General features: G+C 43.8%; 2 protein-coding genes across 2 annotated transcripts; one reads left to right on the top strand and one right to left on the bottom strand.

The window, feature by feature from the left end:
* The first annotated feature begins 13,894 nt into the window (after positions 1 to 13,894).
* On the top strand, positions 13,895 to 35,120 carry IL7R (interleukin 7 receptor). The gene is made up of 8 exons (XM_062512795.1): positions 13,895 to 13,985; positions 25,220 to 25,358; positions 26,646 to 26,800; positions 28,393 to 28,547; positions 30,276 to 30,453; positions 31,306 to 31,396; positions 33,210 to 33,285; positions 34,563 to 35,120. The coding sequence occupies exons 1-8, from the start codon at positions 13,895 to 13,897 to the stop codon at positions 35,046 to 35,048; spliced, it is 1,371 nt and encodes a 456-aa protein (XP_062368779.1). The 3' UTR covers positions 35,049 to 35,120.
* An 8,932-nt stretch (positions 35,121 to 44,052) lies between these two features.
* On the bottom strand, positions 44,053 to 48,875 carry CAPSL (calcyphosine like). The gene is made up of 4 exons (XM_062513524.1): positions 48,739 to 48,875; positions 47,599 to 47,776; positions 46,763 to 46,972; positions 44,053 to 44,154 (listed from the first exon to the last, which is right to left on the bottom strand). The coding sequence occupies exons 1-4, from the start codon at positions 48,873 to 48,875 to the stop codon at positions 44,053 to 44,055; spliced, it is 627 nt and encodes a 208-aa protein (XP_062369508.1).
* Between the last annotated feature and the right edge of the window lie 2,288 nt (positions 48,876 to 51,163).

Raw genomic sequence — 51,163 nt, 5'->3', positions numbered from 1 at the left:
TAGATTAGTAAGAACATTATAATAGTATTCAGGACTATAATAAACTTTTCAAGCTCTAAGTATTGGCCCTACTTCATAAACAGGAAAGCATAGTTTTTTGATAACTTCCTATCTGAACACCATTTTCTTGTTTGTGTATGTGCATATCAGTCAATTGTCAGGAAACTTCTAGATTCTGCATGTGTTTGTTAAAATACCACTAGTGTGACAGCATAAACCTCTGTTAGATAGCAAAAGTGCCTGGGTAGATAGAGTATATCTATATAGGACCCAAAGCTGCATATTTGTGTCAGAGACAGAATATGCCAGCTGTGTGCTGCTCTGATTCACAGTACATTTTCAATACTACATCCCTGTTGCTGGGCTTGGTTACACACTGAAATCCAGAGTTCCCATCATGGTTCTACTTGCGTGAGCAATTTCAGAGAAAATAAAGTGAAACTGATATAAAAGTCCAAATGAAAATTTCTCATGATCAAGAAAGCACTTTTTTGTTTTTTTTTTTTTTTTTTAATTTTTTTGGTGGTTTTTTTTGTTTGTTTTTGTTTTTTTTTTTTTTTTTTTTTTTTTTTGTTGTTGTTGTTGTTGTTGTTTTTTTCTGGTGGGTTTTTTTTTTTTTGGTATGGTCTTTCTGTGGTTTCAGAAAGGAGCAGAAATTAAAGGGTTTATTATTGTTATTATTTTCAAAGTAATAGACTTTCCCAAATGCTGTTTGACAGCTACCAATACTTCACTGGAAATGCATATTCATTCATGTAGTGCCTCTGGCTACTAATTACTGTTAACAAGACTATCTTCATTAAGTCTCTATAGAGCAGGAGTACAGAGTATCCCAAATCACGTGGTTCTGTGTAAACATTGGTGTCCTCTCAATTCCTCTTTGAAGTTTCTCATCCTTTTCAGGTACTTTAATTTGATGGACAAGTGGGAAAAAAAAGAAAAAAAAAGATTGCCAAAGAAATCAGGATGCTGGCAGGATTCATAGCTCACATTGCAGAGTGTGTTTCCTCTCTGTGAAATGAAGTTTGTTTTTACTTATCTTAAAAAGTAAGATTTTGTGGGGTTTGTTATCAATAGCTCCAAATCAGTGTGCTGTAAATAGCTTGATTCCATTCTGTTTTTTCAAAGTGTGCTTGTGATGGTGTCTACATCCTCTTTGCTGTGAGGCTGAAGGTAACTGCATCAGACTGCAGAAATCAGTATGCCTTGTGCATAGTCTGAGCCATGAGTGAGTCAACATAAAATCACTCCCAATTCTGGGCATTTCTCAAAAATATTTTGCATACATTTTCCCCTAACTGCTGAATGATAATCCACAGTAATCATTAAAACTGCCCCATGTGGCCCCACAGCTAGGCAAAGGGGCTGCAAAATAGAAGGAATGTTATTCTGTGTAAGAAACCATGAACAGTCCTTCTTAAAATAGTCCCTAAAATTTAGGGGCAGAAATCCATTTCTAGTTGCTCAAATATGTGGTCAACTACTTCGAGGTAGTTATCAACATATAACAGATAAATGTAAGGTGTTGATCAGCTGTGAATATCAAGATAAACTTTTGGTAACAAAACATCTGTCATGTGAGTTTTGAAAGCTTTCCAGTAAAAGCACAAATCCCACTGAAATTGCTTTCCCCCCCCCCTTTTACTTTATTACTTTGAAAATATTTTCGTTGAGTAGGAGTTAAACTGGTTAACGGCACTTGAACTTTTTTCCCTGTAATAATCAGAAAGCAGAGAAACATAAATGTAATGTCTGAGAAAGTGTGAAGCTGTGATTCCAGTTCATTTGCAATGCAACTCCTTTTTCCCTGCAAAGTTCACTTCACATGAGCATTCACAAATTATGAGAGCTTTAGCATGCAAAAAGGGGTGTTGAAAGGAGAAGCCAATTAGTGAAACACTGGCAAGCAGTAAAAATTTTCACTGGTAAGTGAAATACAGTTTCTATGCAGAATTATAACACTACCATGTAGACATTAACCAAATATATATCTGTGGTGGTGGAGGATCTCACTATATACTCCTGATTCTCAGTGGTTAGAGCAGCCAGCACTCAAAATTTCTGTTTTTCCTCTAAGTGTGGTTGAATCTCACAGTTTGCCCAAGTGAAGGTCTGGTCACCCTGCAGAGTTTCTGGGAAGAAAGGATGGCATTTGTCATGATGCATGCCTGGAGGTGTTTAAAAGATGTAAATGTGGCTTGTAGGGATATGGTTTTGTGGTGGGCTTGGCAGTGCTGAACTAGTGGTTGCACTTGATCTTAGAGGTTTTTTCCAAACCTAAGGATTCTGGGACCCTGCAATCCTGTGGTTCCACGATTCTGTGACATGGGGAAATGTTTGAACACTGATACTGCACTCTAATTAGTGAGTTTAGTGTATTGCTACCAGAGCAGGTTGCAAGCCACGAGGCACTGTAGCACCCTGCCTTCTGGCTTGCCTTGGGCCAGATAGAGACACTGGGTGAAAGGACCCTTTGTCTCAGTGTCCCCGTGTCTCATCTGGCCTTTCCTACTCCTCACAGGAGCAGGAACTTGCTCTCTTCTATGCCCAGATGCAGATGGCTGTACCTGCACTTAGTACCTCATTGATCACTTGCATCTTGGGTTCTAACAAGTGTGCATTTCAGTAGCTGCTGTCTGTTGTGGCTTGGTTTTCTCTCTGGTTGCTCAGTATTAGAAATTTTACTTCATTCCCTGTTTTCTGCCCCCTTCTTTTTCCTTTACAAGGTGAGCTGATTTGGCACAGGCTTAGTTTAGCAGGAGAACTTTTTGGCCATGAACAGAGACACCTTGACCTGATTGCTCCCATAGCAGTCATGCTTAGCTGCTCTGAGGCTGGACTTGTGTTTGCCTTCAAAACTGAAAGCAGGGGAAGTAGGTATGTTTCCATGTTCAAACAAACCAACCTCAGGCCAAGGTCACCAAAAGGTTGGGCAGCCTGCATAACTTGCAAGCAATCCATGCTTATTGCTTTTACCAACACTGCTTCCTTTTCATATGAGGGAACAGGCTGATGTGACTGATCAATTTGTGACTTAGTTTTGACATTTTCCTTTATTTTTAAGGCATTTAAATCACTGTGGAGTGAAAACTAAGTTAGAAACTGTGTCACGTACAAAACTCAGTTTTCTGCAAGTCAGACAGCACTATGTGATTTAATTCATGCCGTAGTAAACAGGGAGAACCAGCATATATTTATCTTCCCTGTATGCATTGTAGTGGAGATAAATCAGCTTTGTGTAGTGACAGAAAACTCTGGCTAATATTGTGAAACAGAACTGTGTAAAAGTACATGCTAAGATGGAAGGGGAACTGCCTGGCCCCTCTCATGGTCTGCATGTGGCTGACTCCTCCTGCAGCACATTTATCTCTGCTGACTGCAAAAGCTTGCCAGCAAAGTTAATATTTGCATCCAGTTGTTGGGCAGTCACTAATAGGTTTTATCAAGGCTCAGTACTGGGCCTAGTCCTGTTCAGTACCTTTATCAAAGATCTCAGTGAGGTCTCAAAGAGCACCCTCAGCCAGTTTGCAGATGGCACCAAGCTGGGTGGGAGTGCTGACCTGCTGGAGGGCAGGAAGGCTCTGCAGAGGGATCTGCACAGCCTGGGTCCATGGGCTGAGGCCAATTGTGTGAGGTTCAGCAAGGCCAAGTGCTGGGTCCTGTCCTTGGGTCAAAACAACCTCCTGCAGCTCCAGGCTGGGACAGAGTGGCTGGAAAGCTGCTGAGTGGGGAAGGACCTGGGGGTGCTGATCAACAGCAGCTGAACATGAGCCAGTGGTGCCCAGGTGGCCAAGAAGGCCAAAAACATCCTGAATGTATCAGCAATGGGGTGGCCAGCAGGACCAGGGCAGTGACTGCCCCTGTTCTGAGTACTAGTGAGGTCACACCTTAGACACCGTGTCCAGCTGAGCCCTCACAGCAAGGAAGACACTGAGGTGTTAGGGAAAGGTCTGGAGCACAAGTCCTATGAGGAAGAGATAAGGGAGCTGGGGGTGCTGCTCATCCTGGAGAAAAGGAGGCTCAGGGGAGACCTTATCACTCTCTAAACCACCCTGAAAGGAGGGTGTAGTCAGCTGGGGATCAGCCCCTGGCAGTTAGAGAAAATGTGCTGTGCCAGGGGAGGCTCAGGTATCAGGAAGATAATTTTCATTTAAAGGGTGATTAAGCACTGGAATGGGCTGTCCAGGGAGGTCGTAGAGTCAACATCACTGGAGGTGTTCAAGGAACAAATGGACACAGTACTTGGTGCTACGGTTTAGTTGGCATGAGGGTGGTTCAGCCAAAGATTGGACACAGTGATCTTGGAGGTCTTTTCCAGCTTTAATGATTCTGTGATTCTGTAATATTGCTCAGTAAGATGAACAGCAAATAAAAAGCTTCTTTTTGCCCTACACTCTACCCACAGCAAGGAACAAGCCCTGTAATGCTCCAGGTTGGATCATCACTTAATTTAGAAGTCAAAACTTCAAGGCTGGTGTGTTCTGCATCATGCCTGTGTGCAGAGACCCAAGAACTGCACGTGCCTTTTGTCTTCCTTCTCTCTGGGACACACACTTCCATTCCTGTAATGCTGACACTACACAGTTCCTGACAGACCTCTCCACAAACACCATGATGGTCACTCAGAAGTTGCAACATGGGTAGGATGTCCCACTTCAGGACAATTTTTGCTTTTTCTGCCCCTGCAGGCACTGAGAGCTGTTTTGCACTACAATTTTTAACTCTCCTTTCAATTTTGTTCTATTTTCTCTATAAAGGCAACATATCTCTTAAACTACAGTGCTGAAATTATAAAGAATAATGACCCTTTCTTTGCTCATCAAAACCACTCTGGGTAATGTGTTCCCTAATTACACAATTTTAACTGTGGTGATATCTGTTGGGCCCATGCTGGACACCCCAGACAGGCAGACCAAGCAGCTGGAAGTTTGACTGCAGCTTGTAGGGAAGGTTTGCGAGCAAGGCAATTACATCCCTGTGAAATAAAGCAATTAGCATCCTGAGTGGACCTGACTAAAATAGGTGTGCTAAGCAGCAGCCTCACATTCCCAGAAGTCAGATTTTGTATGCCATCTGGTCAATGCACTCTCTCAGTCCTTTCATTAGATAAAGCTCTAAGTTCATGGGGTTAATGGTTCCAAAATTAAGTTAGGAAAGGCTGAGGCCACATAATTCAGCAGGTGTTTCCAGTAAATGCAGAATGAGTGTTTAAGCACTAGAATGTGGAGAACTGCAGTGGCAACAATATCCCTCCACATGAATATTATGTGAGACTCTTATTGAGAGTATTGTGTCTGGCTCTGGGCACTTCAGCAAAAAGCTGAAGGAAAATTTGGTGTCAGAAAGACCTGCTTTACTGTGAGTGAAAAGTTTAAAGCCTTAAAGTTTAGTTTACATGTTCAAAAACATGATGAAATTATAATTTCACTGCTGACTGCAATTAGCTGTGTGAGTAGGGATTTCTGAAAATTTATTTTTATTTATAAACCAAACTAGGCAAGGTCTGCTGTCTGAAAGTTGTTTGGACTAATTTATAGGTGTACATTAATTCATCTTTAACTTCAGATCTTAAGAAGCAAAGTAATAACTCAGATATCACAATTAGTACTGATAAAGAGAGGGCGATACTCTTTGCACAATATTGTACTGCAGGGCACACCACATGAGGACAGTCAGTTCTACCTTGGACACCTCAGGTTACCTTCACGGCACTCAGTGGAGTACATCTTGTCTGGATTCAGGGAGTGAACAGCAATGGTGATGCAGCTGTGCTGACACAGAGTGCTCTGAGTCCACCTCTCAGCACAGTAAATTTACTTTACTGGGGATCAAAGGATCAGGAGGATCAGAGCTGTATGCTAATAAAGATGTTTGGCAAACAGCTTTCATACTTACAGGTGTACGGAATCTAAGGCGGTGTCTGTACCACCAACCTTCCCTGGATTAAGAGTATTGCTGGGCCAGTTTACATATTCCATTGAAAGCTCAGCATATTTGGGAGCAGGTTTTCTGGTTTTACTGTTCACTCAGCTCTCCCATTCAAATAATATGAAATTCTCACTGAATCAGATTATATTCCTTCTTACATTTTCTACATTGATGTGAAATTCCTTGCTATCTTGGAACATTTTTCTGATATACTTTAGTGTGAAGCAAAGGAGAGCTGGAAAGTCTTGTTAGACCCATATGTCTACACAGTAGAGACTCATTGCAACAACAAGGACTCATAAAGCATTGTCATGTAGATAATAATAATAATAATAATAATAATAATAATAATAATAATAATAGCAATGAGAATAGTAATGATAAGAATGATGATGATGATGATGATGATGATGATGATGATGATGATGATGATGATGATATTATTAATAATATGTCAAACAGTGTTCTGCTGTTCTATGTAGACCTGCTGGACCCCACAGCTGAAGACCTCTGTTGAGCAGATGCTGTGCTCTAGATTTCAGTCCTGGGTCACTTTTCATTTTTTTCTCATCATTAAAACAAACCATATTAATCTCCCAGAGAAAGGAAAACTAATCATCCTTGGTTTGGGAGTTCTGCCTGCTTTGATCTGCATGGGGGAGGAGACAGTTGAATGAAACAAAATGAAACAAGAAATATGAAGAAAACAAGAATGTATACCTTGGGATTAGGGAGGTACCCAGCAGGTCTACATTTTCTCTGTAGTTCATCACTTTTTTTCAGTGGTTGAATAAAATTGTTTGTTCCCTGCCCTGGCAGAAGCATGGCAAAGCACTGCCTGTTGGCCTTGTGGTGGTTGTGACGCCCTGCCTTGGGGGACATGGGAAGAGCAGTTTCTGTCCTTGAGCTTGACTGAAGAGAAAGGAAGAGCTTGAGGAGTAGAGAGTAATGGGAGGAGTGGGAGTGAGACAGTGAATGGGCATTTTGTAGCAGGAATGTAGACAGGCAAAAGCAGCCAGGAGCAGGTTTTAACAGAGATTAAAAGAAAGAGGCTTCCCAAAGGGCACAGAGAGAAGAGTGGAGTCTGTTGCGGGTGGCTGGGCTGAGAGCCAGCCTGGAGAATGCATCCTGTGTTAAATTGGACAGCACAGAAATGTGATGGAGTTTGTGAAACCTTATCTATGTGGTTTTTGAATGCTCTCTATTATGACAAGATGACAACAGAACCTCATGCCAAGCTCTGCCAGATGGGGTCCTGTCACAGCCCTCTGAAATCAATGTCTTTTCTGCACATTTATTTTTCTCCTTGTTAATCTGGAGATTTCCCTACCGCCACATTCATACCTTAAAAGGAGGATAATCTTTCAGGCAGATCACATATATTTTCCCATGGTTTACAGACATCAATCTAATGATATCTCAAATATTACTTCTATAAAATTGGTACAACATAGATGTAATTAATTTTAAACATCTAAACATCTCAGTGCATAAAACATGGGCCAAACCAAGTCATATTAAATACATACCTTTTTGTTACCTTTGATAATATCAGCTTAAAATCAGTTGTGATTTCATTTTCTTGTCTGATTTTCTCAGTTCTCTACTTTTAAGTTTTATACCAGGGAAGAGATTTTAAACATATTTAAATATAAAAGCATTTCAATTATTGCCCTCCCTTGTGACTTTCTGTTATCTGATATCTATCTAGTGCTCATTTGCTTAAGGTAAATGTTTTATAAAAAAATATTCTTCAAAATAGTTTACTGACTCTAGACTTACCAACAAGGCTGCACTCAATCATGGTATATTTAACCAGTAAGTTCTGTTATCCCTGGGACTAACAGTGAGTATGGCTGTAGCTGTCTTCAGTGCTGCTTGCTGAGCCACTGGAAGACTGGGGTGTGCTGAGATGGGCAAGGAGAAGCAAAGAGAACCTATGCAGATATTCAAGGCTGCCTTTGGTAGCATGATCCACCCAAGTTGCTAGCCAAGTTCAATTCACATTCACCAAAACAGCACAAACCTTGGTTTAGAAACCCATCGCCCTCCTCAGCCCATCCCTGGAAGATTTTCCTGTCCCTGAGGGCTCTCTGGGAGCAGGGATGAGGACCAGGACACAGTGGGGCTGGCACCTGAGGGCTGCAGTACAAAACCCATGGAAATGGTGTGAGGGAACAAACATTGGCAGGGTCAGCCTCTCGTCAGGGCACCCAGCCCAGCAGCCATGGTCCTTCCCATCCCACCTGTCGCCAGCTCCCCAAGGGCCATGGCATCCTGCCTTTGCCACAACACGTCCTCAACACCAGTTGCTCTCCCTGAAGTTTCAGCTCCATAACTGCAGGGGCCATTGCTGGCAGTACTTGCACAATGGACTGTGCCAGGCTGATCCTGCACCTGCCCAGGTGGGGAAGGGCAGCAGTAAGGAGTTGCTGCCACTCCCACTGGGTGCACACTGTACCCACCTACCTCCCTCTTACCTGCTGGTGGGGAAGCCCACATCCAGAGCACAGTAAAGATAAATATTACAAACACTATTTCAGGTTCCTCTTGCTCTTTCACACATGCCACCAGCCTCAGCTTCCTCAAGATTATTTCTGTCCATTTGTTCTGTTTTACAGGAACGTGCCATCACGTCGCCTCTGTTTGCTCCTTCCCCTTTTCCTCTTTGCTGAGGTCTATGCCTGTTTTTCATCTGAAGCTTACAAAAGAGTTCAGCTCTGAGTCATGTACTACTCATATATTGGAATTGTGCCTCCTACATTCCCTTGGCATTTATTTCTGGAATGGGGTCTGCATGCAGGAAGGCTGTGGTGAGGTATTAAATATCCAAAAGCAACCACAGCTGGTGTGGACAGATTCTTAAAGAAACTATTCAGATGAAACCAAATCAGTTTTCAGTAATTCACATTTTGAAACTGAAGGCAATTCTAAAACCAAATTTATTAAAAAAATTAAAATCAAGCATTTTACAGAATTAAAATATTCATAAAATGCTTCATTATCACAAAAATGACAAGGCTGTGGTCCAACATTGTGTCTGAAAAATGTATATGAGCAAGTACAGATGCTCTCCTACCAGACCTCAAAAGTGATTCATACATCTTGCAGACGTTCTTCTAGACCTAAAACACAAAGGTGAAAACAATTTAAGCTTTTGTGCCTTTATACTTGAACTATGGTTATTGTGGAGGAAAATAGAAAACAATATTCTGAGCACCCTGAAGACTTAGAAACTATCAAGCAAATAAAAGAAGTGCAGACCTATTAATATGACTGTTCTTGTTTCTGCTGCTGCTGCTGTATGTGCTACATAAGGAGACAAGAAAAAAGTTAACTTTTCTCAGCCTATCCTGTTATTTTTCAGTCTTATCTCAGAATATTTGAAAGCCTGACCAAAGTGCACATCAGTTCCTCCTGCTTTACACTTTACCAGCAGTGTTTTTTCCAACTTATCTGTTATTTTTCCCTCAGTATAACAGTCCTCCTTGTTATTATAGTGCCAATTTATGAGTCCTGGGAAGTTCAAAGCCATTTTAAGTGGCAAAACCTCAAAGACAAAGACAGTTCAAAAGAAATTTCAAAGTGCTTTTCTCTTTGTCACACAAGGCTCCATTCCACAGGACCATATGGTGACAAACTGTGTATCTTCCACCCTGCATTGCTCTCACACTCTGCAGACAAAAATAATTTGGTGATAAGTGAAACACAGTATCTTGCAGAGTAAATCCATTTAATCTCAGGGTTTTGTTCTGCACCCAAGGCTTCAGTTATGCTCATGACTATGTTGCCTTACACAAGGCTAACCCACAGACCTTCAGCTGAGGAACTGCTGAGAGATCCCTCTGCCAGGGAGAAGATAGATGCAACAAGGTTTATAAAGCAGGTAAGGGCAAGAAATGTCAGGAAGCAAGAAAAACAAAGAAGATTCTAGAACTCTTTTTTTTTTTTTTCAATGTCCTCTTCACATCTGAAGCCAGCTAGAAGATTTCTGGTTCCTGGTGTATCTGATCAAAAAAATAAAAGTTAAAGTATGAAGTCTGTTTGAGCATTTATATAATACAAGTTCTGATGAGATTCTGTGATATAATCAGATAATTTATTAACAGCCCAGGGAATAGAGGAACCCTCATGCCTTAGAGAGGGCCAAGAAGCCCAACAGCTCCTGGCAGCTATGACCAACTTGAGAAAAGCTCCCCCCACACCCAGTCCCTAGTTGGACCACGGGTATCCAACCAGGACACACCACTGAGCTCGTCAAACACAAGGATGTCTGTATCTTTCATCCATAAGTGTACACATGTCCTGTCTCCAGTGCTGCATACTGGGATGTGTCTGGAGGATTCACTCCACTCATCTCTCACAGAGGTTCTGAGAATTCCCTGAACTGGAGCCTTTGAAAAGTGTTGTTGATAGAGGAAGGGATTTATTCATATTCATCTTTCTAAATGGATACTGATAGCAGATTTAAATTTAGCATGTGTGCAGAAACCTTCTGCAATTTTTGGAGCCAAAGCAGAATCAAAAACACACTTTTGTGTCCTAAGGAGGGAAAAAAAAAACAAAACAAACATAAGTGAACAAACAGTATAAGAAGCAAAAATTGATGCTAACTTGTGGATGACACCTAGTTAGTTGACAGCTGCAACAAAAGTGATTATCCAAGAAAGCACTGGAGGATGTGTAGGGGTCAGCAGAAAGTGCTGTATTGACTGTATGGACAGCCCACATTTATGCACCACAGGGCATTGGAAAACTTGTTTTTAATAGTCATGGAGGTTGTAACCTGTACTTCATTAATGGCTAAAATTGTAAGAGGGCATACAATGACTCAGAAGCTACAAAACAAGACTGCTGAGACCCAAAGAGAGCTGGCATACCAACAAGGCACAGGTACATTTTTGCTGGACCTTCAAAAGTTACCTGTCTAAACTGGAGGGGTTTTTTGTTGTGGGTTGGTTTTGTTGGTGGTGGTTCGTTGGGGTTTTTTGTGCGGAATCTTCAGTGAGGAGGCAGAAGCAGTATAAATTTATTGCAGGTGAAAAGTAATCCATCTTTCTTCCAGCCCTCTTCTGGGTACTAACCCTTCAGCTGTCATAAAATTTACACCTACAGATTTAATTTCCTATGTCCCAGACATTACAGAAAGGCAACAAGGTGAAATGGATGGACTCAAATATCTCCTAGAAATGAAACAGCTTCTGAAGCAGAGGTGCAGAAGTAAAACAAAATGTACTTTTGCTTCAGGGTATTCTCAATACTTGTTTTTTTTATTTTCACTGTGGTCCCTCATTTCCCCACCCAGACAAAATGCAGCCATGACAACATGGAAATCCCCTGAGCAGCACAGTTCTGATAATAAGATTATTCATGTTCAACAAAAATATTATGTCTGAAAAGACTTTTCTTTTAGTTTGCTTCAACTGAAACAGGAAAAAAGAAAAAAAAAGATCAAAGTGATAGCCCACTCAATTATAAACAAGACAAATTTAAAGTGAGATGGTGTCATTTCTGGATAGTGACCAATTTGCACAGGAGAGCCTTTCTTTAATTACGTTTCTGGCTGAAAATTAGGCAGAAATTATCTTGAGGGGTTTTAGAATAATATGATAAGAAAGATTAACAAGATAAATGTTTAAATTCTCAACTAGTCTAAAGCAAGAAAGGGGAAGGCCTTAGGTATTAGAAATCCAGGACTCAATCTCACTAATTTAAGTTTGGCTGCAAAGTACTGTGGTCAAGCACAGCAAACCTGAGCATGAGAGACGAGTACCAGTAACTGCTTAAGTCCCCTCAGCAGACTCAGAGAGAGGGAATTTCTTGAAGGGATACGTTGTAGTTTAGCAGTGACACAAACAGTTCTGTAAAAGAAGTCAGGCTCTCGAATGAGGGTCAGTGAGTCCATGGTGGTGCCACCTCCAGTGGCTCTGTGGGCCCTGCACCATGTCTGCTCCTGCTTTGTGTGGGTGGCCAGGCAGGCCCTTCTCCTGTTGGTGGGTAGGAGGTATTGTAGAGGTCTGCTGAGAAGACATCTAGCCTGCTTCACCCTAGGTTCTCTCTTAATTCAGTGGAGGGAAATAAATGCATTTAGGGGTTTTGATCTCATCTTTTTAATGTCTCTGTTAGGACAAGATGAATTGTGCTCTTCCCTGGCCAGACAGAAGTTAAGCAAGGGGAGTCCTGACACAGCAACACACAGAGTAAATGTTGACATGCTGGCCAAAGAGCCCAACCCACCCTTCTGTACCTGCCTAGGCTTAGTGCACCTGCAGGGAATGCTTTGTGGGGAGCCCCTGGGAGGCTTCATAAGGTGGGGCTGGATACAGATTTTGGAGATCTTCCAGTCAGCCTTGCGGAACCCTTGTGGAAAGGTGGCCATCTCCTATTAAAATTGGGCAGGGGAGTCCAAGAAATAATACCTGGGCTACCCAGTGCACTTTGCCTAGGGCAGCAAGAGACACTGCAAGATAGTCCCTGATGTCCTGGAAAGAAGGAAACTTTTCCAGCTATGAGACCTGAGCTTTCTTCACTTTGGTGGGCATTTTCAATTATTTCCTTGCAAACAAAAAAAAAGATTCCATATTGAGCCTCTTTATTAGTGTCATCATTTGTCTGTTTGCTTGGGCATTTTTACAAACTTTGCCCCCAGTCTCTTTTAGACCTCCAACCTGAAGCTTTTTTTGGTGCAGCCAGGGCTGTGCTCTTCTGTTTCAGGCTGTCAGCTCACCAGTAGTTAGCCACATCAGTCAGCTTTGTGCACGGCCCTGCTTTACACTCGAGCATGTTGGTGTATTCAGCCACAGAAAGGGTGCAATAGAAATATATAACACTTCTTTGTCTTTCGCTTTCCACCTTTGTTTTGTCCAAACCCTGAAAAAATGTTAGGTGTGCCACTTTGCTCTTAGGAGCCAGGTTTTGCAGGATTAGTCTTTTAAACCACAGGTTCTTCTGAGTCAGCATTGCCTTATGTAGAATCACAGAAGGTTTGGGGTTGAAAGTGACCTTTCAAGATTCCCTTGTTCCAAGCCCCTTGCCATGTACAGTGACACCTTCCACTGGACCACGTTACTCAAAGCGGCACTTGAACACTTCCAGTGATGAGGCAGACACATCTCTGGGCAACCTGTGCCAGAGCCTCACCACACTCACAGGGGAAGAATTACTTCAGTATGCCCAATCTAAATCTACCCTCTTTTATTTTAAAAACACCGCTGCTTGTCCTGTCACCACAGGCCTTGGTAAATAATTTCTCCCCATCTTTCTTATAAGCATCCTTTACATACCAAAAGTCCATGATAAAATCTCCCCAGAGCCTTCTTTTCTGTGGGATAACAGCCCCAACTCTCTCAGCCTGTTTGTGCAGGAGGTCTGTTCCAGCCCTCTCCTCATCTCACTGGCTTCCTGTGGAATTGATTCAACATGCCTGCGTTCTTATGTCGGGGCTGAACATGAGTGCTCCAGCCAGGGTCTCACAAGAGTGAAGAATCACCTGCTGGTAGGGCTGCTTTTGATCCTGGTAGTCAGAAAATAAACAAAAGCAATCATACCTAAGGCTTCATACCTGGAGGATTTTTCTCTCTTGGACCTGTGCACCTCTCTTGGGAGCAAATTGGATGCCAAGGCTAAACCATGCTCTTAGGCAAACCAGCAGCAGGAATCACCGCAGCAGTCAGGAGCTCTGTCCGTGAGCCGCGCTGCCTTTCCCGCCGGCCCGTACCAGGTTTGCCCAGACGAACTGCCGGGCCTGCTCCAGAATGTGCTCAGCCCGGGAGCGGGAAGCTGTTTCACAGTAAAAGCTCAGCACCTCTCTTCGCTTTGGCTTCCTGCCCGCTGCCAGCAGCCGCGCCGCGCGTAGGCATGCTGACATTTCCCGTGCCGAGGTGCGGCCGCGGGCCCTGAGGGCTGAGGGCCGCTATAAAGGCGCGGCACGCAGCCCCGCTCGCTGCCCGCATGCGGCGCGCTCAGCATGGCGCAGCCCGGCACCGTGCTCAGCGTCTTCGCCATGGTCCTGCACACCGCCCTGGGGGAAAGTGGTTGCACCTCAGCAGATGGTGATGGTGAGTCGTTTCGTCTTCGTCTTTCCACTCACGTATGGTCTTGAAAAACCTTAGTTAAGGGTTCCAGAATGCCACTGTGTGATTAAACACGTTTGTGTTTTAACTTCCAGCCTCTCTTTAGTGCCAGTGGCTGCGGTGGAGCTGGGGAATGCCTATTTAATTTAATCCCCAAATCTGCTGTATAACATTCTAATCCACGTGAAATCGGAGAGACCGTAACCGTATGCACAGGGCATGCAGTGCCATCCCTGTCAATCCTTGTAGCTAGTGTTCCTGTGGGAATTTACGCTTGGGAACAGGGATAACTTCACCCTTCTGCAGCCCATGGTCACTCTGAGATGCTATTAGAGAGTGGTGAGCTTCTGGCTTCTTTTGCTCTTGCCAGTGTCCACCAAATAAAACGTTTTGATGTAACGGAAACTTGGCCCGAACTGTTCCACTTCAAAAGCCAGACTTCTGCGTTTTCCTGGAGCAGTTCCATCAGCTGTATCTGGGATATAGCCCCAGTCTCCCTGGTAGCAGGGCTGATGCAGCAACTCAGTCAGGGGGCTCTCATAGCACGTCACTAACAGCATTCATCCCCTACTCAACAAATAATTATAAATTAACAACACTTTAAATTCAGCCTTATAGTAGACTTTATGATCTCATTTAGAGAAGTGAAAATTATTTATCAGTATCAAAATCAAAACCATAAGTAAGCAAAGTATAAAAACATAATGAGCAGAAATAAAACCACTCTTTCAGGCTGCTATTCATCTGCTCAACAGGAAGATGAAAAATTTGATTTAGAGATTCAGTCCCAAATCTGCTAAACTCTTATTTGTCTGATACTAAACAAACAGCAATGGCAAGAGTTTGTGCACTATGCGCTGTGCACTTTGCCTGAGGAACACAGGGTACCACTGGTAGATTAGAGCTCCACTGTTTGGGAAGAAAAGAGTTTTCAGTTTTTAGGAGGAGAAAGGTTGTGTTCTTATGCTATCTCTCAATTAGGGAATCCCATGTTATGTATTTTAGCATATGTATCTAGACAGTTGTACATACATATGTATGTTCACAGGATATGCATGATAAGTTTTTTCATTAAATGAAAACAGGGACTGGCTCAGAACTGCATCTAACCACCCTGGGGTTTTCATTTCCCATTTATTCACATAACTGGCAGCTGTTTAAAGCCAACTTTGGAAAGCAGCTATGGTGATGAATGTTCAATGCTAGTGATTTATTGTTGGTGTCACTGAAATCTTTAGGGCTTCCCAAAATCAGATATGATTAGACCTTTGGCTTGTTTTGTGAATAACATGAGTGAATAATGATTTCGTTATACTTGTGTCTTGGTTTGAAGGACAGGTGTTTGCCAAGGAAAGCAGAAGCTTCCCCTTGGACTGAAAAAAAAAAATTGTGATTCTTCCGATTATTATAATTTTTGGAATTAAGAGACCTCTCAGGCAAAGATATGGGGGTAGGAATAACAGTTCTTTACTAGTATATCTAACACGACAAACAAGAACAACAACAGCTATGAAATTACCCACAAACAGAACAGTAATTCAGTCCCAGTCCCTTTCTGGCTGCAGGCACCTTTTCCCTGAGCTGCAGTTCCCGGTGCTGGGGGCGGGCGGGTCCCGCAGAGCTGCAGGAGGGCTGGGGGTGATGGCAGAGCTGTCCCAGGGGGAGAGAGAGATGGAGAAAGCCCTCCACTCACGGTGTGGGTCCTGGTGCTCAGCAGAGTGCTGGATGGTGGCAGGTTACAGCGAGAAGGCAGCAGGGCAGGGTCCGATGGTGGTTTCCCGACGCTGGGATGGCGGAGATGGAGGACAGGCGGCGATCGTCCTTCTCGTCCGAACTCCGCGGGGGAAATGGGCCGAGACCCAGCCTTCCGCTTCCTCTTCTGGCTGTTTGAATCTCGCGGGGTTCCCTCTTCCCTCCCGTCCCCTCCCCCTTGTCACCAGGGCCCAGTCAACAGGTATCTTAGCATGACAATAGGGAAAATTCCACAGAGGGAAAAAGGGAAAGAAACCAACCCCCAGCATTATCCACCCCGAATTTTCCCCTACCATCATGCCAAATCAAATTATAATCTTCAAATTATAGACATCCATACAGTTACAGATACAGGCACAGTATTGTAGGTAGTTCACCCTAAAACAAGGTCTCCTTGGAGTATGCATCTGGTCTTTCCATCCCTTTGCATGATCCACCAGGTACACCCTGGCCCTTGAGCAAAAACCACCCCCCGAATTGGATTGTCTTTGCTGGAGGCAGGGTTCACCCAAACAGTTTTACCTAGCATACCTCTCATATGCACCACTAGAACCTTGTCCTCATCTGGTGTTCTCAAGGGCTCAGACTGGGCAGGGCCTGCTCGATTAGTGGAACCTCAGGTGTTCACTAACCATGTGGCCTTTGGTAGATTCATCTCCCAGTTTTTGAAAGTCCCCCCACCCAGTGCCTTCAAGGTGGTTTTAAGCAGCCCATTGCACCGTTCCACTTTCCCAGCCGCTGGTGCGTGATAAGGAATGTGGTACACCCACTCAATGCCGTGTTCTCTGGCCCAGGTGTTTATGAGGCTGTTCCTGAAATGAGTCCCATTGTCTGACTCAATTCTCTCAGGGGTACCATGTCTCCAAAGGACTTGTTTTTCCAGGCCCAGGATGGTGTTGCGGGCAGTGGTGTGAGGCACAGGGTAGGTCTCCAACCATCCAGTGGTGGCTTCCACCATGGTCAGCACGTAGCGCTTGCCTTGGCGTGTCTGAGGCAGTGTGATGTAGTCAATCTGCCAGGCCTCCCCATACTTATATTTGGACCACCGCCCCCCATACCAGAGGGGCTTCACTCGCTTGGCTTGCTTGATGGCAGCACACGTCTCACAGTCATGGATAACCTGGGAAATACTGTCCATGGTGAGATCCACCCCTCGGTCTCGTGCCCACTTATAGGTAGCATCTCTGCCTTGGTGACCTGAGGCATCGTGGGCCCATCGAGCCAGGAACAACTCTCCCTTGTGTTGCCAGTCTAAGTCTATCTGTGACACCTCTATCCTTGCAGCCTGATCTACTTGCTCATTGTGTTGGTGCTCCTCATTAGCCCGACTCTTGGGGACATGGGCATCTACATGACGGACCTTTACGGGTAGCTTCTCTACCCGACTGGCAATGTCTTTCCACTCATCAGCAGCCCAGACTGGTGTTCCCCTACGTTGCCAGTTAGCTTTTTTCCATCTTTCCAGCCAGCCCCACAGAGCATTGGCTACCATCCATGAATCAGTGTAAAGGTAAAGCTTTGGCCACTTCTCTCTTTCAGCAATGTCCAGGGCCAGCTGAACGGCTTTGAGTCCAGCAAGTTGACTTGATCCACCTTCTCCTTCAGTAGCTTGTGCAACCTGTCGTGTGGGGCTCCATACGGCTGCTTTCCACTTCTGGTTCATCCCCACGATGCGACAGGAACCGTCAGTGAAAAGAGCGTAGCGAGTTTCATCTGCTGGCAGTTGGTTGTATGGCGGGGCTTCATCAGCCCGGGTCACTTGTTCTTGCTCCTCTTCATCGGCAAGACCAAAATTTTCACCTTCTGGCCAGTTTGTAATTATTTCCAAAATCCCAGGGCGATTTGGGTTTCCGATACGGGCGCGCTGTGTGATGAGGGCGATCCACTTGCTCCATGTGGCATTGGTGGTGTGGTGGGTAGAGGGGACCTTCCCTTTAAACATCCACCCCAGCACTGGTAGTCGGGGTGCCAGGAGGAGCTGTGCTTCTGTGCCAATCACCTCTGAGGCAGCTTGAACTCCTTCATAAGCAGCCAAGATCTCCTTCTCTGTTGGGGTGTAGTTGGCTTCAGACCCTCTGTAACTTCGGCTCCAGAATCCCAGAGGTCGGCCTCGGGTCTTACCAGGTACCTTCTGCCAAAGGCTCCAGGACAAGCCCTTGTTCCCGGCTGCAGAGTAGAGCACATTCTTCACCTCTGGTCCTGTCCTGACTGGGCCGAGGGCTACCGCATGAGCGATCTCCTGCTTGATCTGGGCAAAGGCTTGCTGCTGCTCAGGGCCCCAGTGGAATTTGTTCTTCTTCCGGGTGACCAGGTAGAGAGGGCTCACGATCTGGCTGTACTCAGGAATGTGCATTCTCCAAAAGCCTATGGCACCTAGGAAATCTTGTGTTTCCTTCTTGTTGGTGGGTGGAGACATCACGGTGATCTTATTGATGACCTCAGTGGGGATTTGGCGCTGCCCGTCTTGCCACTTTACTCCCAGGAACTGGATCTCTCGGGCAGGACCTTTGACTTTGCTCCTCTTGATGGCAAAACCGGCTCCCAGCAGAATCTGGATGATCTTTTCTCCTTTCTCAAATACTTCCATTGCCATGTTCCCCCACACAATGATGTCATCGATGTATTGCAGATGTTCTGGAGCTTCACCCTTTTCCAGTGCAGCCTGGATCAGTCCATGGCAGATGGTGGGGCTGTGTTTCCACCCCTGGGGCAGTCGGTTCCAGGTGTACTGCACTCCCCTCCAGGTGAAAGCAAACTGAGGCCTGCACTCTGCTGCCAGAGGAATGGAGAAAAATGCATTGGCAATGTCAGTGGTGGCGTACCACTTTGCTGCCTTGGACTCCAGCTCGTACTGGAGTTCCAGCATGTCCGGCACGGCAGCGCTCAGCGGTGGAGTCACTTCATTCAATGCACCATAGTCCACAGTCAATCTCCATTCTCCGTCAGACTTGCGCACAGGCCAGATGGGGCTGTTGAAGGGTGAGTGGGTTTTGCTGACCACCCCTTGGCCCTCCAGCTCACGGATCATCTTGTGGATGGGGATCACGGCATCTCGATTTGTCCTGTACTGCTGGCAGTGCACTGTGGAGGTGGCAATTGGCACTTGCTGCTCCTTGACCTTCAGGAGTCCCACTGCAGGTGGGTTCTCCGACAGTCCAAGCAAGGTGTTCAATTGCTTAATGTTTTCTGCCTCTACAGCAGCTATTCCAAAAGCCCACCTGAGTCCCTTTGGGTCTTTGTAATAGCCATTCCTGAGGAAGTCTATGCCTAGAATACACGGTGCCTCTGGGCCAGTCACAATTGGATGCTTCTGCCACTCCTTCCCAGTCAGGCTCACCTCAGCCTCCAGCAAAGTCAATTCCTGTGATCCCCCTGTCACCCCAGCAATAGAAACAGGCTCTTCCCCCACATGTTCTGATGGTATTAGGGTGACCTGTGAACCAGTGTCAACTAATGCCCTATGTTTTTGTGGCTCTGATGTGCCAGGCCATCGGATCCACACCATCCAAAAGACCCGGTTTTCCCGTGCCTCTCCCTGGCTAGAGGCAGGGCCCCTCTAGCACTGGTTATTATTTCCTTCCTGGGCATACATGTTGGAGGTTCCCTCAAGGGGATCTGACAAATCATCCTCCCTTTTGTAATACCCTGTACCTTGGTTATGGGAAGTTGAGGCTACCTTCACTTTAGTGGAGATCCCTTGGTTAGTGTTTCCCTCCTTGAGTTGACGCACCCGTGCTGCCAGGGCAGAAGTGGGTTTCCCATCCCACCTCCTCATGTCTTCCCCATGGTCACGCAGAAAGAACCACAGGTCAGCTCGTGGGGTGTATCCTCTCTCCCTAGCTGGGGGACGTTGGGCTCTAACTCTGGGATCTGTGACTCGCACTGGTGCTGCATTGACCTTCCTCATCTCCTCCCTCACCCCTCTTATCTCCTCCTTGAACTCCTCTCTGAGTTCCCTAATCACAGCAGAGACCTGAGCCTGCATTGGGCCATTCATTATACTCTCAAAATTTCTGAGCTTATTGGCAACAGAACCCACTGTCTCGTGGTTGGTGTCAGCATTAATGGCTGCAATGAATGTGGTGTATTGAGATGGCCCCAGGTGTGCCAGATTCCACAACATCTGCCCTGTGCACCTGACCTTGTCGGAGTCATTGTCATGTTGTCCACCCCACCCAAAGAGTACCTCCAGTACTGCCACTTCTCTCAGCTGTTGGATCCCCTCCTCAAGGGTCTTCCAGTGCATTCTATGGTGGTGCTCCTGCATTCTCTCTCTGTGGACAAACCTCTCTCTTACACTCATTAAAAGCCGCTCCCAGAGGGAAAGGGGGCCTGGTTCCCTTACGAATATGTGATCCATACCTGAGTCCTGGGTCAGGGGTCCCAAATTCCTTGCCTCAGTACCATCCAGCTGCACACCTGTACCCATAAGGTCCCAGACCCGCAGTAACCACGTTGTAAAAGCCTCACGGCCCCTTCGTACAACATCTTTACGCAGATTACGGAGACTCTCGTATGACAGGGACTCCGTGACGATCTCAACCTCTGGCTCCCCTGCTGGTTGTGAGGGCCCTGCTTTCTGATCATTATTATCTAGGTGCTTTATTTTCACCTTAGACTTTCTAGTTTCCATGGGGGCAACTGCTGCTGGCTGTGAGTGCCCTTGCAGTTCAGCTGGAGCCTGGAGAGATGTAACATTTGTGGGTTCCACTGCTGCACCATCAGGTTCTCCCTCTTTAAGGCAGAGGGAGAGTTTCTCAAGAGCTGGGGAAAGGTACTCCTTCAGCATCTGGCCCATCTCCTTCACTAGAAACCCCACCCACTCTGGATGGTTCCTTTCTGAGGTGAGCTCTGGGGCAGAGTCAGGCTCAGGGGCAACATCCTTAACCTCTGGGGCAGAATCCTTAGTCTCTGGGGCAGGGGCAGGGTAAGGGTCAGGCTCTGGGGCAGAATCCTTAGTCTCTGGGGCAGAGCCAGGCTCTGGGGCAGGGCCAGGCTCTGGGGCAGGATCCCTATTCCTTGGGGGACGTATCAGGGTTGTCATCCAAGTCAATCTCCCCTCATCTCGGAATGTTAAATAGAACAGGTTTACAAGGCCTATTAGCAATGTCAGCCACTGTATGTTATCATTACTGCTTAGAAGAGATTTGAACCCCTCAAAAGCTGGTGGAGCAGACCCAAAAAACTGTGTAAGGGGTTGGGACAAAATTTTCCCTGGTGTCATATCCTCACAGTATGTACCATTATTAAAGTAGCCCCAAAAACATACAGTTAGAGTGTGATAGCTCCGAATCCATGTGCCCACCTTCCAGAGGAAGTTAAAAATCCATGAATTTCTCACCTTATCAGCCCACAAAAGGAACTGGATAATAGTTACAGCAGCCTGAGTTATAGGACCCATGTTCAAGTAAGGGATTGCAAATGGGAGAGATAAAGCTGTGGCCACATGGAGCTCAAACCACGGTAAGCTGGACAACATGATGCCACCTAACACAAAACTGAGGTAACTCAAGAACTGTTATTCCTTTTTCACCCTTTTCTCTCAATGCCCTCGGGCCCCACATTGGGTGGCCAAAATCTGTCTTGGTTTGAAGGACAGGTGTTTGCCAAGGAAAGCAGAAGCTTCCCCTTGGACTGAAAAAAAAAATTGTGATTCTTCCGATTATTATAATTTTGGAATTAAGAGACCTCTCAGGCAAAGATATGGGGGTAGGAATAACAGTTCTTTACTAGTATATCTAACACGACAAACAAGAACAGCAACAGCTATGAAATTACCCACAAACAGAACAGTAACTCAGTCCCAGTGTTTTTTGGCTGCAGGCACCTTTTCCCTGAGCTGCAGTTCCCGGTGCTGGGGGCGGGCAGGTCCTGCAGAGCTGCAGGAGGGCTGGGGGTGATGGCAGCGCTGTAACAGGGGGAGAGAGAGATGGAGAGAGCCCTCCGCTCACGGTGTGGGTCCTGGTGCTCAGCAGAGTGCTGGATGGTGGTAGTTCACAGTGAGAAGACAGCCGGGCAGGGTCCGATGGTGGTTTCCCGATGCTGGGATGGGACACAGGCGGCGATCGTCCTTCTCGTCCGAACTCCGCGGGGGAAATGGGCCGAGGCCCAGCCTTCCGCTTCCTCTCCCTCTTCCCTCCCGTCCCCTCCCCCTTGTCACCAGGGCCCAGTCAACAACTATCTTAGCATGACAATAGGGAAAATTCCACAGAGGGAAAAAGGGAAAGAAACCAACCCCCAACAACTTGAAAACAGATTCAGAAAATCCCCACTGAGCAATTACTAGCTTTTATGACTCCTCATGAATCTCCTGTGTTTGACCAACAAACCTGGGGTAAAATCACCCATGAAAGATGTTTGACTTTCACTCTTTGCCTCTCTGACTTGCTCTGCCTCCTCACCAAGTGCCAGTAGCCAAATCAGGCATGAAGTTGCTCTCATGGGCACTCTTGTGGGCAGAGGAGGGAAGAGCTAATTGCAGCACTTTGCTCCATCTCCTCCCCTCTTCTGAGCATCAGACTGCCTCCCAACTGATGTCCCCCAGCCAGGAATAAGTGGTGGAGATCCCCAGAAGGCTTCAGAGAGAGCTACAGGCAGGGCTGATGAGGGGCAGGCAGGAAGGGTGAAGGTGGCACAGCAGGCTTATGGTCAAGGCACCCTCAGTGCTCCTCCTGCCTACACTTGTAGGCTTTGTTCAACCCACATATAAACTGTTGTGACTATAACAGGTTCTGTCTGAAAACCATCAGTGCTAGAGGTCTCACATTACCACATCTGCATTAAACCAACCTGATGGATGCTGTCCAAACCCAAGAGAGAACCATTTCCATCAAGAATGTGCAGTGACTTAAGCTATGAAAGCAGGTTTTGTTTCAGCTCAGAATCACTCCGTCCCATGCCCTGCCTTTCAGCAGAGCCAGGTTCATGGCTCTGCCTGGTCTGGGCTTCTCAAGGCAAACATTATATAGTCTTGTAAATTTTTCATTGAGTGAAGTGTCCTTAGCAGTATGAGTCATGTCAGACTCACCAAAACCATTCACTTAGCAAACACATTTGTGCATGGTGGTTCTGAGGTTTAGGGCAGAAGTGAGGCTGAGACTATGTGCATATTTACGTCAGACAAAAAAATTAGTCAGCCCATGGAAAACTATAGCAGAAGTAGCATTTCAAATTGCTTACTTGCCACTGTTCCTGAGGTTTAATTATCATATATTCTATGGTTATTATGTTACTTCCATTAATAAGAAACCGTATAATCACAGTGTGAATGTTCAGTGTCTAAGTAAAGTCAGCTTTTCTTTCAGTGTGGCATCAAAGTTGTTTAAAATTACTGTGTTGGTTATACCTTGAATGGCTGTTTGAACTGCAAGACTAAACCTTTTTTTCTTTTCATTTTGCAACCAAACTGATGGTGAATTAATTCAAATTTCTGTAACTTTCCAGTAAATAGATGATTTTTTAATAAGCTATTTATTAATAGGATGATAGTCAAGTTTTTGATGCAAAATCTGGTATATACATTTGCATATACAGAGATCACCAAGCAGTCATACAGAAGGGCAGATTAGTCATACTAACCTTTAAGTTTTAGTATTTCCTCAAGCATAAAGCAAGTCTCCTAGCAGTTGCAAATAAAATCTTAGAATGTGACATACATGTGCATGTCAGCTTTGGGTGTATATATCTGTATAAAATATGGTGTGTTGTTTTCCATTTTCAACAGATTCATTTCAGCTTACTTGGTATCCCCCAGATTTTGAATACACATATTTTTATGTGCACACTTTTACCCACAAATCCGCAGCTGTATATAGTAGATATTTCTGTGCAAGCATGTCTGCCCTTATGGAACAGGGCTGCACTGGACAAGACTGTCACCTCTGAAACTGCTGCAGGACTTGTTCCAGATTTGGGCTGCTCTCTGTGTCTGTCTTGAATGTGATGGTTAAATACAGCAGCTTTGTACAGGATCTGCTTTTTCTGTCTCTGTCTCTCTCTGTGTCTGTGCTGCACAGATTCTCCCCTCAAAGCAGCAACACTGGTAGAGGACACTACATTTGTGGTCCTTCAGGGAGGTCTGGGCTCCCTGAGCTGTGCTGAGAAGACCAGTAATAATTTCTTAGCACCAGTTGCTCATGGTGACAAATGAGCACTAAAAGCTAGTTCATGGGGGAGAGATCTCCCTGTGGATTCTGGATTAGTGCAGTATCAGATACTCCCATCCCCTCATGGGTGCTGGAGGCAGCAGTCCCCTTCCTAGCCTCTGCCTGAACTGCTTTTGTGTGTTTCTCTGCTTTTCTGACTGACTTCTGGACTTCTTCTGTTACTCAAATCTGACTGCAGATTCAAGAGTTGACCATCATTTTCTGTAGGAGGGATTTTCCATTGGAAATTTTTCAACAGGCCCACTCCATCGGTGAGTCACTGATACCTCACAGCAGATAGCAATAGGACAAGGAGGAACAGTTTTGACCTGTCAGAAGAGAGATTTAGATTAGATGTTAGGAGGAAACTCTGTCCTTACAGGGCAGTGAAGCTCTAGAACAAGCTGCCCCAGGATGTTGTGGATGCCCCATCCCTGGAAGGGTTCAAGGCTAGTTTGGATGGACCCCTGAGCAAACTGATCTAGTGAGTATTGTTCCTGCCCATGGTGGATGAAATTAAGCAGTCTTTTAAGATTCCTTCCCACCCAAGCCTTTCTTTGATTCTGTGATTCTTTTTCTCAGTACATCGGGGCGCCACATGGCAAGGACCTGTCTGTGGAATGGGTAGCAGAGGACTGAATAGAGGATTGAGCATAATCCCTTGACTCAGGAAACAGGTTTATGTATCATGACAGCTACCCTTAAGCATTTAAAGGAGTGAAAGGAGTCAGAGATATTCCTGTCCATAGGATCCATTCAAGGGGTCATGACAATAACCCTTTCCCTACCCACTTGGCTGTGGTGGGTGAGATTTTATGAAGTGAGGCTGAACTGGCTTCATTTTTCTGCCAGAAAGGCCTTCTCTCAGAAGCATCATTTTTTACATCACTGGCCTCTTACCTGTCAGGTGTAGGACTTTAGAATTATGCTTATAGTCAAATCATCATTGAGTTATTAGTCATTGAAGCAAATTTGCAGGAAGCCATGTATTCTGGCACAAAGTCCAAGATTTCCCTCCTGAGCCCAAATTCGTGACATTTCAGAAAGCTTTCCAATACAATCAAAATGTGGCTTAGCTGCTTCATGGCACCAAAATATTCTCGCAAGTGGGTGGACTTCACTGGCATGCAGGGAGAGCAAACTTGAAAGGTGCAAACGTCTTATAACTTCATTTTGGGCAAGGCTTCTCTGCTTCTTACAAAACAAGTGGGTTGATCTTTCTTTCAGGCAACCACATGAAGAACCAACCTCTCATACAATGGATCCGCAAATCAAATACACTCATGGGTTTACTTCAGTAATATCTTGTGAATACTTCCTTAGGGACTCTCGGGGATGATGAACCAGACAATTTTGACATTGACTGCTTCAGCCAGCTGGAAATTAAGGATTCCTTTAGCAGCCTGACCTGCAATTTCACTGAGCTGCCTCCTTACAACACTAACTACACCCTGTCTCTGTGGTAAGTGCTATCTGTCCCTCAGTAAATACCTGGGAAGTGAAATGCTGGGCACTAGTGAGTCACATTGCCACATGCAGGGAAACTGGGACAACAAAGCTAGACAAAATCCTGCTTCAGAGTGTTTTGCCAAGTTTGAGTACTATATTCAGCAGAGTTTACTGAAGCAGAACATGACTCCCTAATGAGAAAAAGAACGAGCTGGAAGGGTCTCTAAGGGGGATTATAATGTCTCCAGTAGTTCTGAACTTGCTTCTGTTGCTCTGAAACACCTGTAACATGGATGTAGCCCAGCATGAACTGAGGGCTTTTTAAATTAATTTAAATGGTATTTTTAAAAATGTTTTTGAAGCCACAAATCCTTGGCACAGAAAATTCTTTAGCAAGAGGTTAATTTTCTACATCCTAGAAAATGCCTTCATCTAGGTTAAGACAAAAAACTCAGCTATTGTCTTTGCACACCGAGACATACAAGAAATATATAGAACAAGCACACAAACCTCCAACACTTATCAAACACATCAGTCATCTCCACTTCCTATCGAGGCCTTGAAACTCTTTCCACCCTTTTTTTTCCACTGTTGCGCCAAGCTGAAGATCAAATTTTGTTTCTTGAGCATACAGATACTTTTCCTTTTTTCTGTTTTTCCTGATACTGAAAGTTATGTGGCAACCAAAAAAATAAGTGGATGTTTTTTGTAAATCTTAATATACTAGTCACTAATTATTTCCATTTTGTTTCTCATAGTTTATTAGAATTTTTCTATTTTCATGGGACTTACTATGACTGAAGTTTTACTGCAGTTCTCAAACACAGGAGCCAAAGAATTGGAAAAAAGAGTTCTAAAACTGCCATGTGATTCCTTCATGGCCAGGCTGACTGTTGACCCTCTATTTGCTGCTGCCTAAATTAGTAAGAAATTAATATTTATCTTCAAAGACCTTCAAAACACATTGCTCAATATTTAAAAATAACAGTGGGAAAGTAATTTTTAAAAAAGCAAATGTTTTAGCACAGACACCTCCAGTTAAATAATTGAAGTTTTTTCTTGAGAGCTTCATGATGCTTAATGTGATGCACATCACTTCACTGTAGTGCTCAAGGACCACAAGGAAAAACTCTATCAATCTCTCAAACTCCCAATTTGCATTGCATCATTTCTTATTTCACATGGAGTCTCACTTCAGTGAGATGAGTGAAATGAGCAAGCAGGATCCATCCCTTATAGTAAGTAGTTAAGTCATATTAACACTGAGAAGAAATGATTGTCATGTCACTTTGGCCAACAGTACCAAGGAAGACAACAATTATGCCTGTTCCAGCATGAAGAAACAGGAAGATGTATTCTTCTTGCAGTTCATTGATATACTCTCAAACAGAGATGTTTGCATGTACTCTGAGATGAAGAGAAGGGTCTGCAGGAGTCTGGTTGTAACTGACATTGGTGAGACGCTTAACATTTTGGATGTTTTTAGAGTTACAGGGGTTACTGGGGAAAAAATAGCCTAGCACAAAGCCTAATGGTCTGGATGACATAAAGGCAGCATGAAATAGCATCTTAGCAGGGCATGTGGCCTAGATTTGGGTGTTACCAGAGTATGGTGTTTCTCCTGCTTCAAAGCCAGACGTGATTAACCTACATTCAAAATGCATAGCTGAATTCAGGCTGATTGTGACTCTGCCCAGACCGAGACATAGACTGAATCCCATCCATGGCTGAAGCAGCTGTTCCTGAATGTGGATGAACTGCCAAGCAGCAACATTTTGTTCATCTCTGACTAGGGATTATGCAGTTTAGGGACTGGCAACCCCACAGATAGCATGAGCCCAGTAGCACAGGAAACACAAGGCTGCAAGATCTCACTTCACATCGTGGTGTATCCTGTAGTCTGAACAAGGTGCATCCTGCACTGGTAACTGTGGATGGGCTAACACACACCAGGGACCTGCCTGAGCCAAGACATAGGAAGCTCAAGGGGAGGAGGGGATATACAGATTTTACTATTCTTGGTAGCCAGTGTCATTCAAGGGCGGCAGAGAAGCCTTTGTAGGACAGATTCTTCTCTGTTCTTCTGTGGTGCCACATTGCTTTGTCTCCAGTTGGCAATAGGCCCTGCAACATCCCTCTCTTATGAAACATTTCTGTCACAGTCCAATAGTTTTATAATAATCTTACATTACCTCTGAGTTTACGGGCAGCCTGGACCATCTCTGGCAGTCCCTACTCTAAAAACTGTGGAAGATCTAAGTATCTGAGGGTTGTAAAAGGAGTGAGAACAATTCGTGGCTATGTGTTTTCCTGAGAGGAGAGAGGTATGGGCTCTGTGTGGCTGTGAGGGCTGATGTACTTATCAAGGTGAATTCAGGAAGCCTCAGTGACACAGTCACAAGTCCCTGCAGCTACATCCAGCTCAAGCTCAGCTTGGGGAGAGCCCTGGAGGCTGCATTTCAGACTTGATGTACTTACACAGGTAGTCTTTGGCACAGTTTCATGTAGACCAGGTCAGATGTTGGTTCACATCAATGGTCTGGAGCCACACTCCTCTGGTCTATTTAAAACTGTCAGACTTTGTAGCTCCCTCAGTCCCAATGCCCCGACAGCCACAGTGGTACCTGAGCACAGGTTGTTCCCCAGTGCCTACTCCCAGGTAGGTTTTGCCAGGGGGCCTTCCTCTCAGAGCGCTAGGGACTAGTGCTAGAGGAACTGAATTTCAGGCCTCCAAGCTGCCACAGGCATGGGCATGCTCAGGAATTGCTTTCCAAGACTAAATGTCATACTCCTCCCAAGCACTTCCCCTGCTGGTCAAACTACTTCTCTCACTGTTCAAAAAGAAGCCCTCCTTAGGACCAGGGTGTAAAGAGGATCTGGGGCTCAGCATGGGCATTGCCTAACTCAGGACAACTTTTCCTCAAGATAAGTCACCCTGCAGGGCTGTAACTTGAAGTGGACTTTTTTTTAATTACATTTCAAACCCTGTTTATTTTCTAGTAACATTATTCTGCTCCTGTTACATCCTGGTTTGTTGTCATTTGCAGTTAAGCCAGAAGTACCATTCGCTATAAACATCACTTATGAAAGGGAGGCAAATGAGTATCTTATTCGTTACTGTACACCACACTCCAGGAAGAAATACTTAAAGGACAAATTAGTACACCAAGTAGCCTATCGGCAGAAAGAAGGTACTTGGAAGGTAAGTGGTGATGTATTGGTGTGCTTTCACTAATTTCCAAAATTAAACATAATCAAAATTACCTGTACCATGTAAAAATAATGAAATCTGCATTTCTGTAGATCTCCGTCTGAAAACTTGGAAAGGTGCAATCTCTAGCATTTGGAAATTTAATTAGTCAGAAGAGGTTTCATTTATTTGGGCTGTGCAGTGGGGATGGAAGACGTGTTCAGCCATTCTAAGTTTCCTCTTTGCTGTGATAATTTTGCTGTTATTTTCTGTGCTCATCAGTCAGTAAAATGTGTGACCTCTTTACTTATTTTTCAAGTTTCTTCATGTCTCCTTTTCCATGGAATCTTTCCAGGCTTTCAGTTTAGCCCTGCAGCTCTCTCGCCCTCAGGCTGTCTGAGGCTGCAGCTGCCTGTGAACTTGGTCTGACTGGGGCTGCCCAGCTGCACGGGTCTGTGTGTCCCTCTCACCAGAGCAGCCATGCAAAAGCTAGTCAGTGTCTGAAAGCCTGGACTACATCTGCGTTTTACAGAGGGAGCACAGTGTTGTCCACAAAAATCAGATTTGTTGCCTGGAGTGCAACATGCCAGTAATTATGCACTGGAGAGAGATGTGGATTGTTCCAGTTGTACAAGCCTGGATGCTCAGTGGTATTGCACAAATCAAGCACACTAAGTACCAAAACGTTTTACTGTTTATACATTAGCAAAGAAACTAATTAGTGCTCCTTCGCCACAAGTTACATTGTTCTATCTTTAATTAGTGTTCAGTCTTCTATTGAATAATGATTCTCTCACCTCACATGCCAATTAGCCCAGAGGCTCAGTCTTTGTTTTTTCTTGAGTTGGTGGCTCTGGTGTCCTGGTGAGCCATGAGTCAGCAGCTGTGATCTGCTCCTGCCAGAATTACCTTCTACCCAGTTCAGAGCTGATTCAGCACAGTCACTGAGTTGTCTTTATTAGTTTCTTCCTTATCTTGGGGGCTCTGCCAAATGTCCTCTATTATATGGCCTGAAAATTCTGCACTCTTTGTGTCCATTACCGTCACTACATCTTTCTTCCCAAGCTTTATAAACCTCCTCCCAGGTCTCACATCATCGAAGCATGTCAAGACCCAAACCTTAACAAGGCAATTCTGTCCACAAATTATTTGTTTTTCTAGCACCTGGACATCACTTATAGCCTGCTAATTAACTGCTCTCTGTTTCACAGATTAAATCTCCCTCCTTGTTGATTAGACTTGAAAATATACAAAGATCAAACATCAGAGAAATTAAGGGAAAAAGAAAATTGATTCAGGAGGCAGCAAAATACATTAAAATAGAGAGCACCAGAGCTGCACTGCAAGATTTCAGCTTCTTCCCTGTAACTGCCCTCTCAGACATTGTGTTTTTATGCTGCAAAAATGTATTTTTCCCCATCTCTCCTCTGAGCCTTTTCAGGGAAGCATATACTTGCTACTGCAGTGTCAGCTGCCACAAAGCACAGTTAATACTCAGGTGTTTTCCAAAAAGCTTTTACCCAGCATTTGTCTCTGTTCTCAATACTATCTGGACTTTGCTGCTGTTTAACTAGGCTGATGCCCTGATAAGCACCTGTGTAATAGCTAGAGAGATGGAGTAAACAGCTCAGTATTTCAGGGATGCACCTGATCTCGCATATTTTGCTGAACTCGAGGATAATTCTCCACTGTCTGCTGGAAAAATAATTGTATTTTTTGTGTGTGTGTGTGTGTGTTTAGACAATAGAGTCACCATATCTTCAGATAAAATTGCTGGGGAAAAACCTTGAAAATGAAGCATCATATGAGGTGAAAGTACGTTCTCAGCCCAATGGAGATTATTTTAAGGGCACATGGAGTGAATGGAGCAGTTCCAAGAGCTTCAGGACAGCAAGAGAGCAGCACACCAAAGAAAGCTGTAAGGGCTAAAAATACTTTGGTCCTCCAGGAGGAAAGTAGAGCTGGAGGTTTGGGCTCCCTGGCCAGCCTCAGAAGCACCAGGGATGAGAGAATGGAGAGGGAGGAGCCCACAGCCACAGTAGGGTCAGCCCTCTCAGATACAGCACTCCAAGGAGGTGACTCACGGAGTAGCTGGGTTGCTCTGGTCTGGGGCTGGCTCTCCTTGAAGATTTATATCTGACTAAAGGGCCAGAAGGTCAGAGGAAATGCTGCCATAAGAGCATGAGGGTGTGGGTTCAGAGGGAGATGAAGGCTGACTCACTGCTTGCTGCTAGCTGGCTTGCTAGGAGAAGGAAGAGCTTTTACCAGGCATTTTGGGTAAGGCACAAAAAGCAGTGAAATATGACCCATTTCAGGACCCTGGGCTTGGGTGTGAACATGGCACTTGAATCACAAATGCAGCACAGGATAAAAATCTCATCACTGCATATGAATAATCTTTGTGGCCCTTGGGTCCCTTCAGTCCCCAGGGGCACCTTGGCATTATGGGTGTTAGAAGTCATGTCTTTGCTCCTGTGAGGACACCTTGAGTTCTGGTTTCAATGCACAAGAGGTGACAGCACACTTCAAACTGCTTTAATCCAGTCTGTGAACTCAGCTCGATGTTAAGAAAGGTGCTGATGCTCTGGCAGCCTATAATTTACCTCCTTCACAGAGGCAGGAGAAATGAGCCATTGCATCAGCCCAGTGATAGGCAAGTGCAATGTTTGGTGTTAATTCCTCATTTATCATCTGAAAAGGCATCACTGTTATGGTAGCTTAACAGTGAGACATTTACATGCATTGGCTGATGTTCTCTATTTTCCTTTAGATAGCAGTGTGGTGATGGTTATACTCTCCATCCTGGGATTCATGCTGTCTGTTGCTATGATTGCATTGATCGTAGTTTTTTGGGAAAACAGGTAATCTCTTTGTATTAGAAAAGGTGCTGGAACCCAATCCTGCTCTGACAGTCTTCTTGCTTTCCCTGTTACACTTGCGAACTATTCTCTCTCTGTCTCTGGAACTCTGTATCAAGCTGATGGCAAGCAAAGAGTAGAAATGAGCAATACAAGTGTTGGCAGGCAGAAGATGGCCTGCCACGTGGAGCAGATTTCAGTCTTGAGCTCAAAACACTGGGACCTTTGGTGCCAAAGTCACCATAAAACATTTACAGATTCACTGTCCCACTGGAGGCAAATTTGACTTACAGACTTCAAGCAAAATCCAGAAAGGAAAGGAACCTGCGGGTTTTAGTAAACTTCTAAATGTGGAAACAACATGGCAGGGTAATGACCTCTTTCCCTTAGACAGGCTGAGTCAGCAGGGTGTTTGCTCTGCAGTGCTCTCAGCAGCAGCAGGGCAGAGCCCTCTTCAACAGGGACTTGATTATGTCAGACACCAGCTTGGCCAGATCCTCTTCCAGCCAGCCAGATCAGGCAGAAGTGGGACTAAGGATATGTTCCTTACCCAAGCAGTCCTTGGTCTGCATTAGGGTTTTTTCATATATCCATCTATCCATCCATATATATATCCATAGCTGTAAATATGTAAGTATGTTTTTAATGACAGGGCTCACTAGAGCTTAAGAAAATTAATAGATACATAGATAATGTTATGAAACTAATATCTGGAGGGAAAAAAAATCCAAGTTTAACCCTAGAAGATTAAAAACTCCTTGCAAGACAGAAAGCCCAGGACTCTTAAATGACATTCAGAGCAGTCTGTCCATGACACCCAGCTTAAGAGAAGTAACCCTGTGTGAGCTGCATTTTGGGACAATGCTTGGGCTGTGCTAACTCCAGAGTAACACATGGAGATCACCTGGCAGTGTTAAACACAGGGATTACCTGGCCAGTGCTAGTTGGCCTCAGCCATACCATCTCACAAAATTAAACATTCTACAACATTGGAGTTACCTGCCCTGGTGCTACTTTATTCATAAGGACAGAGGTAGCTTGAGATTTCTCATTGTTGGGTTTTACTGTTGCTGGGAGCCTGCAGTTCCCTAACTTCCTTATATAAAACTGCAGCAAAAACAGGTGAGACTTTGATTGGATATTTCCATTTTAAAAAGAAAATGGTTTTATACATGTGCATATACACAGCAACACAGACACACAAATAAAATTAAATATATATTAATATACATGTATAATTATAACACTGCAATGATTGAATATCAGTTGGACAATATTGTTTACATGCAACATAGCTAAGAGTATCAAGCAGCACTACATGACAACTGTGCTAATCAAGGCAGTTAAAATGAGACCTGTTGAACAAGGCTACAGGACTGATGTCTGTAGCTCAAATTGCTGGTTAAGGAATGGGACAATATGCCATTTTTTTAATTAACTGAACATGCAGAAGTAAGTATCAGCAAATTTCCACTTTAACCACAGCATCTTCTTGGCACTTGCAGAAAACAGTTTCACCACACAGAACCCTGTTAACAGATAGATTAAAACAAGCAACAAACTGCCAGCATAATTTGCTGCATTTCCAGTACTTAGTGAAGTGACAATTTGAGCACTCCAAAGAACAATGACTTTTTGGTAACCTTTACAATTCCTCTTTTCTTGTCTGGTTTATTCTGAGGCTTCCCTGTCTTTATTCTGAATAATGCCAGCTAGCCCTAAGGCTTTGTGAGAGCTAGTACAAATGATGCAATATGAACCTCTGATACTTCAACATAGCTCTCATGCTGCTTTTTGTCTGCTGTTGCTGTTTCAGGATCAAGCCTGCTGTATGGCCAAACCTTCCTGACCATAAAAAAACGCTGGAGCAGCTATGTAAGAAGCCAAAAAACGTATGTTCTTCCACTGTTCTTTCTACCTGAGTATAGACTCTTGGGGACAAAACTAATGTTCATGGGAGACAGTACGTGCATTTTCTGCATGATCTTTCAGAAATTACTGCTCCATTTCACTGAAGAGAGCCCACATTTGCTCATTCAGATGTCAGTGAAGGGTCTGGAAGTAAAATGCAATTGACCAAGTGCTTGAGGTTTGACTTGTGCAAAGTAACTACAGAGGTCTTGGAAAGTCAATCTGTGAGGAAAGGCTGAAGGAATTAAGTTCATTTATAGAAGAAAAGGAAGCTTGGGGTAGGGAATACTACTTAAAACCTTCCAGTACCTAAGGTGCATGTAGAGAGATGGAAAAAGTGCTCTCGCCACAAGGCTGGGTGGTGACAGGACCAGAGGCAGCAAGCATGTATTGCTTCAGGGCAAACTTCTTCCAGATGTAAGGAAAGAATCTTTCTTGTGAAAATATTTAAAAACTGTAGCCTGCCCAAAGATGAGGTAGGTTCTCCTTTGGAAATATGTTTAAGGCTTGGCTTGACAGGACTCTGAATAACCTAATCCAGGCCCTGCTTCTGGCAGAAGGTTGGACTTCACAACCTTCCAAGATGCTTTGGTGATTCTACGAAACTGTGATCATGGGGCTGGACGGGGACCTTTTGCAGACATCCTTGGTGATGTCCATGTACCCTGGCATGCCCAACAGCACTGTTCATACATCATGCAGTATATGAACTGCTTTGCCTGTTAAAAGCCAGATGGATAAGTAAGTCATTAGTGCTTTTCACTCCAGGTACATTATTAGTATGTTCTTAATTTAATTTCATAGGAGGCCTAACACAGCTCTCCCAGCCCCTATGCTCCCCAGTTCAGGGATTCCTAACGTGTTTCAGGAAGTTGTGGCAAATTTTTACTTCCCTCGCTGCTAAATTAGGAAGGTAAAACTGAAATAAACCACCTGGGTGGGCACACTCTTCCTGTGAAATGGCAGGCATGCACTTAATGCATGTCTCAGAAACATCCCTGGAATACTATATGGAGCATAAAGCACTCTCCACGGGTACTGCCCAAAGTGGGACACAGGAGAGCTGAAGTTAATAGGGAAAGGGGTTTTCAGCCATGTGATAGTTTATTCTGTGCTAACCTATTGTTCAGCCTGCTCAGGGTTAGGCCTAGAGTTAAAAAAAATAAGAAATACCCTTCTAAACTCAAACAAGTTAACAAAGTATCTTTTCAGCTAACACCCACTGTTGACTAACTGTGCTGTTCTCTTTGCCCCACAGAACTTTGATACAAGCTTTAACCCAGAGAGTTTTGGTTATGTTCATATCCATAAAGTGGATGGGCTTTGGGCAAAAACTGAACTGGAAAATTTTCTGCAGCCATCAACTGCTCCAGAGACAAGCCTTCCAGAAAAATTCAGGAGTGGATCAGACCTGAAGATGATCCCTGCAATGGCAGACAAAACCAACCTAAACCTGCCAGTGTCTTATGAAGCCCTGCACAGGCTCCTGGGCACCAGCCAGCGTGCAGTCACCGAGGGCAGCTGCAGCTCCAGCACCTATGAGGTTTGCCATGGCAACAGGGTGTCCCTGCCCAGCAATGGTTTCAGCCTTTCCTCCACTTGTCCCCTGGATCCTTCTGGCCAGCCCCATCCAGAGCCCCTAAATGATGACACCATATCCCAGATGCTGCCTAACAGTGACATGAGATCACCAAACAATGAGGAAGCCTATGTCACAATGTCCAACTTCTACAAAATTCAGTAAATCTCACAAGAATTTACAGCATGCATTTTTTTTTCTCTAACATGAGCAGGATACTGAAGCTTTCTGGCTTTGTTTTCCTATATCCTGTGACTTCCCACCTCCCTCATGCACTCTGCCCACAGAGCAATGCTATACTTGTAGGGAAGTGTGTTGTCCTACATTCCAGTGAGGAGCAGCATATCTCAGCATTCAGTATGCTGCTAGCAGTCTTCAATGCAGCATAAATTAAATTTAATTCAACCTGATTTTGATCTTCAAATCTGATTAATACAAAGCAGTGACAATGCAGTCCCAGCTGAGGATCACAGCATGACTTGTAGAAATTAATGAACTCTTTTGTCACTCTCTTGGCTACAGAGTTAAGCTCTTATTAATGCCTTAACAAGGACTATGGCAATAAATTCCTTTTAAATAGAACTGCATCTCATTTAAACACTGTTGGGTTAAGACTAACTCCCCCCATCAGTCAGTAAAAAGACAAAAAGTCAGTAAATTAGAGTTGTAGTCAAGTATTAGATGCCCGGGGATTCAGGAGCTTGAGCACCACAATAAGAGCTGCTCAGTAAAAATGTTACACGGGCCCACCTGAGGGGAGGTGTTTCCTGAGATGGATTTATTTTTTGGTTTGGGTTTTTTTTTTGTGGTTTTCTTTTTTTTGAGACACAAATTAAAACAAAGCAAACCCTAAATGCCACTACTTTTTGCTATTGGCAAAGATCTGCAGGTACTTCTGTTGAGGTCTTCAACATTTCATGTACCAACTATGCAAAGTGAAGTCCTTTATCTTCCTAGAAGCTGAATTAGGTCTGTAAATTGCATGATGCTGTCCTTTTCTGCAGCTCTTATGCAATTATTAGTGTAGCATAAGTGCTTTCCATTCCAGAGGCTGGGCTGACCATGTTTGTTTACTAGCACTACTCCCAATGGCAGTGACTGCACACAAATGCTATGAATTTGGACAGGCAATGTTCTCATGCAACATCCGACAGAGGAAGATGGATAGAATGTCATGGATCCTTGCCAGTGATCACAAGACTTAATTTGTTTTTTTTTAAATGACTTACAATTTGCCAGTAGTTGTTTTTTGTTTGTTTGGTATTTTTTATCCCTTTTTTGTTTTAGAATTTTTTTTTGCATTGTGACTTTTTTCTTTATAGTATTACCTTTATTTTTTTTTTAACATTATGGCTGAGCCACTTCACAGTCCTTGGATGCTGCACATTCTGGAGCACACACTTGGAGATAAAGCTGCTACAGCCACACGGTTGCATGACAGCAAAACGGTGTGGCCATGGGACATCCAAGCTGCCTTCTTGCACTCTGGACTTGGGGTTCACCTCATTGTGCATTCTCAGTTCCTCTAGCTCTTTGAAATTCTCCTTTATCTAGTTACATTCACATTCTCAGAGTCTAAGGGTGAAAAGAGTGCTCTCTTATCCTCAGAGGATGAGATGCTCAGATTTTTTCTGACTGCTAGTGATCATGGAGATGTTGCAAAACCTCATCTGCTTCCATCTGCCTCTGCTGAGACAGCTTTGTGCCAGGAGACCAGCAGAATGAATCAGATCACTGAAAATCTCTTGTGGACTTGTTTCAAGAATATATGGCAGAAAAGTGGGGCTTGCATTAAACTCGGTTGCTTGAATCAGAATTTAATGCTGGAGACAGTACAAACCAGACAGCATTTCTGGACCATATCAAGCCAAAACCAGCCTTCCCAAGACAGCATTCCACATCCTCCACCTTCACGCAGCACCAAGGAAACTTTTGAATGGGGAGAACCTAACAGCTGCTGTGTGCAAAGGGGCCTCAGATTTGGCTCAAGGCATTCAAGTGACATTATACAGAATGGTTTTTATTGCTGTTCGCAGCTGAATGAAGCATTAATTGATGCAGAAGAAAAAGATCAAAGCCTTGAGCATTCATTTGCTTTATAGTGCTTGTATTTCCTGTCAAAAAGAGCTGCTGATAATGCTTGTACTGTGAGAACTTGTACAGTGTGACTGTAGATACAGACAGACTATATTGGAACAATACCTTCTTCCAGTGAAATGGTGACAAACAAAAAGGGGATAGAGGAAGAAGCAAAAGCATGTCAGGAAAATCCTCTGCTGTATGTGCTATGCTTCGTTCAATTTTTGTAATTCTGTAACACATTTGTTTGATGTATGCAGATATAACTACTTTTAGCTTTGTTTCAGGAAGAAAAAAATAAAACCAAATATGCACCAAAGCCAGAAACACCACAGCATTTCCTGTCTATGGCCAAGTTATATTTAGTCCATACATGAGGATACATCCATGGCTATATCTGAACAATCTGTCAAGTAGTTTGCTTACTCTACATGACAGTTTCTCCAGAGCTGTCTGCAAATTCCCATCTGCCTCAGTAACAGGAGTATTTCTCAGCTTTCACATACTCCATGCACTTCCTTTAGTTCAGCATAACTTTCTTTTTTCCCCTTCTGCCTCCAGTGCTCTTACACAGCTGCACACCCAGACCCAGCTGGCTGACACTGGTTTCTCCGGGGCTGCCTTGTGACACAGTGCCTGGAGCTGCCCATATGCCCACTGGGCTCCAGCCCCTCTCTGGCAGTCCTGGTGCCACAGAGATGCTCTCCCATCTTTGTGCTCTCCTGCACTATGCAAACGTCTCTTAGCTGTACACAAATAAACCTCAGAGAATTGTCAGTAATAACAGTGAGTCACGTTCTGATTCTAATGATGCTGAAAAATGCTAATTATGTCTCAAGGCAATAGTCATCCTTGGCACAAAGTGTTAGTTTGTTTACCCCATCTCTTCCCCTTGTGCACATTCCTTAAAAAGGTTGAAATAACACCCACAAATGCTGTGTGTCAGTGGGGCAGCAGGTGACCAGCTAAGTGTGGGGAAGTAGGAGGACTGCTTCTGCCAGGGCAGAGGGATGGCTGAATGCCTGTGATGTGCAGTGAAGTCTGGGCAATGAAACAAACATTCAAAGGGTGGCCTGAGAAGGTCTGCTGCAGGGGCATGTGGCTGAATCCAGGGCAATTTTTGGCAGGCAGAAGCTGACTATGAAACCATCTCTTCTGGCAGCAAGAGACATGATGATTCTGCAGAGCAGGAGTACAGCCCCTTCTCAGCTTCTTAGCAGTAGTGTTTATTGATTTGAAGACCTGTATTTGTACAGCAATACAGCAGTGCTGCAGCCTGGGGAGAGAAGCAGTTGGATTTCAGTCAATACTCTTTTAAATCAAGCTAGTTATCTCTGTGGTTGTGGGGTTTCTGAAGCTATCATTTAAAAACTGATAAAATGTGATATAAAGGAGACTTACCACCTCTGCGAAGAATTATTGTACAGTCAGACACCTCCTTATTACTGTGATGATGAAGCCACCCAAATTAGCACTCCTGTGTGTCACAGGGCATTGGCAAAACAAATTCAAAGTACAGACACACAGAAAAACAACTGATAACGCCAGAAAATGCAATTGCTAAATTATACCGACTGTTTCATCCCTTGCTCACGCGGCAGCTCCATGTTTCCGTCAGGATGGCTTTTCCTTGGCTTCTAAGCGCCACCTGCCGAAACACGAAGCCATGTGTCAAAGCCCAGCACTTGGACGCTTGCTGGTGCCATCACGTCGTGCAGCTCCAAAAACGTTGCTCACATGGGAACTGCAGGAAAAATCAAGCCCACAGCAAACTAAGCAGTATTTCACTTATTTGTAGTCTATGGCCCTAAAGAAGTTTGGGCAAATAAAAGCATAAGACAGAGTTTCCAGGATTTCTTCATCCTTAAAATGAAGTAGGCATCAGTGTCCACAGAAGCACTAACTCCATAGCAATAATTCAGAAATTCATCTTTTGTAACCTAAGTATGAGAAAAAACAGTGTTTACAAGTTTGATGGCTATATACTGTGGCTCAACAGACTCTCTATTTTGCAAATACTTCTTTTGCATCTTCAAGGGAAGTCTGATTTTTATATCAGACTCTCCTAACCTGATATTAGGATGTAGGATGTATTGCTGCAGCAAGGTCCAGCACAGAATTTAGTTTCATGACACTATGGCAGATGGATTGAGATTGTTTCACTGGGAAACAGAGCTGTTGCTGTGGGCTCAAAGAAGAAAAAAAAATCTGATTATTGTTGAACATTGACAGCATAACTTACATGTCACAGTGAAATTATATTAGTCCAACATCAGGACCATCACCAAATTAATGTAAAAAACCCCAAAGGCTTGTCAAACAACAGAAAAAAATGAGACACAAAGCAGAAATGCATTGATGAAAATGCCAAAAGCAATAAATCTATGCAAATCGACAAAGTCAGAGCTTCTCTAATATAGTCTGACAATTGTTTTTAATTGTTTTTCCAGAAAATGTATATAAGCTTAAAAAAAAAAACAAAAAAAAAAACCCAAAAAACCAAAAACAACGTCTCCACCTTTTGAAAGTTAAAAAAAAAGAGTACTGCAGCTTTTGGAAAAAAATACCACGTTTTCAGTGAAAAAAAAAACCAAACAGATTTATCTCAGGAAAAGAAGCACTTCTTACATTTTACCACAATCTCTGCTTTTCCACAGAAAACCAGACCTGATTCCACTTCCACAAAACCTTCTTCTTCCTTTCTTTACAAGATATTCAGCTAAGGCTGGATCCTGTCCCCGGTCTCCAGCTGCAGCTCCTGTTGGGATCAGCAGCAGTGCTGTGGGCTGGGGGGACGCCTGGGTCCAGGTTTTTGTGGAGGTGGGGTTGCTGTACCTGGGGTGGCTGCAAACCTCCAGGCACAAGAGTGGAAGAGGTGCTAGAGCCAAAACAAAGCTCTCTTTGAAACCACAGGGGTTTCAGATTCTGCTGAGGCACACCAGTATCTGCTGCAAATAGAGAGGCAGCTTACAGACACCTAAGGACTTGGTGTTAAGCACAGGCTGCTTGGAATTCTGCTTTCTGCTCACTCTACAAGAGAGGAAAGCTAACGAAACAGGTTGAGCTGTAATCACAATGACATAGACAGTAGGCAGCTGCTGGCAGTGCCAAGTTGCTCTTGGCATTCATTACCTATTTTGCTGGGAAAACTTACTGTGCTGCTGCTGCTCCTCCCAGTGTGGAGGATAGGAGCTGCAAGCCAAAAATCAGCAAAATCACTGGTCTTGCTCCTTCTGTGCAGAGGCAGCTCTGGGACAGCAAAGTCATGCTCTGCCCACAGGGCTGCAGCTGTTTGAGGCAGCAATGTGTGCAAGGAATTACATAAAGGCAAGTTGGCTTTTATAGAGTAATGTGCTCAGGTGCTTTCATCTGCAAAACTTCTGCTGCTGCCATCTGCCTCTGCCAAGATAGCTTTGTGTCACGAAAGCGGCAGAATTAATCAGATCACTGAAAATCTCTTGTGGTCTAGTTTCAATGATATATGGTGGAGGGGCTTCAATAAACTCAGGTGCTTGAATCAGAATTCTGTTCTGCAGGAGACAGTATAAAACAAAAAAATATTTCTGTATCACATCAAGCCAAAAATTTCCTCTCCCAGACAGAAACATGAAGCCGCAAAGAGCACAGGGAGGCCAGAATGAAAATTTAGTGAAGCTAACTGAAGCTGCAGAAACGCTATCTTTCCCAGAGGAACACACCGTAAGAAAAGGGTGTCCCACAACTCTTTTTCCCCATGCCTTGTGCTCTTTTGGGGTAGTGGGGTAGTGTCATTGAGATGCTCTGATGGCTCATGCAGAGGCAGGAAGTGGGGGAAGAATTCTGGAAGAATTACAAGGCAGCCTTTTCCCTCTTTACTGCAGGGTTCTACCAACATTTTTGGAGCAAACTTCAGTGCTGGCTGTTGGGGAGGGCAGACTTTATTCCTGACAAGAAACTGTGCCACACATCAGGCTGGAATTCAAGGTGCAGGCAAAACCTCCACCTCTGGGACTGCCCCCCAGCCCTGCAGACTCAGATGTTCCTGTGGTTTCTGCCATCCTGTTTAGCATCTGTTGCACAATCAGAACGAAGAAATAGTGCTTTGAACATGAAGCACCAACCAAGATCTCCCATCTTGATGCTAGCACCAGATAAAATGGTGTGCATTGCCACCTATCTCCCAAAATCTGCTGTGTGTGCTGTGGAGCCACAGGCTGGCAGGACAGCATCACCAAGTTATCTCCTGCATCTACTAAGTCTGTAACCAGCACTCTGCAGCTGCAGCTGAACAGGGGCCTTTCAGCTCCATCTTTGGGTGTCCCAGATCACAGAGAGTGAGAGTGAAGTGCTGAAGGGAGGCTCTGGGCACCTGTTGCTAGTTTTGAAAATCCCTCTGGGGATTCTGGTCTGGTTCAAATCCCTTTAACTTTCCTTTAATCCCTGTAAAGTGCTTCCTCTGAATGTTCAGTGTGTGTGTATCCAGTCTGCATATTCTCCAGCAGAGATTTTATTATCTGGCAGCTAATGCCTGTTTTTGTTCCATTAATTTGCACACATATTAATCAAATTACATTTCATACAGATTCCAATTTGAGTTCTACAGCATCTGATACCTAGTGAAAAATCATGGGTTTTGTTTCCCAGATTATTTATTTTTTCCTGAAAGCACCTTTTCTGAAGTTACCAGTTGTTACTCAGACTGCTCCAAGAAAAACTCTGTTCTCATAGAAGTGAAAGGAAACCGCCACTGACTTCAAAAGCATTGGAAACCAGCCCTTGGAAACACAGTTCTTTACAAATGTTGAAATTACTTAGCTGGCAACAATGTTCTCAGTAAACATATCCAGTGAGCAGTGAGGTCCACACACAGGCAGACCTGAGCTGGGAGCTGTTCTAAGAGCACCAGAGATACACCACCAGGGTGAGGAGGTTTAAGCTCTCCTGGATCGTGTCCTTCAAATCCCCACACAAACCAACCCCATTAGTCCAGCTCAGCCTGAAGCACAGGATATTCCCCATCTCCCACAGGCTCAGCTAAGACTCCCAGAAGCCAGTGACAAAACTGCTGGTTTCAAAAATGCACAGTTGCTTTCAGTACCAATCCTCCCTTCTGAAAATGTATATTGGTTTGGAATTAAATAAAAGTGGTAGGCTATTAGTACCAAAGACAAACTGGCTGCAGTTATAATCAGATTAAAACTTCCACTTCACTTGAAGAAATATCAGCCTGTCAGATCACTGCAGGGTGTGAAGACATGAGATAGCAAGTCAAAAGGAAATGTTTCTTTCGTTTTGTGATTCCCACAGTCCATCCACATTGCTTTCTTTCTGTTTGGAAGAGAAGACAGCATGACACCATGTTGTGAAATCAATTAATGAAAGAGAAGTGCATGGATTCTATTCAAGCTGCTAGACCATGTACAGCCCCTATTTGATAGCAAGTTTGTTTTTCATTCATATTGGCACTTTAGTAACATTGCAGTATGAAAAGTCTCCCCTTATGAAGGCTGGCAATTATAAAGAGAGTTTCTCCACCACTTTCCAGTGTCAGCCAGCATGAAAGTTTCTAGAGACTTACTGGTCAAGAAAATAATAGTTTGTACATCCTTCACTAAGAAATTGCAAGCAGCTATTGCTCATACTGAGATCAGTGCTGGACAAAAGAAAAACAGGGTTTGCAGAGGATCAGCGCAGCAAGCTCTCAAGACTTCAGTGTTTGAACAGTTAGCAACCCATGCAGGCTGAGAGCTGCAACCTCATCAGAAAAGCTATTTTTAAAGTCTATTCTATAACCCTGCACTGCTTTTAGCTGGCTGCCAGCCTGAAAGAGAGCAAATGCTGCCATGCATAAGCCATTTACTCTTTGCTATAGCAGCAGCTTCTCAGTCTGGGAGAGTAGCAAAATGATGAGAGAGGAGCAGAAAGCAGAAGAAAAAGGAAAAAGGTATCAAAGCAGTAAAAATCAGATACCACACTCACACACTAGGATTTTTCTGGATGTTTAAAAGTAGTTTCTTTTGTGTACCATTTCTCCCCATCTTTATGGACAAAGGACAAAAGATGAACAGAGACAGCCTCATTGGTGTGACAAGAAGGGTAGGTTCCCAGTCTTTATTATGTGTCAGAAACAGAAGACAAGAAGAGAAGAAAGTTATGAGTTCTTCACTTCCAAGAAGGCTCCCTGAGGTCGTATCTTGGCCATAAAACACTGCAAATACAAACAAGTATTGAACAACTTTCAGTGTAGGTGTGTACAGGCAACAGCTACCAGGTCAGCAAACATTCCAGGAACAGAGAAGGAAAAATACTGTAACACATGTATCCCCTTCAAATAAAAATACAAAAAATTACCTCACAGTACAGAAATTAAGGAATCAAAGCAGGAGGAGGGGAGTGAAAACCTCTAAGAAGCTGCACAGGGGATTGAAACATGGTATGCACAGGAAAGTTTTCTGTTTGTTTAGTTGTGAACGAGTTGGGAAAAATAATAGGGCTTTAAAAAAGCATTTTGCATTTATCCTGGTCCATGTCTTCTCATCTTCAATTACCCCTCCAGCTTCCTGGTACTGGGAACTCACATGTTCCCAGCAGCAAGATCAGCTGTTGCTCCATCACATGAGCGAGACTCATGAAGCCAAGAGATACTGCAGTGCTACAGGTGACAGGTCTACATGACCTTCTTGGGACAGACTTCCTTCCATCTGTAACAGCCTATTTTGGTTTCCATCTGTTTCCATCTCTTACATCCTCTGCCAAACAGAGCTGTATCTAACATTGCAAGAGGGGATGTTCAGGAGACGCAGTGACCTACTGCAGATGTCAGAAAAGAAAAGAGCAGCTCATCTCAGAAAAGAAAAGACATACCAGGAATATAAAGAGAAAAAGGACAGATGTGTGGGGTGGCCAAATGCCAGATCTACTCTCTGATTATGTTCTGATCCCCTAGGGCTGAACCTACTGAAGCATCTGGAAATTAATTCTGCAGATTGAATGCAATTGGCACAGTTACTGGAAAATGTTGTTATGGAGCAGGAAGTGTTGTGCATACACTTAATCAGTGTATGCACTTAATAAAAGGTGAAAGAAAATTCTTGCTTCTTTAACTATATGATCAGAGTTTCCAAGCATTCTTCATCATGAGGATAAAGTAGACATCTGTGTCAATTGAAGCACTGACTCCAGAATAGTAGTCCATGAATTCTTCTGTTGTGACCTGAAACAGAGCAATTAAAAATAGGCAAATGAACTTTTGGTTTTATTTAATGCTGTAAGTCAAAGCCACACTTTGAGAAGAACTACTAATGAAACTGAACATCTGCTATTTCATGTTGTTGCTAACAGAAAGGAGTCCAACAGGAGGATTTAAGACACTTAAAATTTACTAAATTTCACTTTGCTAGAAACAAGAGCTCTTGTCCTCCATAACACTTGGATGGAGATGAAATGTGTGAAGTTTAACTAACCTTACCAGGAAATGAAGTTAAAATCACTGCTGCCTAAGACAAAATTTTAACGTACTTTTTTCCAGGGATTCTATAATCTGGTTCTTAACATAATTGTTCATATTAATTATTAATATATAATATTAATAATTACAAATATAATTAATTATTGCATCTCTGATGCAAATCAGACACATCTTGGTATTTTATATCCACCTATTGCTATAAACAAGTCCCCCTTAATGAAGGTTTGAGGTGTAAAAATGACCATTAAAAAAATAAATTCGCATAGAGAAAAAATGTGAATGTCTCTTGTGATGCCTTAATTCTTGAATTGTGTAGATAATTCTTTGAATAAACATCACATAGAAAAATACGAAACAATATTTAAAAGACATTTAGCTATGACATAGTCAGGGGGCAATGGGATGGTGAAGGGTCAGAAGGAGAAGCCGTGTGAGGAGAGGCTGAGGTCACTTGGTCTGTTCTACCTGGAGGAGACTGAAGGGAGACCTCACTGCAGTTACAACTCCCTCATGAGGGGAAGAGGAGGGACAGGCACTGATCTCTGCTCTGTGGTGACAGTGACAGGATCTGAGGGAATGGCCTGAAGTGGTGACAGGGGAGGTTTAGGTTGGATATCAGGAGAAGGTTCTTCCCCAGAGGGTGGTTGGGCACTGAACAGGCTCCCCAGGGCAGTGGTCACAGCACCAGCCTGACAGAGCTCAAGAAGTGTTCGGGAAATGCTCTCAGGTACATGGTGTGTGACTCTGGGGTGTGCTGTGCAGGGCTGGGAGTTAGACCTGATGATCCTGATAGGTTCCTTCTAATTCAGCATATTCTGTGATTCCATGACATCTGCTCTGATTGCATTGTGTGTTCAAGAACTTAGAAAAATATGACAGTTGGGAGAGGGAACCACTTCAGACTGTCCTAGCATCACAAACCTCACTAAAATTGACTATTTCTGAGGCACCCAGCAAGACCACGGTGAAAAGGGCCTTTCTAAAAAATGCTCAGCCTTGAGGCATTTCTGCTAAAGACATTTCAGGTATTCAGTATCATTAGTGTCTTCTGATTCTGGAAAGCCACAGTCTGTTCTCAGAAGAAACAGTAATCAGGTGGGCTAACATCAGGATTGCTGAACAAGAGGTGGATGCTCAGAGTAAGCAGGCACTGAACTCATCAAGGATCAGTTTGGGAACTCATTTAATGTGTTTATATATGACCTCAGCACAAAAATCAGGGATATTTTGTTTGAAATTTGCTAGATGTCACCACTGCTGTGGAGGTGGAAGGAGATAGCTGGCTCTGAACTGGTATCTCTGAGGATGACACTGCAGCAGAAGGGATGAAATTCAGCTCTACTAAGAGCAAAGTCATGCCCACAGTAGATAAAACCCCGTCACCCATCTACAACTGAGAGCCTGAGTGAAGGGAACAAAGCAAGTAAAGGATTTGGGTGGGGAATTAGAGAGGTAGGAGTCACCAGTACAATGCAGCCCTGAAAACCCAGGTGCCTGGAGTGCAGAAAGTGTAAAGACATTCCACAAAACACTGATAAAAACTTACGGCCTAGTTTGTTATTATTATTTGCTCAGATGGAGAATATCACCATGTGAACCACAGAGATACAGGATTGCTCTGAGCTGGTCAACAGATGTAAGTTCAGACCAAAGAAGTTTGCAAACATGACAAGGAGAAAGAGAGTGTGCTAGGCTCTGAGATGGTTGTAAAGCAGATATATAAGAAGTCCATCACAACATGTGGCCCAGGCTTTGCTCCTGAACCAGAGAGCTGAGCCAGAAGGCAGGAAGGGTTCCCAGCTCTGTCCCAGCTCATGTCTACTGAGGGTACATGCCCATGGCAGTAGCCCCAGCCCCATTCTCCCTCCAAATTTCTGTAGATAGATCTGTCTCTATTATGGACTGATCTCCAAGTGTCTCAGTAATTACACTGGAGAAGAACTAACTGTAAAGTATTTAACAAAGCAGGGAACCTACTTTTGAACCAGATCCTAGTATTTATTCTCCTAAGAAGTGAAAAGTCCACCAATTTATGTGGATCTTGAGTAGGCAATTTTGTGGGGTAGTCTGAAGATGTGTTTAGTGTAATCTGTGAAATTCAATTATTAAGGCTACAAGCCTTAATACAATCTCACAATCACTCTTGTACCTCCCACAGAGCCCCTTTGCCTCAGAATGTGCAAGCCAGCTGTATCAGGAGTGCTGTGCGCAGGTTGTGTATCTACTTCGATCTTCCATATAAATGTGATGCAAATGGATGTTTGGTACTGCAATTACTCCCACACTTAGCAACCTAAGTCAAATACTGAGTCAGATGGTGATTTCATGGCTTGCAATTAAGTGCTTCACTTACCTTCCCATCTTTGTCATTGGGTGAATCAAAATTATTCAGAAAGTTTCTAAAAACTTCATCTTCTGTCCAGTCTCCATTTAAGTATTTAGGATGATACTTTACATTATACACCCTGCGTAAGTCATCAATTGTTATGACACCATCTCCAGTCCTGTCTAACTTCTGAAATGCCTGCAGGACAACCTCTTTTCTTGCATTGGACATGGGAGGCTGTAAAGAAATATTAGCAGAATTATTTTATTTTTGCCAACTTCTTGCCCAGTTCCAAATTCAAGTACTTGCTGTTGCTAGCAGCAAAACTTTCAAGGTAGATGGGACAATATACTGGCAGTAGTCTATACCGTCCATGAGCTAGAAAGGGCAATGTACCCTCTAAAGAGAAATATGATTAAGACTATTCAGTGTCTACCCAAACAATAGCAAATGGACAATAAGAAAGAAAATGCTACCTAGAACAGTATTTTGATCTGCCATTTTAAATATTTCCAACAAGAAATTACTAATTACCCAAAGTACAAATATTTTCTTTCTAAATCATTTAGGCTTCAGCAGAGCAAAGATACTTCAGACAAAATCAATTACTGTGGTGGATTAGAGAAAGTCTCCCATGTTATAAAGAGATGCATCATAAAATGGCCAACAAAGAAGTGAGGTTGATGGGCTGAACTGCACGGGTACCCAGACTGCAGCACAGGAATTTCAGTATCTGAGGCCATAATTAATGGAAAAAAATTCAAAACTATTTATTTGTAAATATTCTATTCTACTTTGTTCTGTTTTGTTCTGATATATTTTAACCCATTTAATATAATAATAACAAGAATTCACAGACTTACTCTCAATGTAACAATAAATTCATCAAAATCAATTGTTCCACTGCCATCTTTATCAAATATCTGGAAAAGCTGTCTTGCCTCTTCTTGACTGATCACCACAGCGTAACAACGTAGCCCTCTCAGAAACTCATTGAAATCAAGGGTTCTGCTCTTATTACCATTAATAATCCTAAATACTCTGTGGAAAACATGAAACATGAGGAAAATGCATAGGAAAACATGGAGAGTGCTGCAGTGTTTTAGCACAGTACTAGAACATAGAGTCACCTTACATAACATTTCCACCTTGTTCTGTATTTTGAGGTGAAAAAAAGGGGAGGGGAGGGGAGGGGAGGGGAGGGGAGGGGAGGGGAGGGGAGGGGAGGGGAGGGGAGGGGAGGGGAGGGGAGGGGAGGGGAGGGGAGGGGAGGGGAGGGGAGGGGAGGGGAGGGGAGGGGAGGGGAGGGGAGGGGATACAATCAACAAATCCCCTACACTTACTGGCAGTAGAGATTACTTAGATTGGGTGTATGAATTGTATAAATCTGAAGTGAAAAAAGGGAAAGGCTGCCATAGGTTTCCTGTTCATTATAGCCCTCTGACCTCTGCAAATTGCACATTTAGATGAAGTTGCATATTTAGATGAAGTTCCAGTTGGTCACCATCTGGATCCATCTGTGGTTTATGGGGCCTGGGAGGGATCTCAGAGTGTGATGCAACACTCCTTTTCTAGGGGATGGGATGCTTGCAAAAAGATTTTAGGTGCCTCCCATAAACTAGGCAGCTAAGGGACCATTACAACAAGGGCACCATACCCTAAAGGGAAGGAAGCTGAAAATCTCCAGTGCTGAAATACTTAAGAAAATTTTAGAAGATGCCAAGGAGAGATATATGGTTAATGTTCCCTTCCTTTCTCTAGCAGGAGTTGTTCTGGGTCTCACAGAAGCACTTTCTCATGAGGGATTGACAGTTTTCAGTCCTTCAAAAGGTGAGCAGGTCAGTCCTGTGTCGCAAAACACATGAGCCCCAATGCCAGGCTCTGTGGGTTGTGGCATGTGCACTGAAATGAGAAAACTCAAGTTTTGGTCCCTGTGTAGGGTGTGAGCCTCTTGCAGCTAAAACTATTAGGCGAATAATGGGTTTGACATCTTGTATGCTCACCTGCTGAGTCCTTTGATGCCTGCACATCCCTTTGTTAAACACTGGAGGCGAAGTCTTTCTAAAATGTCAGTGGTTTTGGGCAGGTTTATTTTTGCTTTGGTCACCATCTCTTTATCATGCCTTGCTGTTCCTGACATCTAGAAGACAAAAACATTGATGTGGGGTGGATTAACATTCAGACATAGTGCTGAAACCTACCTTAACATACAAAGCATCCCATATTCCTAACTTGCAAACTGCTGGTAGCAACTCTTTCATGATGGCCTATTTTGACCCTCAATTTCCTTTTCCTTATATCCTTCTATCAGAAAGGGAAATTGCCAATATAGGCCACCGACCATGAAAGAAGGCTCATCTATCCACTCTGTGATTAATCCAGATGCAAACAGGAAACTGTGATAAGAATTTTCTGCCTACAGTGTGAGAACATTGTGACAACTGGTGGATGCACTCAGGATTGTGTGGTTCCCCCCGTGTCCACTGCATCCTTGCCAAACCTCTTTCACCTGGCCAGGTTGGAACCTATAATTTGACCACAGGAACAAAAAATTGTCCTGGCTGAGGACCTTTGCCTTTGATTCCGTTTTGTTCCACTGAGGTTCTGATTCGGCAGAGCAGAGATGTCTCCCACTGAATGTCAGACCAAAAGCAGTCACCTACACTTACTGCTTTTTAAAGGCAACTGCAGAACAAATAAATACTTTAAACAGTATTTAGCACCCCAGAGATTTCACATGCTGACAACAAAGGCCTTCCAGCTTCCAGCAGAGGAAGACAGTGGAATAAAAATAGCAAAAACCAGCTTGAGACTCTGCAGTGCTGCAACAGCACCACCAAGAGCAGCATACCCAAGCTTGCAGAGACCCCTCTCCCACAGGGATTTTTTCTAGTGCTAAGAAAAGTGGGACTGCCCATGCCCATACTGGTATTGTAGGGCCACAATGAATCCTGGGCACATGCTCAGGGCCAAGAGTGCTGTTCCATAGCCTGGCTGATGGGTCTGCAGCAGACCATGAAGGGTCCCAAAATATTTTCCAGCCTTTCAAGCACCATGGGATCAGGGCACACAAGAGTCACAGAAGTTACAGCAGAGCTCTAGACCCAGAGGGCCACTGGTGCTTTGCTGAGGCAGTGCTGGTATGAGGAGACTGAGCAGGCCTGTGAGAGACTGTCTGGATGTGGCACTTCCAACCCCTGTTTCATCCTAACTGCTCTGCTCCTGTTTACAGAGCATTAGCTACGGCTGCTGGTAATGCCACATATGCTGAATTTTATAACCACTTCAGATGATTCCAGATGGGCTTGGAAAAACAGAAAAGTAAAATGATTTTGTACACCTCAAGTGCTTTCTGTACTAGCTTACTGTAGAAGTCTAGAGAGTTAAAATATAGAGCATTTTGGCCTTTGCTTCAGGCAGAACGAGAAAAGTTCTTCTGGGAACCCATTAACCAGGAAGAGCTCACAGTTGTGTGAGATCAGCAGCCAAAAATGTTTTCTGCAAAATATGACCTGTCCTTAAGGGGAAATGTTTAGCTGGAAAGACTTTAAAATACAGTGAGATCCCATAAACACAGTGAAAACTATGTTTACATTATATAATAATATACTATTGCTTATATATAATATAGAGTGTTTATACATCTGTATGCAGAGTACATGATGCAAGCATATTGCTGTGCAGTGTGCTTTTCTCTACACTGTTATGTCTTTATGGATTTCTATAAATACTGAAACCCATGAGGACATAATTAATCTCTACTGCACACTTCAAAAATCGACACAAACAGACACACCATGAAAAGATTGCAGCATCTCCTTGCCTCAGGTTCAGTGGAGTAATTCCCAGAATGCTGCAATGTGCATCAAATAATCATTGCTGTAAGACTCATGAATTGAGGCTAGGGAGGGATAATCTGATTTGTTATCTGTTATGATCTCTTGAACCTCAATAAAAGCCATTGAAACTGGCCAATCCTCTGTAATTTCTGTGGTAAGAATAAAGTTTGGTTCTACATCTATAAGCATTTCTGCCTCAGTACTCACCATCTCTAGGCTAAGTTGTTCCAATATTGAATAATTTTTCTTTTAATATATGTTGTTTCTAGTCTGATTTTCTACCATATTAGATGCTGTTTTACTCTTTCACAAGATTAAAGAGCTACCTATTAAAAATGTGTCCAGGTGTAAGTACTTGAAGGACTCTTTTAAACTCACTTTGGCTTAGTAATTTGGCATAGCTCAGATACATAGCTCCTGGTACAAAATGAATTTCCAGATGTCAGATAATTGTGTTGTTGCTCTTGAACTTCTCAATTTTTTCCCAGTGTTCCTTCTGAAGTGGGTCAGAGCACTGCAGTAATCTCACCAATATAATAGGTAAAGATATTCCCAGTCTTTTCCCCCCCAGATATTATGGTTAAAAATA

Source organism: Cinclus cinclus, chromosome Z, assembly GCF_963662255.1.
Source record: "Cinclus cinclus chromosome Z, bCinCin1.1, whole genome shotgun sequence".
Classification (NCBI taxonomy): Eukaryota; Metazoa; Chordata; class Aves; order Passeriformes; family Cinclidae; genus Cinclus; species Cinclus cinclus.
Note: the sequence above shows the minus strand (reverse complement) of the source record. Positions and strands in the feature narration are given on the sequence as shown.

Coding starts and splice junctions, on each gene's coding strand:
- IL7R (XM_062512795.1), top strand. CDS start 13,895: ATGGCGCAGCCCGGCACCGTGCTCAGCGTCTTCGCCATGGTCCTGCAC. Junction 28,548..30,275: donor AGAAAGAAGGTACTTGGAAG/GTAAGTGGTGAT, acceptor GTGTGTGTTTAG/ACAATAGAGTCACCATATCT. Junction 33,286..34,562: donor TATGTAAGAAGCCAAAAAAC/GTATGTTCTTCC, acceptor TTTGCCCCACAG/AACTTTGATACAAGCTTTAA.
- CAPSL (XM_062513524.1), bottom strand. CDS start 48,875: ATGTCAGGAACAGCAAGGCATGATAAAGAGATGGTGACCAAAGCAAAA. Junction 47,777..48,738: donor GGCATCAAAGGACTCAGCAG/GTGAGCATACAA, acceptor TGTTTTCCACAG/AGTATTTAGGATTATTAATG. Junction 44,155..46,762: donor CCAATGACAAAGATGGGAAG/GTAAGTGAAGCA, acceptor GCTCTGTTTCAG/GTCACAACAGAAGAATTCAT.